This window comes from Neoarius graeffei, chromosome 6 (assembly GCF_027579695.1).
Source record: "Neoarius graeffei isolate fNeoGra1 chromosome 6, fNeoGra1.pri, whole genome shotgun sequence".
Classification (NCBI taxonomy): Eukaryota; Metazoa; Chordata; class Actinopteri; order Siluriformes; family Ariidae; genus Neoarius; species Neoarius graeffei.
In genome coordinates, this window is record NC_083574.1 from 77,842,403 (window position 1) to 77,914,491 (window position 72,089).

The window sequence follows — 72,089 nt, forward strand, 5'->3', positions numbered from 1 at the left end:
CAAGTGCAGTCGAACTTGAACCATGCTTTCAAAAGGGTGGAACAGAAAGAAAAATAAGAAAATCTGTTGAAATAAAGCCAGGAAACAAGAAAACTAAAGTGAAAGTTCACTTTTTCTGCTTCTTCGCAGTGAAGCCAAAGGCATCTAGTTTGGCAACACCTGATGCCTGGTTTTGTTTCTTTTTCCTTGGCACAGCAGCAGGAGCTTGCCATTATCGCCCATTTAATTTCGCCAAGCCCATCTCCACTTATTCTTTACTATTTTGTCGATGTCTGACACATCTGTGCCTTCATTTAAAAGAAGCGCGTCCATGCTGGCAAAACTGAAAGTAATTTGACGCGCTCTAGTGATGGAAATCGAAGGGCCTATGTCCGGTGAAATATGGCCTTATACGCAGTACTCGAGTTGAGGGGGGGGTGTGGGGGGAGGCATCCCCCTTCTGAAATAAAAATCTCAAATCATCCCCCTTATAAAACAGCCATCCCCCCCATCACATCCCTTGGGACATTTTACCAATTAATGTGGAAATTAGCCTACTATTATTTTAACAAATATTACTACCATTTCAACATTCGAGGCTTTGCGCAGTGATAGCCTACATGTGTAGCCAGATAAAAAAGACGCATATTTATTTATTCGGTTGCACCTCTCATTCACACCTATACGGAGGTTTCAGTCACTGAAAACAGCTACTTTTGCAAACTATGGGCAGAGTGGAGATTTCTGAAAACTCCATCTTCAGACACTCATGTAAATCGGGAAAACGAAGCAACAGTGGGCGAGAGGGCGCGCGCGAATATAATGAGTCATAGGTGTGAATCTTTCACCGAATGCCAATTGTCCCGGTTCTTCATGAAATCGCACACACAAATTCATCAGGTTAACTTTCAAATAACTGTTCTTGTGCACTTGTGACACCGGAGCCACTTTCCTGAATTTTGAGCTTTGGAGTATTCACTTCTTTATCTATTTAATCAATGAATTTATTTGTCACATACATTAAATTACTAATGTAAAACATTAGTAGCCTATTTAAGCAATAGCTGTTTTCTCCACTGTTTTCTGACCTTTTGTGCTTAGTGAATGAGACACTTCATTACACTCCACTGACCGACTTCCAATTCCGGACTTTTTTGAAAATGCAAAATATAGGCCTACGAGATGTTTTTTTTGGCACTTAATTCGCGTTGGTCCTTCACTATTAATTTTTGAGACTGATGAGGCACTAAATACTGTGGAATTATTTTCTCCTTACTATGAAGTTTGGCATCTTAAACAAGTGTCGGGAAATCTTGCAGCCCGACTCTGCAGCCTCCAATGTTTAAGCGAACTGCTGAAACCATAATGTTTAAAGATTAAATCGTAGGCTAATCAAACCAAAGAAAAACACAGCCTTTCCAGAACGTTGTGTGCCGAAGCCTGTTTAACCTACAAAAGGCTTAATAGCATAGGTCTCGCTGCGGCTTCAACAGGGCTGTTTAGATTTTTCACCTGATCGACTTTCAATAGGCAAATATTATTATTATTATTATTATTATTATTATTATTATTATTATTATTATTACTACAATAGGCCTAGTATTAGTAGTAGGCAAGTAGTTGCCTAGTAATAGGACAGCCAGATTGTTTCATCAGTGGAGCCGCTGTTAAAAGGAAACTGATGCAGAGCGCCGCGGCTCGCCTCGGGGTGAATCCAGGCCTGGCGCCAGGAACAGTTTACTAAGGGGGCAATTAGAAATCGCAAGGGGGCAAATATTTTTCATATAGTGTGTAGTAGTGATGGTGGTCTGACAACGTGTTTCAAACAATTAACTGCGCCAACCACAAAACCACGGCCCCGAAGGTTGCTTTAGTACAGGAAAATCATGTGACATATTACCAGGGCAGTTGCACTTTATCAACACCCGTGCCCACCTGTTAACCCTCCCCTCCAATTTTCTCACAGACGCCAAACATAAAACAACACACACAAACCTACAGGCAAGTCCTTTAAATTTAAAATACATACAAATAGCTCCGCGGCATGAAAACAAAATGTCAATGCAAGTCTAAGGTACTTGGCTCGGCGGCCAAAATCATAATTAAAAAAAATCAACAGACCCCGCGGCTGCACCAGTAATAGCCTTCCTGACTCGCACCGAGTCAACGCTAACCACTTAACCCACGATCCCAGTTTAGGCGTGTAGGGCACAAAACACTCTGAAGTGATGAATTTTCACCCCCACTGCATGGGGGGTGACGTCAACGACACATATTCTTACACTATTTGCACACAAAGCGGACCATATATGAACACATACACCAACATAAACAGAGATAAACTTAGCCTACAAAGAAAGAAAATGGATTCACAATATTGTGATTGAATTCGTTTAATTTGGTGGGGGAAAGACTACTCCCGTAAACTTGACTGCATATTACAGGATATTGCAGAGACAGTGCACTTGTAAGTGTCATTACAACCAATCAGATTTGTTCTACAATGCCAGTTTTAGGAGTGATTTATGTGAAATGTATTTTTGTGCAATGCGCAACCACTTAATATTTCATATTTGAAAATGCAAATTATTAATACATCTATAACACATTCATAAGAAAACAATTAAGTGATCTGAGTCTCCGTTGAGGGGCGACGCCCCCTTTCGCCCCCCCACAGTGCCGGGTCCGGGTGAATCGCGTCCCGAGGCGCCGGGCTGGCCCGCCCTGGCAGCGCTGGTTCATTGGGGAGAGGGCAGAGGTCGCTGGCTGCCAAGTTTGGAGAGGCTGGGACCTCCCCTGGCTGAGTTACGAGCGTGCAAAGTCGGGCTGGAGCCGCCGATAGAAACGAAACTTAAGCTGAGCACCGCAGCTCGCTGCCTACGCCGAGCCTCCCCGGGACTAGACAGTAGTGTAGGCTGTATTTATTTATTTAGGCCTATCTTGCGCAACAACTTATTCCTTTACATATACTCAAACATAGCACAAGAAAGGGTTCAACAACAGGTAATCACAGCAGCTTGGTGAAGTTCTAAATCACATTGGTGTCAGACCTATGGGCCTACTCCCCTTTTTTTTTCCTCGGATCTGCATCACTCTCATTATTGACCTTTAGCGCTCCCAGTTGATGGAAATCCGTCGTAGCGACGGAAAACTTTAATCCATGTATTTTGCACAATTGTATATTTTTCTAAAGTCCATTTTTTGCTTACAGAAAATTATTTTTTTTGCTTACAAAAAATATTTTTCTAAAGTCCATTTTTTGCTTACAATTTAACTTATGTCTTAATAAACACACAAAAAGTTCAATTGTTTTGTTTTTATTGACATTCTTCAGATGACATTCTTCATCTATATACACACACACACACACACAAATACAGTGACTTGTTTATGTACACAATTCACAGCTATGCAACAGCTGTACAGATGTATTTGGTGATACAGTAAGTGAGCTAAATTTTAACAGTGCAAACAATGCCACAAAAAGAAAAGATTCATGCCGTTGTCATGTCGACTGAGGCTGTTGTGTTTCCAGCTTGTGGTCTCGTCACTCGTCACTTCTGGAAGGGGCAGTGCTGAAGTAAGTAGCTCGAATACGTAGCTCAATAGGGTATACATGCACTAAGTAGCTCGGCAGAAATCGCATAATCTAGATCGTGTAGCTCGATTCCGAGAAATCAAGTTCCGTTCAATTTCAGCTGAATTAAGGTGTATACATGGCATTTTGAACTTCGATTTCAGTCGAGCAACGGCAGAAATTCGATTTTCTCTATGTGGATATAAACGCACTGACTGACTCACAGGAGGACAGAGAGAATCAGCATTCCATTGATCACCCTAACGGGCAATCCATTGATCATCCTAATGACTCTCGAGGCCGTTCACAACTAGCCCCCAGTGACCCACACCAACAGGATGACTCAATAACACCTTAGATGAGCTTTTCATCCATGAGAGGATAAATACCTGATGCTCCCTACCAGTCAGACAGAACTGAAGAAGCCTTTTGGATGAGAGGTGAAACGTCTTCAAGAATTTTCAAGCAAGTCCAGTTGCTCTCTTTTACCACCCACAGTTTACCATGACCTGGATGACTGAGAATCTTCACAGACATAATTCAATTTGATTCACAACTCTGTATCTGTTGTCATGACTATTAGCATTTGGAACAAAGGGTTACGTAACAAGCTGCCACTGGTATTAGTGCTGAATTTAAATTCCTCAGCTCTAACAAGAGTGATGAAATGTAATTTGTGAAATACAGCCTATTGTTTAATGTATGAGTATATATTCATGACAAAATGATGACTCCAATGCTGTTCCCACTCTGTTTAACATACCTTTGTTAATTTCCTTCCATTTTCTTTCAGCATATTTTCATTAATATATTAAGGACTTCATCACTATTCATATTATTTCATTAGCTGAAGTAAGATTTGTTAGACAAGCCTCTGAATGTTCAAAGGATCAGGTCAGCATCATTTTAGAACTTAGAAAGGAATTATTGAGATGAGATGTATTTTTCCATTCAAAACAGTGTAAAATGGCAGACAAATTACTTAATGGCAGACAAGTTATTTAAGACTTAATATATCAAAAACATAATGCATACTATGTTCTTACTCCAGCTTTTCCATTTGTACATAACAGCTGACATAAGTTAATAATTTATTTTAGCTAATTAGCACAATGACTACCAACCAGTTTGCCTCTATATTTACTCATCTGAAAGATTATTTTATCCAAAGCAACTTAAACTTGATTGTTGCACATTGTCTGTTCATACTGCAAATCCCATGATGACAAGTGCCATATGAGAACATTGTTTTTGTTATAGCTCTGTCTCTGCCACTGTTTTGTCATCATTTTGTTACCCAAATGTGTGCACCTATTCTGTGTTTATACCTTGTGTATGTATGCTCTTCTGTTTTTGTTCTTTGTTTGTTTGCTGGGTGGCACGGTGGTGCCATGTTTAGCAATACATAGCAAGACAGTTCTGGATTCAGTGGATGGAGCTGTGAGAATGGACTTTTTTCCAGGTAAAAGCAGTTTTGTGTGGGGGCTTACTGTTGCATTCACATGACTTTTCTGTAGACTGACACATGGCAGAGAGCTGGGGGTTGAGTTGTCCCAAATGGTGACATGCCCGATGCTATACATCATCCAAAATCTCTGGGTTTGAGAAGCGAAATACAGCACAATGGAGGAGTGTCTGGCTATGAAGTGGGCTGTCCTCACCCACTAATACTGTCTGCTGGGACACCTTTCACTCTCTGTTCCAATCATGCCCCACTCCAATGGCTCCACCGTATTAAGAATGTCAATGCATGGATTACTTCTGGCACTTCACCCATTTAAGTTTGAGATGGTCCACAGGCAGGGAGCATAGATGGTGGTGCTGGATTACCTCTCCCACCAGGGGGAAGTCAGCTGCAGGCCAATTGGCTCCCTAGTCTGAGTCAGGTGCTGGGGGTATGTGGCAGTGGGGGCATGAGCAAGTGTCAGCTGTGGACGGAAAGAAGGTGGGTTGAACCAGCAGGTAATGCATGATGATTTTCACCTGTGTTTAATCACCAGCAATTTAGTTACATGTATCCTTTGTGTGTTTGCAGAGAAGCCTTTGACCAGAGAGAGAGAGAGAGTGCTGAGCAGCACAGAGCCGTGTGTGTGTGCGTGCGTGCTGAGGTGAAATAAAATCACTGAAAAACACAAAAAGTGAGAACATAAAATGTACATTTGAGTTGTCTGCCTGCCTGCCATCTCATTTACCATGAACCAACATATGCTGCATGCAGATGTTCTTTGTAACAATCTGCACAGGCACTTTTGTCATTACCTTCAACAGCAAAAGATAGATAGATAGATAGATAGATAGATAGATAGATAGATAGATAGATAGATAGATAGATAGATAGATAGATAGATAGATGCTGGCAAGGGAACAACTGTTCCCTTATATCACATTATAATAGCTGTTATAATGTGATATAAAGTGATAACAGGATCTCATTAATGAATGAAAACAATTGGAATCACTGGCAAATGGCACATTATGGTATAGGGAGCTATTAGAAAATAATCATCTTTCAGGTGGTAACAACATCCCACTGTTGATTATTTTCATATAGTAGTACACCCCATTGTGTTTATTACCTTACTTATGCATTCAATGCAGATATAATATAGTAATAAGCAAATCTAAGCAGAACACATAGTTAGGTTTTTTTTTTAACAGACAGTATAAGGCGTGACCGACCTGTCAAACCAGACAGGAAGGCCACGCCTTCAGAAACAGCAGCTGATAAAAGATGCGTCACCAATTAACATCCGGTGACACTCTGAGGAAGACGGAAGTTGTACGTCGAAACATGCCAGGTAAACAAACCTAAAAAATTAGATGTCTGATAAAAAAGAAAAAAAAAACTAACTATATTTAATATAAGACATAATGAACGTAATCGAAAGATTAAGAATTAGTTATGGAGACGAAAGCATCAAGGAGTTTCGCCGCCTAGAGCGATTGACACGGAAACAGGCACGCTACAGGAATCACCTGAGATTCAATCTGCGCTGCCGGGATGAGGAAGTCGTACCGGCCAGCCTGAACATCAAGAACCCGATTCCAACCAGAAATGCGTAAAAGATGATCAGGAAAGTGCGGATGACTCTGGTAAAAGAACGGATACGGTGCACAACGGATAAATTAAATAATATCAACAGCGAACTACACAGAGAGACGGAAACTTTCAAACGCCGGTTTCCCCAAAACAAGGAAATGGAAATAGCAATACACGGACACTTGGCAGACATACACGAACAGGAATTCACAGAGACAAAAACCCGACAAATACGAAAACTGGACAAACTCATCGCACAGAAAAAGAAGGCAGAACCGGAGCACGCACACATCAATGACAAATGGATTCATAACTTATCAAGGTACAAACTCTCACAAGCAGAACGCAGTATATTAGCAAAAGGACTCAACTACGCTGTCACACCGAACCATATACCACACGACGAATTCATTCTGGCAACTGAATTAGCATGTGAGAAAATACAGGATCAGGGACAAAAAGCAGCACTAAGAAACGCAATAGCTGGTATATTGAAAACGGCCAAACCACCACCCAGTAACATCACAAAACAGGAAGCCAAAGCCATGAGAACATTAGCTAAAAATAAAGATATCACAATCCTCCCAGCAGATAAAGGCAGAACAACAGTTATTATGGACACTGATGAATATGAACGAAAAATGAATGAATTACTCAGCGACAACGCATTTGAAATATTAAAAAAAGACCCAACAGAAGACAAGAAAAAGAAACTTAAAGCACTAATAAAACCACTACTCGATGAAAATAAAATAGATAAGCAGGATTACAATCATTTAGTACCCACAGCCAATGTCATCCCCAGGATTTACGGTACACCAAAAATACACAAACCAGGAACACCATTACGCCCCATAGTAGATAGCATTGGTTCGGTCACATACAACTTATCAAAAGCACTCACCGAAATAATTAAACCATTACTAGGACTCACAGACCAACACTGCAAAAACTCAAAACATCTGGCAGAAGAACTAAAAAACATCAAAATGCAGCAAGATGAAGTTTTCATTTCACATGATGTCATATCTCTTTTCACCAGAACACCCACGGAAGCCACCATACAGATAGTACAAGACAAATTAAAAACAGACAGGACGCTCAAGAAACGCACAAACCTCACCGTACAAGACATCACTCAGCTCCTTCAATTCATCGCCACATCCACATACTTTCAGTTCAGGAATACAATCTACAGACAGAAGGAAGGTTTTGCCATGGGAGACCCACTATCAGCCATCATGTGCGGCTTTTTCATGGAGGATCTGGAGCAGAAAGCACTCACTACAATACCAGCGGAATACAGACCAACACTCTGGAAACGGTATGTGGACGACATATTGGAAAAAGTAAAGAGGGGACACACTCAACAACTCACCGACCATCTTAACACCATAGACAATACCGGCAATATAAAATTCACACATGAAGAAGAAACGGAGCAGTCAATAGCATTTTTGGATTTAAAAATACATCACACAGAAGATGGGGACATCAAAATAAAAGTACACAGAAAACCCACACACACCGACCAATATTTAAACTGGACTTCCGAACACCCCATAATGCACAAAATATCCATAGTTAGAACATTACATGAACGCACAGCAATAATTACAGATCCACAGGACAAAGAACAGGAGGAACAACATATACAACACGCACTGAAGGCATGTCAATATCCACAATGGGCAATATCCAAAGGGGTGGAACAGGTTAAAAACAACAAAACACAGAAGAAAGAGAAAAAAACAAACTAACAAACAAGAACACAGGGGAGTAGTTACATTACCATACATCAGGGGAATAACTGAACGCATTCAAAGAGTAATGAGGAAACACAATGTTAACACACCTGTCAAACCACACACAACACTCCGTCAGATCCTGGTTCATCCCAAAGACAGAATACATCCGGACAACAGATGCAACACCATATATGAGATTCCATGTAAATTATGCAATAAAACTTATATTGGGGAGACAGGAAGGAGTTTCAACACAAGAAAACATGAACATAAGAAAGAGTGCGAAAAGGAGACAGCTACAAGACAAACCCGAACAATAAAAGAAAAGGCACAACAGGAAAATTATAAGTCAGCTATAACAGATCACTATAAAAGGGAAAATCACATTATGGACTGGAGGAATGCTAGAGTCATCCGCACAGAAGATAACAAACATCAGCACTGGATCAGGGAGGCCATGGAGATCCGTAAGCGAAGCCCGAGGACCATCAACCGGGATGAGGGAGCATACATGCTCTCCCATACCTGGAGTGACATCTTGCAGGGGACGAACAGACAGTATAAGGCGTGACCGACCTGTCAAACCAGACAGGAAGGCCACGCCTTCAGAAACAGCAGCTGATAAAAGATGCGTCACCAATTAACATCCGGTGACACTCTGAGGAAGACGGAAGTTGTACGTCGAAACATGTCAGGTAAACAAACCTAAAAAATTAGATGTCTGATAAAAAAGAAAAAAAAAACAAAAAACTAACTATATTTAATATAAGACATAATGAACGTAATCGAAAGGATAAGCAGAACACAGTCATCTCATCTCATTATCTCTAGCCGCTTTATCCTGTTCTACAGGGTCGCAGGCAAGCTGGAGCCTATCCCAGCTGACTATGGGCGAAAGGCGGGGTACACCCTGGACAAGTCGCCAGGTAATCGCAGGGCTGACACATAGACACAGACAACCATTCACACTCACATTCACACCTACGGTCAATTTAGAGTCACCAGTTAACCTAACCTGCATGTCTTTGGACTGTGGGGGAAACTGGAGCACACCCATGCGGACACGGGTAGAACATGCAAACTCCGCACAGAAAGGCTCTTGCCGGCCATGGGGCTCAAACCCGGACCTTCTTGCTGTGAGGCGACAGCACTAACCACTACACCACTGTGCCGCCCGAGACATGGTACTTCTTACACAAAAAGCACAATAATAAAATGTAGAAAAGATATGGGAAGGAAACATTAATGGGTGAGTAGGTTTTGCTCAATGAATAGCATTATTTGTAAACAGGTCATGAGCTTATTATTATTATTATTATTATTATTATTACAATTATTATTATTATTATTATTATTATTATTATTATTATTATTATTATTTTATTTTATTTTATTTATTTATTTTTTGCCTGATAGAACCTTGGAATAATAAGGTCATGAGGTGTTTTTTTTTTATTAAACCTTCTATCAGCTGAAAAGAAAAAAAACAAGTATGTTCCTCTGGTAAACAACATAGAGTATAAAAAGGTGAGTTAATCTGTCATCATCAAGACCTTCAATGTCCTATGAGAATTTTTCCTGGATACACTGGGAAACTAGAGTGATGATGCACCCTTGACTCATGTGCTCTTCCATCCACCAGTACAATCGCTTTTATTGTACTGATGTTATTACAGCATTGTACAAATTTGCTATTTTGCTCCCTAAGCTTATTATTGTGACACTTGAGAAATGAGCTGCTGTGTTCTTTTGAGCCAAGTGGTTTTAGTGAGAGTTTAAGGCAACAGTAAGCTCTTTCTGAGGGTTTAAAAATTACCAAATCTCAGAGTGGACTAAACAACAGATGTAGAGGAAGACAAGACACAGTTGTGTTAAAAGAAGATGAATATGACTCATTTCATAGGTGAATCTTAAATGGCCATTGCTGAAGAATTCAGAAACTGTTTGGAAAGTTTAATCAAGTCTGTGAAATACACAAGTGTATGTACCTGAAGAATACTGTATAAATACTACGCTTCAAACTTGACTCCTGTCAAGAGATTTTTTTTTTTGTCCAACACCAATCCTTTTCATAAGAGCTCCTTTTTAATTGGCAAGTAATTGGATTTTTCCCTCTAAATTTATATATGGAAACAAACTGTTATCCTTACTTTTTTCTCTTGATGTCTAAGAGCATGATTTTGCCTTTAATCTTACCATTTTATTTTGAGTTATGAAGTTGAATGCATGTAAAATCTCTTTGTCATCCATTGAGATCAGAAGTGGCAGATGGTTATTGACCTTCATGTCAGGGAAAGTATATTTTATCAACATATTAACAGTAAGATTACAATTTCATTCAGTAAAATTACAGCTGTAATTTAAAATAAGTTTAAAAAATCTTGAACAGTTTAAAATTTGCCAGCAAGCATATTGCACTTGATATTCACTTAAGAGAAGGCTTTAAAATCTAGGAAGTGTGCTGATAAATCTGAAACAGTGCTGATAATATTGAAAGCAGTGTCTTTACTTTAAAAAGATTTTATGATACAAAAAAAAAAGTGTTCAAATAAATGTGTTGGCAGCTGGCTTCACATCTGGAAACTGGGTCGGGATTCCTGAAATCCTCTTAAGGCTAAGAGTGTCTTTAACTGCCTCTTAAGAAGCATCTTTAAGCTAACATGGTTTTCCTGAATAATGTTGGAGCCAGAGTAGTACTTTAGTTTGCTCTTAACTTACGATGGACCTGTATCACTCTTTCACAACAAAGAGCATCTCCTTGCAGCTGAATGCACAGCATGCGCATGCGTCACCGAGGGACTCTAACAATTAATGGGTGGAAACTGGTGTTGAATTATGTTTCATGTACTACTTTGCAAGTACATCAAGTTCTCATCTCATCTCATTATCTCTAACCGCTTTATCCTGTTTTACAGGGTCGCAGGCAAGCTGGAGCCCATCCCAGCTGACTATGGGCAAAAGGCGGGGTACACCCTGGACAAGTTGCCAGGTCATCACAGGGCTGACACATAGACACAGACAATCATTCACACTCACATTCACACCTACGGTCAATTTAGAGTCACCAGTTAACCTAACCTGCATGTCTTTGGACTGTGGGGGAAACCGGAGCACCCGGAGGAAACCCACGCGGACACGGGGAGAACATGCAAACTCCGCACAGAAAGGCCCTCGCCGGCCACGGGGCTCGAACCCGGACCTTCTTGCTGTGAGGCGACAGCGCTAACCACTACACCATCGTGCCGCCCACATCAAGTTAATAATTAAATAAAAATATAAGCACACACAAAAACATTATATCCTCCTGGGAACCAAGAAAAAAATCTGTCTCTCAATTTCTCTTTTGTTGTGATTTCCTTACTAGGAATTTCCCAGCAACCCTCCTAGTCACATGATATATCATTGGAAAGCCCATGATGCACTCTTTACAAGACACCAGGATTCAAGTGAATAGCTTGAAAGAGTAAGAGGGTGTGCACATAAAACAAATGTCAACTACAGAGGACACAAATCTATGGGTTGGTTCTCAGGAGGAATATATATATATATATATATATATATATATATATATATATATATATATTAGTGCTGTCAAGCGATTAAAATATTTAATCGCGATTAATGTCGCGACTGTCATAGTTAGCTCACGATTAATCACAATTTAATCGCACATTTTTGTCACATGAAAAACCATTGTAATTCTCTTATCAGCATAAAAAAGTGAATGGGCTTGCTCACCGTTCGAACTACAGGGGTACTCGGGGGATCCGCGATCCCCTGAAACAGACATGAGATCCCTTGAAAACATGACTTGGGAAATGTTGGGGGGTCTCTAAAATATTGGCAAAATGATGTTTATTGACATAGCAATCGTGTGTAACAGGAAGCATTTGCATATCCGAAGTGTTGTGTTTACATCAAAGATAAACCGATTATGACAACGACTGCTGCTGCCAGGTTGGGGACACAAACTAGTAGAAAGGAAGTGTGCCAACAGTGGAGATCTGCGCGATGGAGATCCACGCTCTGAGACAAGCGCAAGCGCAAGCACCCCCCCAAGGGAAAAAAGGGACCCCCCCCGAAAATATCGGCATAGTTCGAACACTGGTTGTACCAATGTTTTTTTTTATTGCAGAGCATAACACGTCTTGTCACAGCCACTGCAAAGTCGGGCTGTAGCCACCGATGGGAAAACGAAACCTAAGCCGAGCACCGTGGCTCTTCGTCCCGAGGCACGGGGCTTGCGCGCCCTGCCCGCACTGGTTCTTTGGGGGGAGGGCAGAGGACTCTGGCTGTGCGGGGCGTGGCATTACAGTCTAGCTGCTATCGTTTTTCTAAGCAAAGTCTCTGTTCCAAGTTCCTGCCAGTTTCAAAAGCTTATGAAAAACCTACATCATGTCACAGAGTGTTAATCTCGCGATAAAAAAATTATCGCCGTTAAAATTGAGTCAAGTTAACGTGATAATAACGCGACATTTTTGACAGCACAAATATATTGTCACAGCCAGGCCAGGTTCCCAAACTGCCAATCAGTCCCACTCTACCACACCTGCCTGCTCACTCTCCCCAATTTACTAATTAACCAATCTGTCCCCACTGCTCTTTCTCACTCTCTCCTGATTGGTCATCACTCACCTGCATGTCATTAGACTGCTCCCTACTTAAGTCCCACTCACCCTGCACTCTGTCTCTGACCTCTTCACCGGATGCCACAAGACTCTTGGACTCTGATATTGAAACCGTACCGAAAACCCTCCTTTGTTGATGTTTGGTGTTCCTTTGTTCTTCAAGTACGGTACGAACTCTCTTCTGAACTTTTGCCTGTTGGCTTGTTTTAGTTTTTCCATGGAATGTCCAAGAGAAGATTTCCTAAGTTGCCTTTGATACTGTGTGCTACAATAAATCACCCTGGATTGAGTTCTTGTCGTGTCTGTCTCTGTGGGTCCTGACAGAAGGTCAGAGCACAACAGACAATGACTACCCAACTCAACGACCCCATCCAGGAGCTGGTCCAGGAGCTACGCAGGGCCCTCACCACCGCAGTTCGAGCTCCGGATCCTGCCAGGATGGCCTCAAGCCCAGTGGTAAACCCAACCCCATACTCCGGAACACCTGAAGAGTGCAAGGGCTTCATTTTGCAGTGCAGCCTAGCCCTGGAGATGCAGCCAGTGCATTTCCCCACTGAGAGATCACGCATCGCCTACATCATTTCTCTGCTTACGGGACGAGCCCTCCAATGGGCTGAGGGAGTGTGGAGCCAGGGCGGACCCATGATCGACTCGGTGGACAGCTTTCTGGCCCATTTCAAAGAGGTTTTTGGACTTCCAGAGGGAGACACTTTGAACCAGGCCAAGTTGCATGCCATCAGACAAGGGAAATGCTCTGTCACTGATTATGCTGTCCAATTCCGGACTCTCACCGCCGCCAGTGGCTGGAATGAGGCAGCCCTCCTCACAACCTTCCGACAAGGGCTGGAGCCCTCACTTCGACTCCAACTGTCAGCCTACGATGACGCAATGGGCCTTGAACGCTTCATTCAGCTGGCCATTCGGGTTGCACACCGGAGAGAGAGTTGCCTCCAGGATCTGCGGTTCACTCCATCAACCCATGCTCCTTCCAACACAAATGCGGATCCAGGATGCCCAGCTGAACCCATGCAAGTAAGCACAATGCGTCTCACCCCTACTGAGCGCCAAAGACGGATGTCCCAAGGTCTTTGCCTTTACTGTGCGGGCTCCAATCATCACATCGCCCAGTGTACCGTACGGCCTTCCCGAGCATTGGTGAGTACGGTCTGTGCTCCTGAAGTACATTTACAGCCCTTAACCATGCCAGTCACGTTGATCCACTCCTCATCATCACTTTCTGTCTGTGCTTTGATAGACTCCGGTTCAGCCGGGAATTTCATCTCCGGCTCCCTCTGCCAACGCCTCCAACTCCCGAGGACCCCTTGCAAAACCCCCTTCAACGTGAACTCCATTGTGGGTAAGCCCTTAACACGCAAACAAATTAAAAGTCAAGCTGAGGGCCTATCCATGCAAGTAAGGCTGTTGCACGTAGAATCCATTTCCCTTTTTGTGCTGGAAGACTCAACAGCAGATGTTATTCTAGGGCGTCCCTGGTTAGTCAAACACTCACCCACAGTATGCTGGGCAACTGGCGAAATTCTTAGCTGGGGTGATGGATGCATAACATCTTGCTGTCCTGAACTCCCATTATGCCGTAGCCCCCCACCTAGTGTCACCCTAAGTGCAACCTCCATAGAGAGTCCCCAACAGAGTAGCCCTGTCAACATTCCATCAGCCTATGACGCTTACAAGGATGTGTTCTGCCCACAACGAGCGTCCCGACTGCCCCCTCACCGACCATGGGACTGCAGTATAGACCTGATCCCTGGCCAACCACTACCGCATGGTAGGATCTACCCCCTTTCTCTGCCAGAACAAGAGGCCATGAAGGATTACATCAAGGAGGCCCTTGAGCTAGGTTACATTCGCCACTCCAAATCTCCAGTTGCATCCCCTTTCTTCTTTGTGACAAAGAAAGATGGTGGCCTTAGGCCTTGTATCGATTATCGAGACCTGAACCAAATCACTGTTATGTTCCGATATCCCCTTCCTCTCATCCCTGCTGCTTTGGAACAACTACGAGGAGCAAACATCTTCTCCAAACTGGATCTCCGGAATGCATACAATCTTGTTCGCATTCGTCAGGGCGATGAGTGGAAGACTGCCTTTGTGACCCCCACGGGACATTATGAGTACTTGGTCATGCCATATGGATTGTCAAATGCCCCTTCCGTCTTCCAGGGCTTCATGAATGAGGTGTCCCGGGACTACCTGAACCAATTTGTGATTGTGTTCATGGATGATATATTATTCTTCTCGCCCAATCTCAGTGAACACATCAAGCATGTCACCCTGGTGCTAACCAAGCTCAGAGAGTTCCATCTGTTCCTCAAGGCAGAGAAGTGCATGTTCCATCTGCCCTCTGTTCAGTTCCTGGGCTACAACATCAGCCCCCAGGGGGTCTCCATAGATGATGGAAAAGTGAGCACAGTTCTGTCTTGGCCAGTTCCCCAGACTATCAAGGACCTCCAGCGCTTCCTTGGGTTCGCCAATTTCCATAGACGATTCATTAACAACTACAGCCTACTCTCTACACCCTTAACCTCCTTACTTCGTGGGAAACCCAAAACCCTGTCCCGGAACCCAGAAGCCTCCCAAGCTTTCCAGAATCTCAAGGAAGCATTCACAACAGCCCCTGTTCTCCGTCAACCAGACCCAGATCGTCAATTCATCGTGGAGGTGGATGCGTCCAGCTCAGGAGTCGGAGCCATCCTGTCCCAAAACCATGGCAACCCACCACGTCTCCACCCATGTGCTTATTTTTCGAAGAAGCTCTCCTCAGCAGAAACCAACTACGATATAGGCAACCGAGAACTCCTAGCTATTAAGCTTGCCCTTGAAGAGTGGCGTCATTGGCTGGAAGGCTCCAAACATCCATTCCTGGTCTTCACGGATCACAAGAACCTCCAGTATCTGAGAGAAGCCAAACACCTCAACCCTCGCCAGGCAAGATGGGCCCTGTTCTTCACAAGATTCAGCTTTACCATCAGCTACCGTCCAGGGTCCCGCAATTGCCGAGCCGATGCTCTCTCTCGAATCCACAGCACAGAGGACAATCTCGAACAGCTGGAGACCATCATCCCTGCTTGTATGGTCATGAGTCCCATCCAATGGACCTTGGATGACCAGATTGCTGCAGCCACAGAAGCTGATCCGGCCCCTCCAAACACTCCAGCTAATCTCACCTTTGTTCCCCGTAGTCTCCGCACCCAGCTCCTGACTGCAGCACACTCCTCACCAGGCACCGGACACCCTGGATCCAGGGCAACCCTATCACTCCTCCGTGACCACTACTGGTGGCCTGGACTTGCCAAAGATGTGCTGAAGTTTGTAGCAGGTTGTGCTGAGTGTGCCATGGCCAAGACCCCCAGACACCTTCCAGCAGGGAAACTAACTCCGCTTCCCATCCCAAAAAGACCATGGTCACATCTAGGCATGGACTACATCACCAATCTTCCTCCTTCAGATGGGAACACCTGCATCCTAGTAATAGTGGATCAGTTCTCCAAGTCATGCAAGCTCATCCCTCTGCCAGGTCTCCCAACTGCTTCAGAGACAGCAGAAGTGCTGTTCACCCATGTCTTCAGAAACTTTGGGATACCGGAAGACATTGTCTCTGACAGAGGGCCACAATTCGTCTCTCGCTTTTGGAAAGCCTTCCATCATCGGATGGGCATCACTGTGAGCCTGACATTGGGATACCACCCTCAGTCCAATGGACAAACAGAGAGGAAGATCCAGGAGGTGAGCCGTTTCCTATGCACCTTTTGCCACAACCAACAGAATGCTTGGTGCAAGTTTCTCCCCTGGACTGAGTACGCTCAGAACTCCCTGTGTCAACCCTCCACGGGCCTATCCCCTTTCCAGTGCGTACTTGGCCATCAACCGCCGCTCTTCCCCTGGTCTGGGGAACCATCCGAAATGCCTGCGGTCGACACCTGGTTCCGAGAAAGCCAGAGGGTCTGGAGTCAAGCTCACCGCCACCTACAATGGGCTGTCCATCGCCAACAACACCATGCAGACACCCGACGGTCTACTGCACCGGACTATGAGGTGGGACAGAAGGTGTGGCTCTCCACCCGGGACATCCGCATGCGTCTTCCCTCCAAGAAGCTAAGTCCCAGATTCATAGGTCCCTTCCCTATAGTGAAGCAGATTAACCCAGTCACTTATCGCCTTCAGCTTCCTCCTGATTATAAGATCCATCCTGCTTTTCATGTGTCTCTTTTGAAACCTTATCACTCACCCCACTCTCCTTCCTCCACAGAACCTGGCACTGTCTCAGAACCCCCTTTGCTGCTCCTCCTGGACGAGGGTCCCATGTATGCCATCAGAGAGATTCTCAATTCTCGGCGTCGCAAGGGCCGTCTCCAATACCTCATCGACTGGGAGGGGTATGGTCCAGAGGACCGCTCTTGGGTCTACAGGGATGATGTCCTGGACCCCTCCCTGCTTGCAGAGTTCTACCGAGCCCATCCCAGTCGACCGGCCCCTCGCCGCCGAGGCCGGCCGCTTCGCCGGGCACCCTCGTCCTCAGTTGCATCTCCAGGAGGGGGGGTATTGTCACAGCCAGGCCAGGTTCCCAAACTGCCAATCAGTCCCACTCTACCACACCTGCCTGCTCACTCTCCCCAATTTACTAATTAACCAATCTGTCCCCACTGCTCTTTCTCCCTCTCTCCTGACTGGTCATCACTCACCTGCATGTCATTAGACCGCTCCCTACTTAAGTCCCACTCACCCTGCACTCTGTCTCTGACCTCTTCACCGGATGCCACAAGACCCTTGGACTCTGATACTGAAACCGTACCGAAAACCCTCCTTTGTTGATGTTTGGTGTTCCTTTGTTCTTCAAGTACGGTACGAACTCTCTTCTGAACTTTTGCCTGTTGGCTTGTTTTAGTTTTTCCATGGAATGTCCAAGAGAAGATTTCCTAAGTTGCCTTTGACACTGTGTGCTACAATAAATCACCCTGGATTGAGTTCTTGTCATGTCTGTCTCTGTGGGTCCTGACATATATATATATATATATATATATATATATATATATATATATATATATATATATATATATATATATACCTAGCATTGTGAATAACAGCTGAAATAATCAAATAATTATGACTGCATGATTGAGTAACAAAGAAATGAGCAGGTATAGGGAAAACATTTGCTTAATTATTTAGCTTATTATTTACTCATTCTTTCTAAATGAATGTTTGTTCATGTAATGAAAAAAATGCTTACAATAAAAAATATTATTGTCCAGAAATGCAAAATAGTTTACATTATTAATTACCACATTATATATGGAATGCTTAATGACGATACAATATGTTAACATATTTTAATCACTTTATATTTCATTGGTTTTTGGTTGAAAAAAGAATGCAATGTGACCTCATCGACTGGATTTAGCAACTACTAATGCCTTTAGCAACTACATTATGAATACCTTTATTCACTACTAATGCATATATTGAGGACGTGCATTGCAAAGAAGCTCTTAGCAAAGTTGCTCTTAAGACTCCTTCTTATGAGTAAACTCAGGAAAACCACATACAGAGACAACATTCATTGCTGAAGAGTGTCTCTAAACTCCATCTTTAACTCTGAAGTGCAATATTATCAGGAAACCCACCCCATTGTATGATCGTCAAGACACAGCTTGAAGATGGGACTCTGGTTTAAAGTAAACTGGATTAAACTGGAAGAAATAAATTTAATTAAATAAACTTGCTTTAAATGAATATTTCATACACTGGATCATTGATCATATAATGAGATTACTCCTGATGGAAAGACAAAGGATAAGTAGTCTATCTACATTTATCTGATGCTTTTATCAAAAGCAACTTAGAACTGGACAGGACCAAGCTGGGGTGGGTTTCCCAATAACATTGCACTTTAGGGCTATAGAGCGAGTTTAAAGATGCTCTTAGGCAATAAACATTGTCTCTGTACTTCGTTACATGGTTTTCAAAACTCACTCATAAGCAGGAGTCTTTAAGAGCAACTTTACTAAGAGCATCTTTGCCGTGTACATCCTCAATATAGGCATTGCTAGTTGCTAAAGGCATTCATACTGTAGTCGCTAAAGGCATTAGTAATTGCTAAATCCAGTCAATGAGGTCACATGGCATTCATTTTTAACCAAAAACCAATGAAATATAAAGTGTTTAAAATATGTAAATATATTGTATTGTCATTAAGAATTACATACATAATGTGGTAATGTGATCATATCAGCTCACTCAATCTTGGTAGTCGGGCATGGTGGTTCAGCTTTGTTACTATCTTCAAGCATGAAAATTTTGCTCACAAGGGTTAATTGCTGGGGTTTCCAAGTCTAAAATCTTGTGTTGACAAATGTTCTTTTTGAATTAACTAACAATTTTGGCACAAAGGGGTGAGCCACAACTCAGCCTTGCTTGCAAAGACTGAGCCTTTGGTGCATGATGCTGATATATATATATATATATATATATATATATATATATATATATATATATATATATATATATATGTATTAATGTTACCGATTAATCTGTTTATTGTGGAATCTTCCAAAATGGTTTTATTTTTTTATTTGAATATTCTATAAACTTTTCAGTCTTATTTTGCCTCTGTCCTCCCTTTTTGTGAGTGTGTTGCAGGCATCAGATTCTAACTTCATTTATATTTAAAAAACAAAATTAAGTTGGTCAGTAAACCTACTGAAAATGTTTTCTTTGTATTTTTGTCAGTTAAATAAAGGTTCATGTAAATTAACAAATCACAGACTATTGTTTTTATTGCATTTTGGAAAATATCCTAACTTTTTTGAAAATGGTGTTAGTACATACGTATGTACGTACATACATACTTCATCCATACATCCACCCATTCAAATAATATATGGGGAGCAATATATACTCTCACCATGGTGGGTGGAATGGGTATAAGAGAAAAAGGTAAGAAATTATGTCAGCCAATGTAAAGCAGTTTGGTTTGTGCTTGTGTTAGATCTTGTTTGACTATTTTGATATTTGAGCTTAAGAGATATCATCTCATCCATTTCATTTCATGTATAGTACATGCCCAGACCACAGAGCTCTTTTACTGATTAACAGGGATTTGCCTAATCTTTCCACATCTGTGATTGGTCTAAAATTTATTATTTTTAATCATCTTGTGCAGAATGAATGACCAGTGCCAAGCTCTTGGTAAAATGGGCTTTTATTTTTTCTGTAATGTCTTTTACAAAATAAGCAATTGATTAGATATAAAGTATCTTTGATCCAATATGGTTTTAGGCTGAAAATCAATTCCTGAGAGCTGCACACTTCTCACACAATGATGGGCACTGAACATGCAGATTCCAGCTGAAGAATACAAGAGTATGAATATGCATCAATCCACATATAACCACGCGCTAGTTATGCAGGATGGATTAATTGTGAATAAAAGTGGGTCGATTGTCTGTTATATCCAGCTGAGCTCATTCAAATGCAAACAGGACAAGAACAGACTTGGTTGGAGGTTTATATCCTGAATTTATACCAGAAGTGTAATTCCAGACATTTGCTGAATAAAGGCTAGTTAGACACTCCACAATTAATTCTAAAAACAATTCTGTCTTAAATGATTGAATTCATATTTATTAAGTGAATTTAATGAACAACCAAATGAACAACATACCGTACAAAGAATAGAATAGAATAGAATAGAATAGAATAGAATAGAATAGAAAGCCTTTATTGTCATCACACAGAGTATAACGAGATTCAGAGCTGCTCCATAAAGTGCACACACACATAGAATAAAAAGAAAAGGTATGTACAATATACAAAATACAAAAACTACTATTGAATTACTAGCTACTATATACAGACACATTTGTATAGGTCCTGCATGGAGAATACACCCAAGACAAAGCACAGTAGATAAAACCTTAAGGGCAAGTAAAGTGGCTGATAGTAGCAGCATCCAGTGGTGTGCAACCATGTGTAACATTATAATTACAGTTCAAGTATATTGGCATTATAATTACAGTATATACATATATATATACAGTTCAAGTATATTGGCATCAATACTCCAGTAGCATAAGTAAAGTGGCTAGTGATAGCAGCATTCAGTGATAAGGTGACATTTGTATTGGCAGTGCAAAAAGACATGATGCAACACACACACACACACACGCATACACAAAGTTACCTTTTGAACAGTTCACAGGTAGGCCAGTTCTCAAAGCACCAGTTCCTCAGTGCAGACTGGAGTTGAGTATGGTGACTGCTTTAGGAAAGAAGCTGTCCCTGAGTCTGTTTGTTCTGGCCGGTATGGACCTGTATCACCTGCCAGAGGGTAGCAGGTTGAACAGATGGAAGCCAGGGTGGGTGATGTCCCTTATGATGTTTTTTGCTCTGTTCAGACATCTAGAGTTGTAGATGTCAGTTAAGGAAGGCAGAGGGCTGCCGATGATCCTTTGTGCAGTGTTGGTCACCCTCTGCAGCCTCTTCCTGTCAGCCACTGTGCAGCTAGAGTGCCACACTGACACTGCATAGGTCAGCAGACTCTCTATGGTGGAGCAGTAGAAGGTCACCAGCAGGCTTGTGCTCAGTTGCTCCCTCTTGAGCACTCTGAGGTAGTGTAGCCGCTGCTGGGCCTTCTTGACCAGGGCTGACATATTGGTTGACCAGGAGAGGTCAGCAGAGATGTGGACACCCAGGAATTTGAAGGTCTGCACTCGCTCAACACACTCGCCGTTGATATACAGGGGGGCAGGGGTAGCACTGTTCCGCCGGAAGTCCAGGATGAGTTCCTTTGTCTTAGAGATGTTCAGTGCTAAGTTGTTGGTTGCACACCACCTCTCCAGGTTCAGGACCTCATCTCTGTAGGCCTCCTCGTTCCCCCCTGTTATCATCCCCACCACTGTTGTGTCGTCAGCGAATTTGACGATGATGTTCTCTGGGTGGGTTGCGCTGCAGTCGTATGTGTAGAGCGAGTACAGGAGTGGGCTCAGCATGCAGCCCTGTGGTGAGCCAGTGCTGAGGGTGCGGGCAGATGAAAGGTGGTGGCCCAGCTTCACCTGTTGGGGTCGGTTGATTAGAAAGTCTTTGATCCAGGAGCAGGTGGATGATGGGAGCCCCAGGCTGGTTAGCTTGGGGATCAGGATGTCCGGTATTATGGTGTTCAAAGCTGAGCTGTAGTCGATGAAGAGCATTCTGACATAGCTCCCTTGTCTCTCCAGATGGCTCAGCACAGAGTGGAGAGCAGTGGCTATTGCATCCTCAGTCGATCTGTTTTAGACAAAGGGGTCTAAAAGTTTGACACTCCCTCTTTTCTTATTTAATATACAAGGTTCCCATGGGCCATCAAATTTCTGGAATATCATGGAATTTTAAAAAGTCTATTCCAGACATGGAAAGTCAGGGGATTTGATTATTTTTTTGGGCCAAGTCATGGAATATCAGGGAATTTTGTCTCATCTCATCTCATTATCTCTAGCCGCTTTATCCTGTTCTATAGGGTCGCAGGCAAGCTGGAGCCTATCCCAGTTGATGATGGGTGAAAGGCAGAGTACACCCTGGACAAGTCGCTAGATCATCACAGGGCTGACACATAAAGTCAAACAACCATTCACACTCACATTCACACCTACGGTCAACAGATCTAACCCATAAATACGTCATCGCTTGTTTACTGCAATGCATTATGGGTGATACCCGGGGTCAGCTCCGCCATATTGTTTCCTTTCGCCTTTGTTAAACACTGCATTGTTCTATCTAACCAGTTTTAACCATGCCTAAAGTGAATTGCTGTGTGCCTTACTGTGTCTCCACAACAAAGAGAACACCTAATTTGAACTTTTATCAGCGGCCAGTCGAGAAGAAGAGAAGAAAGAAATGGATAAGTTTAATCCACAATGAAAACCTTCAAACTGAGTTAAAATGGACAACTGTTTGCAGCTTACATTTCTCTGATGGGAAAAAGACATACGTAAACTGTGCAAAACCCAGCAATATTTCCATGGTCTGCGGAATGGCCTTTGGTTAGAGACGATTATAACAATTGACACTGTTCATCATCTGAAAATAGCAATATTCCAAAGTCTGTAAAACAAAGAAGCATTCTTCGGCCTTTGCCTCTGAACATGCCGAAGCACTCGGCAGCCGAATGAGCCTGTTGGACCAATAAAACTCCCAAATAGCGGGGGGTTCGCACTGCACTCCCATCTATTCACCTGGCTAACGTCTGCTCTCTGGCCAACAAGATGGACGAACTGCTGCTCCTCAACACAATCAACATGGATTTTAACAGATCTGCTGCCTTGTGCTTCACCGAAACCTGGCTTGGTGAGCACATCCCGGACACTTCTCTCCACTTGCCTGGATTTCACCTGCACCGAGTGGACCGCAAAACGGAGCTCACGGGCAAAATGAGGGGAGGCAGAGTCTGCTTTTACATTAACGAAGGTTGGTGTACTGATGTCACGGTTCTAAACAAATCATGCAATCCTCATCTGGAGACATTATTCATAAACTGCAAACTGTTTTATGCTCTGCGATAGTTTTCCTCGTTTATTCTGGTTGGAGTCTACATCCCTCCTCAGGCTTCTGTTACTGAGGCATTACAACACCTGGTTGACCAGATAAACAACATGGAGAAAAAACACCCGGACTCTTTGCTCATTGTTTTGGGGGACTTTAACAGAGCAAACTTCAGCCATGAACTGCCAAAATATAAATAGCACATTAAGTGTCCCACCAGGGACACTAACACTCTGGACCATTGTTACACTGTTTTAAAGGACTCACACCACTCTGTCCCCCATGCAGCCATGGGACTATCTGATCACTGCATTGTTCATCTTATCCCGACCTACAGGCAGAAGCTGAAATCTGCTAAGCCTGTAGTCAAGACGGTGAGGAGATGGTCTGATGAGGCCAAAGTAGAACTACAAGCCAGCTTTGACTGAACTGATTGGAGTGTTTTTGAGGCTTCAGCTTCAGACCTGCATGAACTGACTGATACTGCGACATCTTACATCAGTTTTTGTGAGGATATGTGTGTGCCCACCAAGACCTTCCGCACATACAACAACAACAAACCCTGGTTCACCGCAAAACTCAGGCAGCTTCACCAGGCCAAGGAGGAGGCCTACAGAAGTGGTGACAGAGTCCTGTACAAACAGTCCAGAAACACACTGAAAAAAGAGGTGAAAGCAGCTAAGAGGAGCTACGCTGAAAGGATCAAAAACAGCCTTTCAGCCAATGATCCAGTGTCAGTGTGGATAGGCCTGAAGGATATCACCAACTACAGGAGACCATCCCCCAACACTGCAATGAACCATCAACTGGCTGATGAGTTGAATTTGTTCTACTGCAGATTTGACACATTCACACATCTTCCCCCCTCAGACATTAAAGACCCCCTGCTATTCTGCCTCCTCTCCCCTCTGACCCCACACCAGCACTCAAGATCTGTGAAGAGGATGTTTGTCAGCTTTTTTTGCAGACAGAAGATCAGGAAGGCACCCAGCCCAGATGGTGTGTCACCCTCCTGTCTGAAGGTCTGTACTGATCAGCTGGCCTCCATCTTCACCCAGATCTTCTATAGAGATCTTGCAGTCACGTGACCGGAAAGTACACAGACGCCATTTTGTCGGGCAACAACACAGCTGAATACTGCTACACTTGTGTACAGAATGGATCAATTTCAACTGACGGACTACACGGCTCATTTTTCTAATGAACAGATAACTAGATATATGTCTAAAATAAACGATCTACAGATTAGTGACCCTTATGGCTTTCTGGACGGAGTTTTCATGACCGTGTCAGTGGATATGGAACTGCCAGAGGTGGAATACCCAGACGTGTATAATTACCTCATTAACTTTCCCTCGCTGTTCAGTGGTGAAGCACTGCGTGCTTATAAATCTCTGCACAGTTATCTTTACAGAAATTCAGGATTTGTCAGCGACTCAGATGTGGCATCTTGTAAACAAGAAAATAAACCTCATTGGATGGGTAAGTCACTTAAGTATTACTAGTACTGCACTGACCAGCCAATTATAGAATAGAATAGAATAGAATAGAATAGAATAGAATAGAATAGAATAAGGTAATTCCAGCTGTAATTCCAAATCGTCCGTTTTGTTTACCATGGATCTGGCGTTGGAGAGATAGAGGCTTAGCAGTGGAGGTTTGAGTGGCTGTTTTCTGAGCTTAGTCAACAGGCTGGCTCTGCAGCCTCACTTTTGCTTCCGCTCCTGGCGCCACCTCCTTCGCTTTGCTTCTGATAACAATCCATGGAGACCCCGCTGGTCTCGCTATCTCGTCCGGAATGTTTTTTTTTCTCTCGTCCAGAATGTTGTGCATGCGATGGAAATCGCTACAAACCATCATTTTCTGCTGGAAACCCATGTCCAGTAAGTCCATACGGTTGTAGTGGATATTGAAGTCCGGTACAGATGAACAACACGCAAAAATACACACAAACATAAAAAAAATGTGCACAGGTAGGGAGAGCTTGTAGCCGCAGCCGTTGTAGTAGAATTGTATATAGTAGGGTTTTCCAGAAGAAAAGGTAGAAGGTGGAAATATGGCGTTTGACCAACAAGATGGCGTCTGTCACAATCTGGATCGGCTGTGACGTCACATGCAAGTGCTCCATAGATCCCTGGAGCTGTGTGATGTCCCCTCATGCTTCAAACACTCCACAATAATCCCGGTTCCCAAGAAAACCACCATCACGGGACTGAATGACTACAGGCCTGTAACCTTCACATCTATAGTCATGAAGTCCTTCGAGAGACTGGTGTTGTCACACCTGAAGGACATCACAGACCCCCTGCTGGACCCCCTGCAGTTTGCCTACCGGGCAAACAGATCAGTGGATGATGCAATCAATATGGGACTGCACTACATCCTGCAACACCTTGACTCTGCAGGGACGTACGCCAGAATCCTGTTCGTGGACTTCAGTTCAGCATTCAACACCATCATTCCAGACATCCTCCACACCAAGCTCACCCAGCTCACTGTGCCCTCCTCCACCTGTCAGTGGATTATAAACTTCCTGACTGACAGGAAGCAGCAGGTAAGGCTGGGGAGCATCACATCCAGCACCCGGACAATCAGCACTGGCACCCCCCAGGGATGTGTGCTCTCCCAACTGCTATTCTCCCTTTACACCAATGACTGCACCTCAAGAGACCCATCTGTTAAACTCCTGAAATTTGCAGATGACACAACGGTCATCGGCCTCATCCGAGATGGTGACAAGTCTGCATACAGACAGGAGGTTGAACGGCTGGTCTGTTGGTGCAGTCAGAACAATCTGGAGCTGAACATGCTCAAAACTGTGGAGATGACAGTGGACTTTAGGAGGAGCCCCCCCACCCTGCCGCCCATTACCATCACCAACAACACTGTGACTGCTGTTGAAACCTTCAGGTTTCTGGGCTCCACAATCTCCCGGGACCTGAAGTGGGAGACCAACACAGTCACCGTCATCAAAAAGGCCCAGCAGAGGTTGTACTTTCTGCGCCAGCTCAGGAAGCTCAACCTGTCTAAGGAGCTGCTGACACAATTCTACTCTGCCATCATTCAGTCTGTTCTCTGCTCTTCCATCACTGTTTGGTTTGGATCGGTCACCAAACAGGACAAGAACAGACTGCAATGGACAATAAGGTCTGCAGAGAAAATTATTGGTGTCAGCCTGCCCTCCATCCAAGACCTGTACCTGTCCAGAGTCAGGAAACAGTCAGGTAACATCTCTGCAGACCCATCACACCCTGGTCACAAACTGTTTAAACTTCTCCCCTCTGGGAGATGCTACAGATACACTGTACACAAAAACAACCAGACACAAGAACAGTTTTTTTTTTCCCTCAGGCCGTCTCTGTGATGAACAGCTAAAACTGGACTCAAATATCAGTAACATCAACTGTGAAATATCTGCACACTCATACCGTCATTCTGTGCACACTGTATATTTATATTTATATTTACTAAGTCATCCTTCCACTATGCGCCATTTTGCACCAAAAGATTGAAAAAATCTATCTATCTATCTATCTATCTATCTATCTATCTATCTATCTATCTATCTATCTATCTATACCATAACAGCCATTGAATTTTTCATTGGTCTTTTCAACGTTTCCATGACTGGCCCTCTGAAGGCCCTTGGCCGTCCCCTGACTGGTTCTTGACTGGTTCTTGACTGTCTGCCGATTGGCAGACACAATGACGTAGTCAATGCAGTCCTGACTGGTGATGCCCCTAAGCAGTTTGTGTGAAAACCAGCTGCTATCCCTCATTTTTCCACGGGGAGGAGCAGTGATTGTCCGTTTCACAAAGCAGGTTTATCAAATGCTGAGAACAGCTGATTTCAGTTAGTTAATTCAACCCGGAGGACTTTCACCGTGAGTTAAAAAGCCATAAGATTTTAGTGCGCTCATACAACGAGTTTGAATATGTTTTCTGAAAGAAGCGCAACACTGCTGCAGCTGCCAACCACACTGAGAAATCCTAATAGAAATGAAATTACTCATCGGTTACAGCACAATGTCAATATATCTCATCTCATCTCATTATCTCTAGCCGCTTTATCCTGTTCTACAGGGTCGCAGGCAAGCTGGAGCCTATCCCAGCTGACTACGGGCGAAAGGCGGGGTACACCCTGGACAAGTCGCCAGGTCATCACAGGGCTGACACATAGACACAGACAACCATTCACACTCACATTCACACCTACAGTCAATTTAGAGTCACCAGTTAACCTAACCTGCATGTCTTTGGACTGTGGGGGAAACCGCAGCACCCGGAGGAAACCCACGCAGACACGGGGAGAACATGCAAACTCCACACAGAAAGGCCCTCACCGGCCACGGGGCTCAAACCCAGACCTTCTTGTTGTGAGGCGACAGCGCTAACCACTACACTCCAAGAGCAAGGTGTGTAATAGTCAGTGAGGTCACAAAGGACCCCAGGGTAACTCCTAAGCAACTGAAGGCCTCTTTCACTTTGGCTAATGTTAATGTTCATGAGTCCACCATCAGGAGAACACTGAACCACAATGATGTGCATGGCAGGGCTGCAAGGAGAAAGCCACTGCTCTCCAAAAAAAAAAGAATGTCAATATAATTAAAAATTAATTCAACAGATCTGACAGGTGATTTATGTACGGTATGTGAAGGGAAAACGGCAGGGACTATATGTGCCTTGGTAGCCCAGGGGTTACACTGCATGCCTCATGATAGTGTGGTACGTAGTTCGATTCCGACTCGGGACCTACAGCCTACTGCAATTTACTCCCCTCTCAGGCTAGAAGACCATGTATGAAACTTTTTTTTTAATGCGTAAAAGCCGTTTCAGATCGAGGCACACTTTTCTGATCGGCCTGCATACTGTTGCCTACTCAAGCATCTCTGATATTGTATTAAAAAAAAAACTCCCATAAGAAACGCGGTGCAACACACAATATCCGGTGGGATGTGAGAGCATTGATTCATTGATAAAAACCTGAGGTCCATTTCACAAAGCAGGTTTAGTGAAAACTCTGAGTCTGTAAACCCTGAAATGATCAATGAACCGTGGGTTTTTCTCTGTCTCCGCCCTCTTTCACAGACACACACACACCGCTTTATCTCTTTATTCATTCAATCAGCAGAAAGAGTTTTAGCATAGTTCTGCCATCTGTCATTCAAATAAAATCATTAAAATAAAATCAGTAGTTAGTAGGCATTGGAAGTCAATTAGGTAACTTTTTCATGAACATGGCATGTCCTTTTGATCACGATCCCGTTGATGAAGGTGCAGCAGTAAGCGCAGAGAATTAATTCTCCGGGAGATGATTATCAGACTGCGCATAGATGTTCCATCATTTCCAGACAGTTATCTTTTTGAGCAGTACTGTTTCACATCACAGTTCATAATACACAACCTAACTGTCCTCACATTTGCAACAATATCGTAGTCATGCTCTCACATCAGATATTGTGTGTTGCACCGCGTTTCTTATGGGAGTTTTTTTTTTTTTTAATACAATGTCGGAGATGCTTGAGTGGGCAACAGTATGCAGGGTGTTCAGAAAAGTGTGCCTCAACCTGAAATGGCATTTACCCATCTTTAAAAAATAAATAAAATAAAAAAATTACACATGGTCTTCTTGCCTGAGAGGGGAATAACCTACAGTACGGTAGGCTGTAGGTCACGGGTCGGAATCGAACTATTATTAATGTAACAAGAAAGACAGTAGAAAGATGTTTGCCATTTGTGCATTTTTATTGAAGGTACAAACAGTAGTGCTATCACAAACAAACGAATACAAAAAAGTCACTAAAAGCCAAAGCGCTGTGACTCAGGGTGAACCTTTCGGGGGCTTCAGTCTCTCATTGATCTGGCTGCGGATTTTTGACCACTGTTTTTTGGACTTTGGACTGAAAGAAAACATTATTTTAAAGTAAATTGAAAAATTATAGTCCTGAACTGAATCATAAATTTAAGATATATTAGACAACTTAATAAAATTGTAATTACAGCAATTTAATTTCATTCGGTTTTTCCACAGTTTATCCAAAGTATAATTTTTTTCAGTGTGTGTTCTGAGTGTTTGCTCTTAGCAGTTTAGAGGAGACAGAAAAACAGGTTCTGAATGTTCTGGGGGATGCCTTTTGCATTGTTCAAAGACAGGTGAGAATGGTCCCTTTTCACTGAATGGGGGGTAGGGCAGTTTGCACATTCCAGCCAAACGAGCTGTTATGCATTACAAAAGGTTAGACGCCATACTGTAGTTGTAATATTGTTTCAATATTACAACATCACTTTTAGTGATTTTAACAAAAGGTCTGCAAACATTTTTTTTCTCAAGACCACATTTACACTGTAATGTAATCATATGAAAAATACCATTACAGACTGGTGGAGCAGCGTGCTGAAAATAATATGTATTTGGTCCAAGGTGTGGTTTTTTTTCATACGTCGCTGGCTCTTTTGCCAGTAGTGCATTACTTGCGCAGGTCTGGGGTTACCCTGCAATTTTTGGGTTGTTCTATTATTATTACGCTACCGCATAAAATCGGTCACATTGTGTGCTAAATACCTGTATACAGCACTGAAATAAACATTTTGCAATGAATAAGAAGTGTTTTGAGTTAACAACATATTTTTAACACTAGAAGGCCCAAAGTGCAGACTTTAGGCCCTGTCCACACGGCAACGGATTCAGGTGAGTCCGATACAATTGTTTATCATTTCGGCCTGGCGTCCACACGGCACCGGCGTTTTGGGTGCCCAAAACACAATCTTTTTGAGAACGGGTTCCAGAGTGGAAAGATCTGGCAACGTTGCCATTGCGAAGTCGTCTGGATGAGTAGAACGGATTTGTTTACAATGACGTCACAACCACATGACTGTGAGTGCTTCACGCTGGGTAGAAGTGTAACGAACTCGATGCGAGTTGTCAACAAATCCTATAACTTGGTTCATGAAACGCGCTTACAAAATATTTTCACTGTGAATATTGTGTAATGGTGCAAAGTGTGTGAGAGAGAGAGAGAGAGAGAGAGAGAGAGACAGAGAGACAGAGAGAGAGAGAGAATAGCCCTTAGGGCAGAGTCAATCCCACCAGCAAAAATAGGGAAAAAAAGGAGCGATCTCACCTCTTCAGATGTTGGTTTAAGTCCTACAATACATTCCTCATAAAGGGCGTAGAACAACAAATTAATCCATCAACATGTAGCATTCAATTTATTCTGGACCATTAAAGACACCGCCTTCCGCATAGAATCATACGTCATCCTCGCCGCCATATTGGATAGGTCAAAGTGGAAAATAAAGATGCCTCATTCATGTGCTGCGTTTAACTGTACCAACAGGTTTACCGTCCAAACGAGATCACATGGGATTACCTTTCACAGGTGAGACTGGAAAAATACTTTTCATTGCATTTGGTCATTATAATGTAATTTTACGAACAGATTTTCCTGACTGTGGCTAGTATGAAGTCTCGCGCATAATAGTTTATGCGCATGCGTCCTTACTTCTTCTATTGTTCTGGTGTCTCCGAAGGGACCATCTTACAGCGCCCCTAGAGGTGTGGCATGTGTATTGCATCGTTTTCAGCAAGCATTGCATTGCCATATGGACCTGATATTTTACTGATCGTTGCCCATTTGGACGCGATATATTTTTAAATAACATCTCATTGCCGTTGTCATGTGGATGTAGCCTTAGTCTGCAATGAAATCCCCCCAAATTTGTGAATAAGTCTAATGTACCATTACCTGCCTCCCACTGTTGTGTAAAGAAGCCTAATTATTGTGTTACCTGAGAAATAGCCTCTTTGTTTCTAACCCTAACCAGACTTCACAATGTCACAACCAAGGCAACCAAGAAGGATCAGTTCTAACCCTAAACCCAAATCCTGGATCTAACCCCAACCTGAGCTCACCCCTAACCCAACCCCTAGCCTTAGCCCCTAGCCCAAAACCTAGCCTCAAATAATAATGGAATAATAACCCAAATATAAGATGGGGGTACTGACCAGGCACTTGTGGAGCATTGAGGATGGGGCTTGGGAAGGACAGTGCACAACATGGCCTAGGCCAGTATGTGGATCTTTCCGGAAACCCTAACCCTAACCCAAGTATGTGATTGAGCAGGACAGTTCAGACACAGAGGCCACATCAGATGAGGAGGAAGACACAACACACATCAAACCCACTTGTAATAAAAAAACAAAAAGTTGCAGATGTGGGCATAACACCTGGATCCACAGAGAAGGCGAAAGATGGCACTGTGTGGTTCCACCACAAAGTTGGAGACTTTTCTGCTCATGAAACTCCACAGACAGCATTCAATGGATCTGGAGGGCCAACAGAGTTGGCAACATGCAAAATCACAAATCGCCTTCAAAGCTTCCTGTATTTGTTGGATATCAGAGACTGCACAGTCCAGGAGGGCCGTAGAACAAATCCCAGCTGGCAGATGAGTGTCTTCGAGCTGATGGCGTTCCTCGCAATCCTTTTTCAAAGGGCTGCCAAGGGCTACATTGGTGCCATGCGACTCATGTGGGCCAATAGATTCGGCAACCCAGATACCAAAGCCATAATGCCCCGTAACCGCTTTCTTGAAATAAAGCGGTACCTTCGTTTCGACAACAAGGACACCCACAAGGAGCGCATACAAACAGACAAATTTGCAGCAATTTCAGACATCTGGCAGGAGTTTGTTCAGAATTGTGTGTCGTCCTACAGTCCAGGGCAACATGTTACCATGCATGAGCAGTTATTTCCTTCAAAGGTTCGTTGTCCATTTCTGCAGTACATCGCATCCAACCCTGACAAGTTTGGAATCAAGTTTTGGATTGCAGCAGATCTGGACACAAAATACATGTGTAATGCCATCCCTTACTTGGGAAAAGATCCCACTCATCCAACGGGAGAGAGGCTATCAGAGAATGTTGTTTTGAAATTGATGGAACCATTTACCATATGGACCAGGGAAGGACTGTAACTATGGACAATTTCTTCACCTCTCTGTCTTTGGCTAACAGGCTTCTTCAACGAAAAACAACTCTGCTTGGCACCATCAACAAAAATCGTCAGGAGCTACCAGCAACTGCAAAGGAAACCTCGGGGTGCCAGTTGTACTCCACACAGGTGTTCACATCTGGAAGTGCCTTGCTGATGGTGTTTGCAACAAAAAAAAGAAATCTGTTTGTCTTCTGAGCACCATGCATCAGAAAGTGGAAATTGTGGACACCCAAAAGCAAAAACCAAACACTGTTGTTGATTACAACCATTTCAAATGCAGCGTTGATATCATGGACCAGAAATTACGCAACTACTCGGTGCGTGCAGGAACACGGAGATGGCCCATGGCTGTGTTTTACAACCTGCTTGACATGGCTGTCACAAATGCACGTCTTGTACACAGCATGTACAGGATCCAAAGAAAGTCGCCAATTGTTCATGCTGGAGCTTGCAGAGGAACTTCAAAACAGGCTTTTGCAGGAAAAGGCACAAGGGGAAGAACACAAACAGCAGCGTGAGATGAAAGTTTCTCAGAAGAAAAAGACACAGTGCCAGGTGTGCATACTCTGCAATAATAACAGAAGCACTGAACTTTGTGTACCCTGCCGCAAATACACCTGTGGCAAATGTACCATAGGAAAGACTCACCACGGAAATGTGGAAACTGCTAGATGGGACAACTGTATGCTACATTTCTGTGCTTTGTATAGCCTCCATGTGTAGTGAGCCAGCTTTTTTTAGTGTGAAATAAATGTTTATTTTCTTCCTGAAGTTATACCGTCTGTAGTTTTTCCAAGCTGAAATTGTGGTTTTTGGGGCACTAATTCCAGTCCTCTGTCCTCTGACACTCACTACATTTACATGCACATAGAGAGAATCGAATTTCTGCCGTTGCTCGACTGAAATCGAAGTTCAAAATGCCATGTATACACCTTAATTCAGCTGAAATTGAACCGAACTTGATTTCTCGGAATCGAGCTACACGACCTAGTTTATGCGATTTCTGCCGAGCTACTTTGTGCATGTAAACCCTATTGAGCCACTTGTCGAGCTACTTCCGGAAGTGACGAGTGACGAGACCACAAGCGGGAAACACAACAGCCTCAGTCGGCATGACAACGAATCATGACAACGGCATGAATCTTTTCTTTTTGTGGCATTGTTTGCACTGTTAAAATTTAGCTCACTTACTGTATCACCAAATACATCTGTACAGCTGTTGCATAGCTGTGAATTGTGTACATAAACAAGTCATTGTATTTGTGTGTGTGTGTGTATATATATATATATATATATATATATATGTCCAACATCTGAAGAATGTCAATAAAAACAAAACAATTGAACTTTTTGTGTGTTTATTAAGACATAAGTTAAATTGTAAGCAAAAAAAAAAATAAATTGTAAGCAAAAAATGGACTTTAGAAAAATATTATTGTGCAAAATAAGTTGTCTTACAAAACAGTGGTCTGTGCCGGACAGTTTGTAGCCATAGTCTGTTAGAGCGTGCCTAACAGCTTGAACATGGAACTGCTAGTGTTGCCAGATTGGGGGTTTTAAGTGCATTTTAGTGGATTTGAACATGTTTTGGGCTGGAAAACGTCAGCAGTATCTGGCAACACTATAGCTCTTCTTCATGACGACAACCGGAAGTGTACCAACACGATGGGGCGTGTAGCGCCACGTGTGGCTCGGGTGCACAATGCACCTTGCACAGTAGCCCGATTTCACTTGTGCATGTAGGATTGGATTTCTCTGGCACCCCTGTTGGGACCCTTTGCTCGATTACCAACAGCAGCTCGATTTGGACATGCATGTAAACGTACTGATTGTGAGCTTGGCAGAGTGAATTGTCATTGAAATTAGGGTGTAACTTAAAACCAAATTACCATTCATTAATAGCAACCTCAGTGGGGGGTGGAGTGGCTGTTCACAATACAATGGAGACAGTTAGCACCTTCAGAGGAATACACAATTTTTGCAGAGAGGAGGGGGCATGCAGCAGAAGTGAAAATCTCTGGGCCTTTTTAATGAACCGTGTTTATCACATACAGTAACACATTATCAACAAAGAAAGAAAAAAAAACAATGCCAAGGATCAGGAAAAGAACCACAGCACTGTGATTAGTTGGGCTATCAATGACTGACAGAGCCCCGGCACGTAACTAAGCATTATAAAGTTAAAAAATATTATTTTTATTGAAAAAACAAGAATGTAATGATTTCTAAAATTTCTAAAATGATTTTACCTAACGAAATTTTCTGCTTTAATCCACATTTGCTGGTGTTGAGTGTTTTTTTTTTTTGCTTCTCAAAATCCTCTCATCACAGATCACTCGCTGCTGGAGTGTGCAAGCTTCCCTGCCCCCTATTTGTTGAAAATCTTCTGTAGATGTTGGGGTTTTATATTGATTTATTATTATTATAATTGTTAATAATTAAACGTGATAAATCTGGTTATTAGGAACAAAGGAGGGCATAGTGGGAAATGATACGGTAACTGTCTCTTGTCGGTTCAAATACAATACTGTTTTGTGATTACACTGTACGGGTATGTGTGCACATTTTAATAAAAATAGACAAATGGCATGAACCTCTCTACTGTCTCTTATTACACTAAAGAAAGGGCCTGGCCGAGTCATTGCGTATTACTGAAAAAAAAAAGAAAGAACGAATGATACACGGATTGTGTATCATTCATTCTTTCCATTTTTAATTGGCAATCAAAAAATGAAAAAATGACTTGTTTTTCATTTCAAGTTTAGGCTCATATAAAAATAAATATGAAAAACCAGTCATTTTTTTCATTTTTTGTGTTAAAATAAAAACAAATAACCAGTCACTTTTTCATTTTTTGATTTTTGATTGCCATTTGAAAATAGAAAGAACGAATGATACACTGATTCAAACAATTAAGCTATACGGTACTTTCATCACAAGCATGTTGTTGAGCGTGCCCTATAAGGCCTACTTCATGAAACAGTAATCAGTGGCTACATTCAACTTGTAATAGATTTCAGTAGTTAGTAAAGTCTTATAAGCAAAAAAAAAGTCCGTTTTCAGTCATCCCAACATTGCCACTATTTAATATTGTCTAGCCTATTTGAAAGCAGGACCTACATGTAACACTAAAAAGTGCACAGTGCTTCATTGCAAGAGTCACTTTTTTTTAAATATTTATTTTTGAGCAAGTTTGCCTTTGTTTAACAGTAGCTGGTATAGAGGTTGGCAGAAAACAGGGAGAGAGGAGTGAGGGTGAAAAACCCAAGGCAAGAATCGAACCATGTTTCAGGAGTTACCGGTACAAGACATGTGCAGTAACCACCAGACTACCAACACCCACAGTTTCGCCTGCTCCTGCACTGAAAAAAGTAACCTACCATATAGAATTTACCCAATAAATCTGAGGTAACAATTTGCATTGACTTGTTTGGGGTAGATTTAATTCCATATATTGAGTATAAAATAGGCGGCACGGTGGTGTAGTGGTTAGCGCTGTCGCCTCACAGCAAGAAGGTCCGGGTTCGAGCCCCGTGGCCGGCGAGGGCCTTTCTGTGTGGAGTTTGCATGTTCTCCCCGTGTCTGCGTGGGTTTCCTCCGGGTGCTCCGGTTTCCCCCACAGTCCAAAGACATGCAGGTTAGGTTAACTGGTGACTCTAAATTGACCGTAGGTGTGAATGTGAGTGTGAATGGTTGTCTGTGTCTATGTGTCAGCCCTGTGATGACCTGGCGACTTGTCCAGGGTGTACCCCGCCTTTCGCCCGTAGTCAGCTGGGATAGGCTCCAGCTTGCCTGCGACCCTGTAGAACAGGATAAAGCGGCTACAGATAATGAGATGAGATGAGATGAGTATAAAATAACTGAAATAAAAAGCTATGAAATACTTAAATTGGGTAAAATTTACCTCATGTATCTATTCAACAGCTACTTTCTCATTGAAATTGGGTAAAATTATCTCTTGTTTGCTAGTAGGTAATACCTGATAATTACTAATCAAAGGTAATTAATGTCACTTACAGTAGTAACCATTACTTAATCGGAGAAGGTAAGATGTACCCCCCCCAAAAAAAGACCTTCAGATGGTTCATCATCTCAATGTTTTTAATCCATAAAATCATCAAAAAAAAAAACAGAATAAAGTGCAGTACAACAGCTTCACACAACATTTCAAGTAATGAACCTGTTTTATAACTCACTAACTAACAGCTTCAAATGTTGTTTCTGGACTGACCAAATCTGCAGTCCAGTTGCATCTATACAACAAATAACTGAACCGCCTTGTTTATACGGTATGCAGCAATGATGCACCAAATGATAAAAAAACACAAATTAAAGTGCAGTACAACAGCTTCACACAACATTTCAAGTAATGAACCTGTTTTACGGTATACCGTAGCTCACTAAACTACTGTAACAGCCGGAGAGAGGAAGATGGCAGTCCGAGAGTTCCCTGGCTGACTGCAATAATTCCTAAATATTCCTTGGCTGACTGCAATAATCGAGTAAATTTTACCTGGTTTGCTTAGATTATATTTACTACTCTCCAAAATCACTTCTTACAGTGCACTGAAAAAAGTAACCTATAGAATTTACCCAATAAATCTGAGGTAACAATTGGCATTGACTTGTTTGGGGTAGATTTCATTCCATATATTGAGTATAAAATAACTGAAATAAAAAGCTATGAAATACTTAAATAAATTGGGTAAAATTTACCTCACATTTATGTATCTATTCAACAGCTACTTTCTCACTGAAATTGGCTAAAATTATCTCGTTTGCTAGTAGGTAATACCTGATACCGTAATTACTAATCAAAGGTAATTAATATCACTTAGTAACCATTACTTATTCGGAGAAGGTAAGCTGTACCCCCAAAAAAAGACTTTCAGATGGTTCATCATCTTGATGTTTTTAATCAATAAGATCATAAAAAAACAGAATAAAGTGCAGTACAACAGCTTCACACAACATTTCAAGTAATTTTTTTATGAGAGAAGCGCCATCTAATGGCAACACCGTGAAATCAAATGAATGGGCATGTTTAGAATTAAAATAGGAGAAGGAGGGGGTCTGAGCCCTGGCTGGCAGCCTGCTGGCTTTCAGCTGGGAACTGCACGGCAGTCGCATGGCAGTTGCATGGCGTGCGGCTGGAACGGGAATTTATGAGAAAAATTCAATGGCTGTTTCCGTATATATCCTTGTCTATACATATATTTACCCTTCTACATGTACATACTGTAGCTTTTTGTTTTGTTTTTTGTCTACGCTTTTTTATCTGTTTGTACTAAGAGAGCTAAGGCCCTGTCCACACGGCAACGGATTCAGGTGAATCTGATAAAATTGTTTATCGTTTCGGCCTGGCATCCACACGGCACCAGCGTTTTGGGTGCCCCAAAAGTAAATTTTTTGAGAACAGGTTCCAGAGTGGAAAAATCTGGCAACGGCGCTGTTGCGAAGTCGTCTGGATGAGTAGAACAGATTTGTTTACGATGACGTCACAACCACATGACAATCCCGCCAGCAAAAATAGGGAAAAAAGGAGTGATCTCACCTCTTCAGATGTTGGTTTAAGTCCGACAATACATTCCTCAAAAAGGGCATAGAAGAACAAAGTAATCCATCAACGTGTAGCATTCAATTTATTCCGGACCATTAAAGAATTCTGGAGGATCTCAGAATGTTGGTGTACCAGCTTCCATCTACCCCCATTCATTCCTCTCTCTCTCCATCTACGCCCGTTCATTCCTCTTTCCACGTCTCCATTCAAAAAACGAGCATGTGATTTAAAGGGACTATAGCCATAGGACAGGGAGTGAGAAGGTGTGCACGTGTGACAGTGACAGGGAAGAACCTAGGCTCATGCTCGCCCTGAATTTCTCTTAAAGTGAAGGCAGAAGAATGTTCAGCGCCTGGCCAGGCTTTCTATGTATTAATTTACATAGACGTTTTAATATGAAATATAAATGTGTCTTAGACAACAGATACTATTTTACGCTACTGACTAATAATCAAAACTTTATGTGGCTAATGCTACAGAAGAAGGGGTTTATGAGCATGCGTCTAGTTCTTCTATTGTTCTGGTGTTTCCGATGGGACCATCTTACAGCGCACATAGAGGTGTGGCATGTGTATTGCATCGTTTTCAGCAAGCGTTGCGTTGCCATATGAACCTGATATTTTACTGATCCGTTGCCCATGTGGACGCGATATTTAAAGAAAAAAAATCTCGTTGCCGTTGTCGTGTGGATGTAGCCTAAGTGAAACCTTTACCTGGCAATAAAAGTGATTCTGATTCTGAAATCATGAAGGGTTCTCTTTCGGGTGTATAATGTTCAGTGTAAATTACTAGCGGCATTTATTGAAGAAAATGCATTTATACTGAACATGACATGGCAGATCAGTGGGTTTCCAAAGTTTTTTTTTTTTTTGTAATGTTTCCTGATATCAAGTTTTATTTAACTAACCACTCATTTATAAATGTTTTGATGTTGTTCATATGGGCCCGGGATCATGAAGCAATCTTAGACTTAAGTCAACAGTTGATTTTTCAGAATAGTTTCCCTTACTGCATCTGTAACTTTCATTGTGCTGAATCAAGATTAAGTACAAGGCTAAGATTTCATTAGAACAAAGCTTCTTAGAAAATGGTAAGGAATAACTGAAGTTTAAAAGAAACAAATTTAGACTTAAGTCCAAGATTGCTTCATGATCCAACATATGTCCTCAGAAATAAGACATTCTGAGATTTGATGTTGTTGTTGTACAGTATGGTAGACTCAGTCTAGACTCTTACCTTCTCACAAAGCTGGATTTAGATTACGATTTTCCTGCTGTAAACCCTTGACATGTTATCCACCTCTTTAAATCACCAATTGTCTTCCACAACAGAGCATGGCAGAATCGCTCCTCTCACATTGCTCTCACATAAAATTAATTTGGCATCTGTCATATTGCTCAACTACTGATCCCAGCTATCTCCCACAATGCATTGCAGTAAACAAGTGATGACAGCGTTATGCTTGGGGGCTATTTAGAGCCTCCAATTAGCCTAACCTTCATGTCTTTAGACTGTGGGGGAAACTGGAGCACCCAGAGGAAACCTACACAGACACAGAAAGCACATGCAAACTCCACACAGAAAGGCCCCTGTCGCCCACTGGACACAAACCCAGAACCTTCTTGCTGTGAGGCAACAGTGTCAGGGGATTTGAACCCAGACTCTCAGGCTAGCATGTGTCTGGCTGCATTAGCCAGCAACATTAATACAATATCACACTACATTACACTGTGAACACTACATAACAAAATGGAACTGAATGTAAATCCTCAGATTTTGCAAGTTGGATGGCAAGGTAAATACACAGCATCATATAAAAGAATGTGGTAAGTTAACATTATGCCTGTTTTGCATATGCTAGCCAGCCATTAAAAGTGTTTCCTTCACATTAAATGATAAGAGAGAAAAACCTGTTGTGGGGTTGGAGAAAGGCAGTTGCATTATTGAAGGCCTGATACTTGGCCCCATGGTTCATTACTACTTCACAGTATCACTGATGTTACACACAAAATTATATATTTGTGTGAATTAATCATTTGAATCAGCCCAACAGGTGTAATTAAGAAGGTTGACAACAGGCTAGTGAAATAAGACCACTGAATCTAGCTTTGGGTCCAGCAGCTTTGTTGAGGGTTTTAAATTGCTGGTAGTAGTTGCATACTGGGTAGTTAAGTTACATGTTAAGCCTAGTTGACAGTTAGGATTATAGTTAAATGCTTATATTGGTGGATAGCTGTTTTGATGATACAGTTGCAATTTTAATTAATTTATAAAATTGTGGTTTTGATTCATTTAAAATTATGACTAGCCTATATTTTGGGTGTATGTTAAATTACATTTTTGTACATTTCTTTTCTTTTATAGTGTCCCTGTTAAACAGAATGTTTCCAGATAGTGACATTGCCAGCAGCTTTAAATGTGGACAGAATAAATCCTCTGAATTGACAGTTTTTGGCATAGCACCCTACTGCAAGTGACTTCTGATGGAAAGGATATGGTCTCTTGAGAATGGATATGTTTTGCTTTTCAATGAAAACTTGAATCATAAGACTCAAACAAATCAAATGGACATTCAACTAAGTTATGAGACAATGATGCTGTAGCTACACACTAATTCACTTCTGAATTCATGGGCCATGCCACAGCAGTGGACATGGTAGAGACCTTCCGCAAGTCCACAGAGTGGTTAGATTACAAAGGTCTGTATAGCTTTCAGTGGAGGGACCAAATGTCAATTTTAAATTCCAACACTTCATACAAACTGAACTTGAACAAGATGTCAATACTATATTACCAAATATGGGTATCTGTGGTCTGCATATTTTGCACAGGACATTTAAAAAAGGTGCAGATGGCTCAGATTGTAATGTAGACCAGTTCTTAAGTAATAACTATTGGCTACTGAAAGATTCCTCTGCCTGAAGAGAAGATTATGCCAAAGCTGTTGGAGAAACATCTCCACTTATACCACTCAAATTCTGTAAAACAAGATGGGTAGAGAATGTCCCAGGTGCAGAGAGAATGATCAAGATTTTGCCAGACTTAAAGAAATATGTAAATGCAGTAAAGGCAATCAAATTCCCCAATCCTGGAACTAAATCATATACTCCTGTCAAAGATGGTGCAGAGACCCACTGATACCTTCAAAGTTGGCCTTTCACTTGTCATTTTCAAAAGAGTTTGCACCTTTCTTGAATCTATATCAAAGAGACAAGCTAATTATTCCTTTTCTAGCTGCAGATATTTCTAACATGATCAAGTCAACTATGAATCATCTTATCAAGCCTGATGTGATGGCTAATGCAAACATGGTGTCAAACTGCATGTCTTTTCCCCCCACAATCCAAAGACATGCAGTTGGGTTGACATGGGGTGGCCTTGGGCTGAGGTGCCCTTGAGCAAGGTGCCTGACCCCTGACTGCTCCCTGGGCGCTCTGGTGTGGCTGCCCACTGCTCTGAGTGTGTGTGTGTGTTCACTGCTTCAGATGGGTTAAATGCAGAGGATGAATTTCACTGTGCTTGAAGTGTGCATGTGATGAATAAAGGTTTCTTTCTTCTTCTTAAAATTGATGTCAGTAGATATTACAGACAAAAACAATCTCGTCCATGTCAGTAAAGTTGATGAGGGATTCTCTGCACACATAATGCTGAAGGAACTTGTGTCATTAAAGAAGATCAGTGATAAGAGAGAGCTGGAGCTCAGGATGGATTGCAGAAAGACCTTACAGTGTAACGACCCCTTGCCCCTATCTGTCAGCCTGCTTTGTTTACCTGCTTTTGGGCAGGGAATTTTATGACCTGGCTATTTAGTAATAGTCAGTCAGTCTCTCTCTCTCTCTCTCTCTCTCTCTCTCTATCTTTGGGAGTGTTTTTTCTTAGGTCCATTCCAGATTTAGTCCCTCCCTTTCAATCTGGCAATTGGTGTCACCTGTTTGGTTGGCTATAAAAACCTGCATGTTTCAAACATGAGGGGTTTCCATTTGCTTGTGTGCTAGCACCACTCTGATGTTGCTTTCTTGTCTAGGAGGCTACGGCCTTCTGGATATTTGTTTGTTATGCTGTCTCTTTGGTTATTTTAGATTTTTTTTTTATTTCACTTGACAATAGTCATTCACATTTTGTATCTTAGTTATGTATTTAATTAATTTCAGTTGTCTAATAAATTATTTTATTTAATGCAGCAAAACAGCGTGGCTTCTATCTTTGACATGGCCTTGCGAGCCAGATTGTGACAAAATGGGGGCTTGTCTCATCCAGGTTAATTGTTTGTTTGGTGCATTGATTTACACACTGATTTATTAATTTGGTCTGGCTATGCATTTGGTTTGATTGGATTGTTTTGTGAAAGTTGTGTTTTGATTTGTGGGAGACATGGTGGTGTTTGCAACTGAAATTGAGTTATAGTTTGTTCACTGTACAGTTCCTTGATGGAGTTATTGTTTGAAGAGATGGTAAATGTTGCCACCCCAATTTTTCAGTGTTCAGTTTGCCGTTAGGTTTAAGTGACCTATCCCTTTAGGGTTGTGTCACTTTTTTTTTAACTATAATCTTTCGTGTTGTTGCAATGTGGGTCGTGTCAATTGTCTTTGTCTTAGGTACATGTCTGTGGGAATTTGTGAGGTTGCCTGCATGCAGATTGCTTCTCAAACTTGCTAGTTGACAGTGCTTAAGAACTTACCACAAGCCACATGAAGACGAGGGGTTAGTTGCTGGTTAGTTTTGGGTAGGTAGCTAATGTAAAGACAGGGTTTTTTTTTGTTTTGTTTGTTTTTTAAGCTGGTTCAGCCATGTGTGTTTTTGGGGTGGTTAGTGCTGTACTTTGTATTCAATTTGTCATGTGTCTTTTTTTTGTGTGTTTGATAGGTTTGGTGTTTTTGTAGGTTTTATATTGATAGTTATGGCATCAATTTCATATTTTGTTGATGCTCCATAAGAGAACTTCCGACACCACAGGAGTGGCAGCCAGTTTCAGCAGCTCTTACTTTTTCTTACAAATATTGCTATCTGGTACAAAATCCTTTCCAGTGCAAGTATTTTCTTATTCATGTCTCACTCTCTCTGTTCTGTACAATTTTATGTCCATAGCATGTGGTGTGGTTTTATTTATTCATTTATTTATTTTTGTCATTTATTGGTTACTTTACACACACATTCCATTCTCGTTAGTTATGCTATACTGTGCAATAACATTCACTACCTAGTGCAATATTTCTATTCCTCAGAAGTTATAGCCTTGAAGCTATTCCTCAGTCTACTTGTGCGTGTTCTGATGGTCCTGTATCTTTTGCCTGATGGGATGGGGTCAAACGGTTTATGACCTGGGTGTGTTGAGTCCTTGACAATGTTTACCCTCTTACATAAACGGTTAGCATAAATTATATACAGATTTGGTAGCTTAGTCCCCACAATCCACTGTGCAGTCTTAACTATCCATTCCAAATCTCTCTGGTTCTCTGCAGTACAGCTGGTGTACAAAACTGTGACACAGTAACAGAGCAGGCTCTCTGTTATGCTCCTGTAGAAGTTTACTAAGAACTGAGAGGGGTATTTGGCTTTTTTAAGCTTTCTCAAGAAGAAAAGTCTCTGCTTTCTCAAGAAGAAAAGTCTCTGCTAACACTCTGTGAGGTTTTAAAGATCCATGTCAGATCCTTTGTGATGTGGAGTCTCAGGAATTTGATGTCATTGACCAACTCTTCACCATTTATGTAGAGGGGGTGAGGTGTTTTCCTGGTTCTCCTGAAGTCCACAATGATCTCCGTTGTTTTAGTTGTGTTCAGTACCAAGTTACTGTCTGAACACCACTGGACCAGGTGTTGACACTCCTCTCTGTAGGGCTTCTCATCATTTTCTGATATCAGTCCCACTATAGTGGTGTCATCAGCAAACTTCACGATAGTGCTAGAGGAGTGGATGGGTGTGCAGTCATACATGAATAGAGTGAAAAAGGCTGGGCTAAGGACACAGCCCTGTGGTACTCCTGTGTTCAGGGTGAGAGTGGACGATGTGCAGTTGCCCACCCTGACGTTTTGTAGTCTGTTGGTGAGGAAGTCCAAAATCCATGAGCAGAGTGTGGTGGTTAATCCTAGGTTGCTGAGCTTGTTTAACAGTTCATGGGGGACTATTGTATTGAAAGCCAAGCCAAAATTGATAAATAGCATCCTGACATATGTCGATGTTCCAGATGAGACAAGGTTGTATGAAGTGCAAATGAGATTGCATCCTCTTTCAATCTGCTTCCACAGTAGGCAAACTGGTGCCTGTCCAGATCACTGGGGATGTTGGCCTTGATGTAAGATAGTACAAGCCTTTCAAATCACTTCATAATAATTGGTGTCAGAGCAGCTGGGCAATAGTCTTTGAGACACCTGACTGCTTGCTTTTTGAGCACGGGGACAATAATGGTGGATTTAAGGCATGTGGGGACAATAGCCTTAAGCAGGGACAAGTTAAAGACGTCAGTGAACACCCCTGCTAGTTGATTAGCACATGACTTCAGTGTGTGGCCTGGCACCCTATCTGGTCCTGCTGCTTTAGTGAGGTCAACCTTCCTCAGAGTGGCTCTCACCTGATGGCACTGTAAGACAAGTACAGGCTCCTCTCTGGATGATATTATTTCCGCTCTCACTCTGCTGGTGTTGTTATTAGAGTGTGCAAAGAACTGGTTCAGGGTGTCAGAAAGCATAGTGTCATGGTTGGTCAGCAGGGTGCTACTTTTGTAGTCCATTGTGGCTTTAATACCTCTCCACATGCTGCAGGCATTGTTATTTTCAAAGTGGCCCTCAATGTGCTGCTCGGATCTGTGCTTGGGTTCTTTAATGTCCTTCAGTTCTCTCCGGGCATTACTGTAAGCCAGCTTGTCCCCTGATCTGTACCCTGAGCAGACACCGAACATTGCTGTCAAGCCAGGGCTTTTGGTTTGGGAACACCTTGATGGTCTTGGTGATTAACACAGTGTCAGTGCAGAAGGCTATGTAAGCTAAAACAGATGAGCTGTATTCTTCCAAGTCTGTATTCTGTGCAAACAACACTCAGTCGGTATTTTCAAAACAGTCCTGCAGCAGTGGAGTGGACTCTTCACTCCAGACGTGGATGGTTTAAACAGCTGGTCATGTTCTGCAGATTAGAGGTCTGTAAGATGAAATCATTTACAGGGCAATGTGGTCAGATAGGCCAAGGTGTGGGGATGGGGAAGCTTTATAAGCTCCTGGAATATTGATATAAACCTAATCCAGAATATTCTGGTCTCTGGTTGGAAAATGTATATTATTGTGCAGTTTGGGCATTAGTCTTTAATCTGTGTGATTAAAGTCTCCTGCTACAATTACAGCTCCCTCTGGATGTGCATTCAGCTGGCTATTAATGGTGTCATGCAGCTCCTCCAGAGCTAACTTAGCATTAGCCTGTGGTGGAATGTAAACAGCTGTGATTTAAGATAGCAGTAAACTCTCTTAGCATGCAGAAAGGTCTGCATTTCAAAGCCAGATATTCAATGTCAGGAAAGCAATGTGATCTTATAATGTCCAAAGATGTGCACCAGTCATTAGTAACATATATGCATACTCTTCCACCTTTGCTCTTACCAGAGTCATCAGTTTTGTCTGCTTGGTAAACAGAGTGGCCTGCTAGCTCAATTGAGGTATTTCACCTGATGTCACAGGGTCACGTGATGCCCCGGTGTCCGCCATTTTGGACGGCAAGCTAGCTAATGTCAACAACAGTAGCTAGTATGTTACTGTAGCAATGTTTACGTTCAGTCATTTGGATGACTGTTAAAACCTTTCAGTCTCAAGTTTTTCCTTTACTGGATTTACTAGTTTACTGAGCCAGCCAGCCCCAGAACAGCGCTAGCTAGCCGGCCAGCCAGCCCCGGAGCAGTGCTAGCTAGCCGGCCAGCCAGCCCCGGAGCAGCACTAGCTAGCCGGCCAGCCAGCCCCGGAGCAGCGCTAGCTAGCCGGCCAGCCAGCCCCGGAGCGTGATCAGTAAACTAGTAAATACAGTAAAGGAAAAACTTATAACGGGCCATGTCTCAACAGACTAAGAAGTTATTTCAATGACATTTAATAACATTTTGTTTATCCTGAGGACCGAAAGTAAATGAAAATGTGAACAAATCTTAGCTGTCAGTGAACAATCCTGGTGTTAGCAGGTAAACATAATTCTCTAAGCCTGCTAACCTCAATTTTTGCAAATACCTCTCCCTCTGCTCGCCCTGTAAATGCCCTACGTCGCTGGATAGTGAAGGTGTTTTCTGCATCTCACTCCTTTTTCTTTTATGTTTTTTGTTTGTCGCCTTCCTCGCATTCAAACTGATTCGAGCCATGACGTCCAAAATGGCAGCATCACATGACTTGGTCACGTGAGTGAAATACCTCAATAGCCGCATTGGGGATCATGCTATCCAGCCAAGTCTCTGTCATTACCATCACACAGCTATCTATGCAGTGAGCGGTAATCCTCAGTTGTATTTTGTCCATCTTATTGATGCATGACCAGGAGTTGGTGAGGAAGAGACTCATCAAGGATGGTCTGTGTAGGTTAGCCCATAGCCTAGCTTGTATGCCAGTTCTCTTGCCTCGCTGTTCCTTCCTTTCCTTATGCTGCTTCTGATATCTCACAAGTGGGATGATTATTTCGCTGGGCTTTTCAGTACGGAAGATCTCCGGTGGGATAGAGTATAGGCTTTCAGAGGTATAATTCTGACATAGATCTCTGATTTTAAGCAGTTTGGTTCATCCATAATATAGATGACAAAGTACTTGAGCATACTGAACAAGTAAACAAAATGAACATAAAAATACAAAAATGCTGCTATATAACTGAGATCCCCGAGCCACTGCATCTGTCCACACCACCATCTTGGACTATGGAGGTATTAGATAAATGCACTAAAGAGCATTTATTTATTATTGGAAGTTTTTAGATAAATGCACTCAAGAGCAACTATTGAAAATATCAGTACTATGGAGTGGATGTTGGTGGCTGCTCTCATAAGGCTGATATTAGAGCTATTTTAGGAATAGGGTTGGTGCTCAAAGCAGTTTTAACTGAGAAGTCTAATTCAGTTCAGTTCAGCCTAATTTAGTCCAACCTGGTCCAGGTTTGAAGTCTAGTCCAGTCGGGGCTACAGTAACCATTCCAACTGCAGGGCTTGCTTTTGAGCAGCAGAAGGAAATATTTTTGTTGCAATTAGTGTGAAAAAAAAGTAAAAAGATTGCACTGGAAAAAAGTGAGACAGGAATATGAGACTGAAAGGGGAAAACATGAGACAAGGGACTGAGAAATTGAAATTAAACATGGAACAGCAAAAGTTGGAGATAGGAACAGAGGATGTGCTTTGGGGAGTTGGTTAACTTGGGGAAGATTTATGTCTTCTTGAAGACCATCAGATCAAGGTAGATTTGACATAAGCAGTTATTTGCATCTGGTGCCTGTATTTAATAAAAGATCTTGACACGTTTTTCTCTTTGAGCGAGTAGTCGATGTGAGCGGTCGCTCAGATTCAGAGTGCATGTTATTGTTTCAGTGTGTAGGACTGGTAGGACTCAGGCTGCTTATTCTGCATTGAGTGCAATAGACAGTTTGTGTTATGCAAAAGTGAAAGCTGCTATTTTTAAAGTTTATGAACTCATCCCTGAAGCTTACTGCCAGCGTCTCCGATCCTGGAAAATGGGATGATAAGCAAACTAATTTGAATTTGCAAAAGATTTATTAACCCATTTCAATGGCTGGCATTCTGTGGCAGGAGCTACATCCTTCCAGGGTCTTTGTGTTGCACACTTGAATTAACAGTCAAAACTCAGTGTGGTTTTTGACTGTGTGTGTTCACAGATGTGCTGCAAAATACAGACCTAATGCAATGTTACACCACATGTCATATAGTCTCTTGTCTTGCTTGGCGCACCACATTATAAGGAGTGTCCCTTGCCTTTATCTAAACTCAAACTCTACAAAACAATTAACATCTAACATGTATTGCTAAAGGCTACATGAAGTATTACTGTGGCTCCCTGTCTAATTTCACTGTATTTACAGTTGGGCACAAGCACACAAAACATATAACTCTAGCACCACAGGGTCCCTATAGACCCTTTTCAGTCAAGTGACCTTCGTAAACGCGACCGCCATTTTGGACATGTAGTGGACTTCGGCTCGAATCAGTTTGAATGCGAGGAAGGCGACAAACGAAAAACATAAAAGAAAAAGGAGCGAGATACAGAAAACACCTTCACTATCCAGCGACGTAGGGCATTTACAGGGCGAGCAGAGGGAGAGGTATTTGCAAAAATTGAGGTTAGCAGGCTTAGAGAACGACGTATACCTGCTTCCACCAGGATTGTTCACTGACGTACGGAAGTACACGAAGCCCTCGTCTTTACCTGACTTCAGCCCACATGATCTGTATACCTATGTCGTTAAAAACCCATCGCCATACACATACATGCCAACGTCCGAGGTTCCGGAGCGCGCTCCGGCTTGCTCCAGGAGTGCTCCGGCCGAGGTTCCGGAGCGCGCTCCGGCTTTACTGGATTTACTAGTTGACTGTAATTATGATCTGGCAGCTATTTACACCGGATCCAGTGTAAATAGCTGCTGGAGCCAACGTCCGAGAATTAAGCAGCGCGCTCTGGCTTGCTCGCCCTCAAATTAAGCAGCGCGCTCCGGCTTGCTCCCGGAGTGCTCCGGCCAAGGTTCCGGAGCTCGCTCCAGCTTGCTTGCCCTCAAATTAAGCAACGCGGTCTGGCTTGCTCGCCCTCAAATTAAGCAGCGCGCTCCGGCTTGCTCCGGAGCAAGCCGCTTAATTTGAGGGCGAGCAAGCCAGACCGCGTTGCTTAATTTGAGGGCAAGCAAGCCAGAGCGCGCTGCTTAATTCTCGGACGTTGGCTCCAGCAGCTATTTACACTGGATCCGGTGTAAATAGCTGCCGGATCATAATTACAGTAAACTAGTAAATCCAGTAAAGGAAAAACTTGAGACTGAAAGGTTTTAACAGTCATCCAAATGACTGAACGTAAACATTGCTACAGTAACATACCAGCTATGATGTTGTTGACATTAGCTAGTCAACAATAGCTACTACAGAAGAACAAAGAGGTTACAATGGGTTATTTTAGCCTATTTGGTTACACACTCGCTGCCACAGAATGTTAACAGCAATGTAATGCCTTTTCTGGCTAATTTTATTTGTCTTACCTCCAACAAAGTGGTCACTACACAAGCATTGGTATGCCGAGGGCTGCCAATCTGTTAATGGCCACTATCCATCTTCTCCGTCAGGATCTGATAAAATGATAAACCTTGCCTTGTTTGTTGATGGTTACTACATCCAGGTGCACAACAATATAGTGGCATGATGGAAGTCTTGCTGAAAATAAACACTTTCTTTGCTGCCGTTCCTCAATGCTGGCTGTGGTAAACTACTGGTAGTACACGTCCAAAATGGCGGCCGCGTTTGTCGTGACGTCATGTGAAAAGGGTCCATACATCCCAGTCAATTAGCATTAGCTGCTAACAATTAACTTTGTGGCTAATTCACATAACTAATAGCAAATACGTGCTAACACATACACAGTGGGGCGGCACGGTGGTGTAGTGGTTAGCGCTGTCGCCTCACAGCAAGAAGGTCCTGGGTTCGAGCCCCAGGGCCGGCGAGGGCCTTTCTGTGCGGAGTTTGCATGTTCTCCCCGTGTCCGCGTAGGTTTCCTCCGGGTGCTCCGGTTTCCCCCACAGTCCAAAGACATGCAGGTTAGGTTAACTGGTGACTCTAAATTGACCGTAGGTGTGAATGTGAGCGTGAATGGTTGTCTGTGTCTATGTGTCAGCCCTGTGATGACCTGGCGACTTGTCCAGGGTGTACCCCGCCTTTCACCTGTAGTCAGCTGGGATAGGCTCCAGCTTGCCTGCGACCCTGTAGAAGGATAAAGCGGCTAGAGATAATGAATGAATGAATGAATGAATGAATTATGAAATAAATAAAATTATATGTGGGCGGCACGGTGGTGTAGTGGTTAGCGCTGTCGCCTCACAGCAAGAAGGTCCTGGGTTCGAGCCCTAGGGCCGGCGAGGGCCTTTCTGTGCGGAGTTTGCATGTTCTCCCCGTGTCCGCGTGGGTTTCCTCCGGGTGCTCCGGTTTCCCCCACAGTCCAAAGACATGCAGGTTAGGTTAACTGGTGACTCTAAATTGACCGTAGGTGTGAATGTGAGTGTGAATGGTTGTCTGTGTCTATGTGTCAGCCCTGTGATGACCTGGCGACTTGTCCAGGGTGTACCCCGCCTTTCGCCCGTAGTCAGCTGGGATAGGCTCCAGCTTGCCTGCGACCCTGTAGAAGGATAAAGCGGCTAGAGATAATGAGATGAGATGAGATATGTTGGGGGCAGCTTCTTTTAACTCGTCTTGTCCTTACATTTGTGACCTTAGATTAGATTAGATAAAACTTTATTGATCCCTTTGGGATCTTGATTTGTTCTGGAGCAATTCAAAAATTCCCTCTCTGTCAGGGTTGCTACATATTTAAATGAGCAAAAGTGCTGACTTTTTTTTTGTATCCCCTCAGTCATACAGAGACTGCAACTTCATGTCTCACTTGATCAAGGCTATAACTTCATGTCTAGCTTATTTTCACAAATTTTAAAAGCACTACATATTAAACATCATTGTGCATCTGCATGCCATGCACAAAGCCAGGGTGTGTTAGAAAGATGTCATCAGACTTTAACATCTTTGTTGCATGCTTATTGTACAGAGTTGAACTGGGACTGGGAAGAGGGTTTACCATGGCTTATGCTGTCTGCCAGAGAGGTAGCATAAGAGAGCACAGGGTTTAGCCCAAATGATCTTGTGTTTGGCCACACTGTGAGGGGTCTACTGGTGGTTTTGTAAAAGGGTTGGAAGGAGATTGACCCAGCTATAAATCTTTTAGACTATGTAAATGGTTTTAGGCGACAGCTTTATACAGCAGGTGAGTGGGCATGAGACAAGTTGGCAACCGCTCAGGCCAAAATGGAAAAAAAAAACATGATGATCATAGAGCAGAAACAGGTGTGAGTTTAGCCCTGGGGATCAGGTCCTGGCTCTCCTCCCTATCTTGAGTTCTCCATTCCAGGCAAAAGTCATGGGTCCATACTCTATTTTAAAGAAAATCTCTGACCAAAATTATATCATTGCAACTCCTGACCACAGAAAAGACACTCAGCTGTGGCATCTGAAGTTGCTGAAGCAAAATGTGGTGCCTAGAGTTTGTTGTCGGTCCCCTCGTTAATGAGGATGGATCTCCTTCAAAATCTTCTCTCCTTCCTCTCATGTGCCCACAGATGACCGAGCAGGCCGAGACAAGAATGGAACTTTCGTGGGCATTGAGGGCATTGGATGGGAGGTTCCCACTCATGGCCAGTAGCCAGTCTTTCCTTTCTCCATCTCCTTTTCTCTTTCTTGTGGTTCCTCAAGTTTGTTTCAAAGACTTCACAGGCTTTATTTGAAACGGCCTTCCAGTGTGGTCTATTGCTGGCCAGTTCTTCCAGTTTGGGGTTCAGTTGGCCTGCTGGGAGGTTTGCCTTGGGAGAGTCCTTGAACCCCTTAAGAGGGTGTCCACAGTGTCTCGAGCCAATTGGAAGCTCCCTGTAGAAGACTTGTTTCAGGAGCCTTGTGTCACTCATCCTGACCACATGGCCAGACCATCAAAGTTAGTGTCAAAAGATGGTGGCTTCTATACTCATCATACATAATATTTCTAGCATTTCAATGTTCATTCTTCTTTCCTTCCATGGGATGTTAAGGATCTGTTGGAGCTTGCTTTGATGGAACAGTGCAAGGGTCCTCAGATGGTAATGGTAGGTTGGCCACATCTTGCAAGCATACAGGAGAATGCTGATAACAATGGCTCAATAGACAGCCAATTTAGTGGATGGTCAAAGATTCTGGTTGTTGAATATTCAGTGCACAAGCCTGCCATAGCCAATGTGAGCCTGACAAAGTTGATGTTGGATTTCTTCATCTATAGTGCCAATGGAAGACAGAATGTTGCTGAGGTACAGGAATTTGGTGACCTGCTAAAGGGGTGTCTCATTTATGGAGAGGGGATTTGATGATGTTTCATTAGCTGCTGCAGGAAGGATTTGATGGAGGGTTTGCCTCTTCTTCTTGTTCACTCTGAGGCTGAAGGCTTCACATGTGGAGACCCAGTTGGTCATCATTTCCTGGAGATGGTCAATCTCATGACTAGAGTTATTGAACTGTTAATGCGAGATTCAGGATTAAAAACTAGTCCTGCTCTTTTAGTGGGAACTGATTCTGGTGCTGTGGTGCGGGGGGTGATATATTGCAGTATAAAAGATGCTCATGGTCTGGATGGTCCTATGGTGTGTGGTCACCTGAAAAATTCAGAATTTCTGCACAATTTAGATTATTTCTTCACTTGCCTGAGCCTAGGAACAGCAAATTGGTGGTTCTGATTAATGAGTACCTGATTGTTTGGGGATATACCATCTAGCACCCATTGGGTAGAGCATGATATTAATGTGGGGAAGACTAGACCCATCCAGCTGCATTTTTATAGGGTGCTGCCTGAAAAAATGTAGGGTGGTGGATGCTGAGATTGGATATATGTTGACAAATAACATTGCTGTGCCTTCTTCCTCCAGCTGGGCATCTCCCTTCCTGTTGGTGGGAAAAGCTGTTGGGAGTCCATGCTTTTTTTTACTGATTACTGTAAGGTAAATAGTATTACAAAACTGGGTTCTTTCTCATTGCCACACATGGAGGACTGTATAGATCAAGTGGGTCCTGCTAAATTTGTCAGTAAATTTGATTTGCTGAAGGGTTACTGGCAGGTCCCACACTCTGTGTGTGCACATGAGATATCCAATTGTATAGCACCATCTGGACTCTATGAGTACACAGTCATGAGTTTTGGGTTTCATAGTGTGCCCACAACCTTTCAACAACTCATGAATATGGTGATCATGTAGTTGGATGGACATGCAGTCTATTTAGATGACTTGGTCATCTACAATAACTTATGGGATGTGCATGCTGAGTACATCAGGGCTCTATTCAACCATCTGGCTAAGGCACATCTTACATTCAACCTGGCAAAGTGTGAGTTTGCTAGGGCAACAGAGTGGTTGGGCAAGGCCAGGTGTGTCTGGTTCAAGAGAAGGTACGAGCAGTGAAAGAGTGTGTTCCCCCTACTACTAAGAAAGAGTTAATGAGCTTGTTGGCTACTACCATAGCTTTTGTAAGGATTTCTCTACTGTGGTTGTGCCAACCTACTAATTGCAACCAACCTACTTAAGAGCACAGTGAAGTTTGAGGGGTCCTCTGAGTATCAGAGAGCATTTGAAAATAAATTGTTGTTGTGCACAGCCCTTGTTTTAGCTGCACCACTCTCGGATAAACCTTTCAAGCTTCAAGTAGATGCCAGCAGTGTTGGTGCTGGAGCAGTGTTATTACAGGATAGTGAGGATGGCATTGAAAGGCCTGTTTGTTTTGTTTCAAGAAAATTTAATTCTTACCAGCTTAACTACTTAGTGAATGAGAAAGAGGCTTGGCTTTGATTTGGGTGTTGCAGTATTTTAAAGTGTATATTAGGACAGGAAGCAGGCCAGTGGTCAGATCAGACTCTTTATGTATACAAAAAATAAAGCAAATAGTTCTGAACATTTTATGGGGGAAGGGAAGGACAAAGGTGGCATACAACACATAAATACTCTAGGTCTATACAGACCACAATCCCTTGACCTTTTTGAATTCTTTGCATTGTCCTAACCTGAGGCTGATGCTTTGGTCCTTGTTACTTCAGTCTTAGTTTGACTATTAGATATATAAAAGGCAAAGAGAATTTTGTGACAGATGCTTTATCCTGGGCTGTAGTGAGTTACCGGTAATCTTCTATTCTAACTTTAGGGGTTTTCCTCATTGCCTATTTGTTTTGCTGTCTTTCTCTCACTCTTAATTTGCTGCCAAGGATCTGGTTGCTGAGATGTGAGGAAGGTGACGGAATGGGGTGGGTGATCTTGATGTGGATTAACTTGACCAGCATTAACATTTTCAGCAATTTGTGCTACAGTAGCTCTTCTGTGGGATTGGACCATATGAGTTTGCCTTCATGCCCCATGCAAATCAGTGAGCCTTGGCCACCCATGACCCCATCACTGGTTCACCGGTTGTCCTTCCTTGGACTACTTTCAGTAGGTACTAAGCACTGTATACCAGGAACACCCCACAAGATCTGTCATTTTGGAGATGCTCAGACCTAGTCATCCAACCATTACAATTTGGCCCTTGCCAGAGCCACTCATGCCCCTTTTCCACCAAAGCAGTTCCAGGGCTGGTTCGGGGCCAGTGCTTAGTTTGGAACTGGGTTTTCTGTTTCCACTGACAAAGAACTGGCTCTGGGGCCAGAAAAAATGGTTCCAGGCTAGCACCAACTCTCTGCTGGGCCAGAGGAAAGAACCACTTATGTCAGCGGGGGGGCGGAGTTGTTAAGACCAACAACAATAACAAGACCGCGAAAGATCGCCATTTTTAAGTGACGAGAAGCCGCAGCTGTACAAACGCTTAGTCATCCATTATTATTATTGTTGTTGCTGCTGTTGCCTCTTCTTCCGTGTTGTTTTTGCTTCAGTATTTGCACCAAGGTTTATGCAAACGTAGTGATGTAACTGACGTATACAGCGATGTAATGATGTATACAATGACGTAACTGACGTATACAGCGATGTAATGACGTGGCTTCCCTTAGTACCGTGAGCTATGGAAAAGCAAACTGGTTCTCAGCTGGCTCTCAAGTTGAACAAGTTGTGAACCAGCACCAGCACTGGCCCCGAACCAGCCCTGGAACTGATTTGGTGGAAAAGAGGCAACAGATGCTTAGGCTTGCCCATTTTTCCTGCTTCCAACACATCAACAACAAGAACTGGCTGTTCTCTTGCTGCGTAATATATCCCAGCCCTTGACAGGTGCCATTGTAACAACATAATCAAAGTAATTCATGTTACCTGTCAATGTTTTTAACTTTATGGCTGATCAGTATATAGAATGACAGAAAGTTACGAGACAAGCTTGAGTTTTTACTCGAATCCTTACATTCCATATGGAGTTGACATAAATTTACCAAAATCCTTCAAATGTTAATTCAAACTTTTAATGTTTCAGAGATAAGTTCATGTAAGTATTCAAGGAAGTAATATCCATGTAAATTAATTTTGTTCACATTTAAGAACAAATATTTTATTCCAGTTTGTTGCATGAGGGCCAGTATGTTTATAAGCGTGTATAGGCATATTTTAGTTTGTTTATTTATTTATGAATATAAATGTGTACTATATGTAAGCAGCAACCTTAAGTTTTGTACTGAAAGCTCACAAACTGATGGGGTTTAAAACACTGCCTTTGTGTGTGTGTGTGTGTGTGTGTGTGTGTGTGTGTGTGTGTGTGTGTTCAGTACAATGGCAGCCTGTTTTTCCATTCATTATAGGTCATGGAAATTCAGCTTTTTAGTCAGGGGAAAAGTCAGAGAATTTGACATTTGACTAAGAGTAGGAACCCTGAATACATATTTTATTGATAATTATATTATCAGCATCACAATGTAATGTGAATTTCAAAGTCAGAATTTCTTACTATTTGGTATGTCCACCTTTTTTCTTTTTACATGCACTCAAGCAGACATGGATTCAGCACAAAAACCAGATGATCCATCTCATCTCATCTCATTATCTCTAGCCGCTTTATCCTTCTACAGGGTCGCAGGCAAGCTGGAGCCTATCCCAGCTGACTACGGGCGAAAGGCGGGGTACACCCTGGACAAGTCGCCAGGTCATCACAGGGCTGACACATAGACACAGACAACCATTCACACTCACATTCACACCTACGGTCAATTTAGAGTCACCAGTTAACCTAACCTGCATGTCTTTGGACTGTGGGGGAAACCGGAGCACCCGGAGGAAACCCACGCAGACACGGGGAGAACATGCAAACTCCACACAGAAAGGCCCTTGCCGGCCCCGGGGCTCGAACCCAGGACCTTCTTGCTGTGAGGCGACAGCGCTAACCACTACACCACCGTGCCGCCCCAAGTTGTAAAGATATGGCCCGGAAACGAAAATGTGACCAGACAGACAGCTGGACAGATGGATGGACAGATGGACAGATGGATGGATCCCGTAACATCACCTTGTTAACATGTATACCAAGTTTCAAATCTGTATCATGAATAGTTTTGGATATACAGTGGTGCTTGAAAGTTTGTGAACCCTTTTGAATTTTCTATATTTCTGCATAAAGATGACCTAAAACATCATCAGATTTTCACACAAGTCCTAAAAGTAGATGAAGAAAACCTAGTTAAACAAATGAGAGAAAAATATTATACTTGGTCATTTATTTATTGAGGAAAATGATCCAATATTACATATCTGTGAGTGGCAAAAGTATGTGAACCTCTAGGATTAGCATTTAATTTGAAGGTGAAATTAGAGACTGGTGTTTTCAATCAGTGGGATGACAATCAGGTGTTAGTGGGCACCCTGTTTTATTTAAAGAACAGGGATCTATCAAAGTCTGATCTTCACAACACATGTTTGTGGAAGTGCATCATGACACAAACAAAGAAGATTTCTGAGGACCTCAGGAAAAGTGTTGTTGATGCTCATCAGACTGGAAAAGGTTACAAAACCATCTCTAAAGAGTTTGGACTCCATCAATCCACAGTCAGACTGATTGTGTACAAAAGGAGGAAATTCAAGACCATTGTTACCCTCTCCAGGAGTGGTCAACCAACAAAGATCACTCCAAGAGCAGGGCGTGTAATAGTCAGCGAGGTCACAAAGGACCCCAGGGTAACTTCTAAGCAACTGAAGGCCTCTACTGTATCTCACTGGCTAATGTTAATGTTCATGAGTCCACCATCAGGAGAACACTGAACAACACTGGTGTGCATGGCAGGGTTGCAAGGAGAAAGCCACTGCTCTCCAAAAAGAACACTGATGCTCATCTGCAGTTTGGTAAAGATCACTTGGACAAGCCAGAAGGCTATTGGAAAAAAATGTTTTGTGTATTGAACTTTTTGCCAATAAATTAAACATGACTGGGTATAAAAGAGCATCCCAGAGTGGCTGAGTCTGTCAGAAGTAAAGATGGGGAGGGGGTCACTGCTCTGTGAAAGACTGTGTGGGTAAACAGTACAACAATTTAAGAATAATGTTCCTCAGTGTAAAATTGCAAAGAATTTGGGGATCACATCATTTATGGTACATACTATCTTTAAAAGATGAAGAGAATCTGGATAAATCTCTGTATGCAAGAGACAAGGCTGAAAACTGACATTGGATGCCTGTGATCTTCAGGCCCTCAGGTGACACTGCATTAAAAGCAGACATGTGTCTAAAGTGGAAATCACTGTATGGGCTCAGAAACACTTCAGAAAACCATCATCTGTGAAAACAGTTAATTACTGCATCCATAAATGCAAGTTAAAACCATAGATAAACAATATCCAGAAACATCGCCACCATCTCTGGGCCTGAGCTCTTTTACAATGGACAGAGGCAAAGTGGAAAATTGTCCTGAGGTCTGATGAATCAAAAGTATAAATTATTTTTGGAAATCATAGACACCATGTCCTCCAGGCTAAAGAGTAGAGGGACTATCTGGCTTGTTATCAGTGCATAGTTCAAAAGCCAGTATCTGTGATGGTATGATGGTGCATTAGTGTACATGACATGGGTAGCTTGTACATCTGGGAAGGCATCATTAATGCTGAATGATATATACATGTTTCAGAGCAATATGCTGCCAACCAGACAAAATCTTTTTCATGGAAAGCTTTCCTTCTTTCAGCAAGACAATACGCTTTCTGTACGGTACATATTAAAACTGCAGGGGTCCGTAATAAGAGAGTCCATGTGCTAAACTTGCCTGCCTGCAGCCCAGACCTGTCTCCCATTTAAAACATTTGGCCCATTATAAAATGCAAAATATGACAAAGGAGACCCTGAACTGTTGAACAACTGAAATTGTATATCAGTCACGAATGGAACAACATTTCTCTTTCAAAACTACAGAAATTGGTGTCCTCAGTTCCCAAAAGTTTACAGAGTGTTTTTAAAAGTAGAGGCAATGCAGCACAGTGGTAAACGTGCCCCTGTCCCAAATTTTGTTGAAACATGTTGTTGACATCAAATTCAAAATGAGCAAATATTTTACAAAAAACAACAACATTTTTCAGTTTCAACATTTGATATGTTGTCTTTATGCTATTTTCAATGAAATATAGGGTTTCCATGATTTGCAAATTATTGCATTCTGTTTTTATTTACAGTTTACACAGCATCTGAACTTTTTTGGAATTGGGGTTTTATAATAATGTCATTGAGGCAGGCCGTGGCATAGGCAGTGTGTGGGCGAAGGACCTTGTCCATGAAATACTTAAAGGAGATACACAGAACCTTTATTTTTAAATACATTTCTGAGTGGATAGTATCTCCATCCTTGACTCTTGTATGCTGCATAAATGGGAATAAAAAATATTTTTTTTGAGAGTTAAAATCGACTGTAAAGTTGGCATTTGAGCTGCCCCACTGAGTCAGCCAGCCCTGAGCGCTTGACGTCACAACAGGAACCAGTTTTAAGGCTGAGGCCTTTGACAGCTATAGACAAGTCATATAAATAAAAATTTATGGTGAAAATAAGAAATACCATTACCAACTTGCTCAACTAAGACTGGTTTGACTTCATTGATTGTGGGTTTAGTCTCATTAAAACAGTATAGGTGTTATAACTTATGCAACATACATGTACATGCATGCGTTTTCACTGATAAAATGTAAAAGGCTAATTAAATAATAGGATAGTGGAAATGGCAATGAACTGAGACAATCACATTCTGAAGCAAATTAAATAATCTTATGCCGGTAACTTAAACACACAATACAACTTACATGTATTAATCTAAATGCAGGTAAACAATGAGAGTAGTTTTTGTTGTTTTGTATCCATAAGAGAGTCACAGCTTACCCATCTGTGTTCTCGCTTCTTGAAGGCTGACCTTGTGGCTGATTGTTTTGAAACAATCTGACTTTCATTCATTTGTTCAGTTCTCTGTTCATTCACTTCTTCCATGTCAGGAAGAATATTGCTGCTGAGGCAAGCATATCCAGTGGAAAAATCAGATGGCAGGTCCACTCATTCTCCATTTTCTCCATACTGAGTACTCCGCCATTACTGGTCAGCTCAGGCAAGTACTAAAACCTGGGACAGAATGGGACATCACTGGTTTTAGCAACAACTGTGGGGAGGTCACTGCCTGAGCGATAATATGTCATGTCCCATCCCATGCCGCTCTGTCCCAGGTCTTAGCAACAACCCTCGGCTGACACTCTGGGAGAACTGGTGCAACTGAACTTACTTTCCTTTTCTTGTAGTTTTCTTTTCCTTTAATTGTTGGTACTGCACCCTCTTTCAATACTTATAGCCAACGCTCCTCAACAGATCAGAGGTTTTGTACGAGTCTTCAGTAAAATGTGCAGAGCAGAGGAGAGACCACTTCATAGGTGCCCAATGTGCCTGTGAACTTCTCGCAAAATGCGTCCAAATATTTGTAGTTTGAACAATTTTGGCCCATGAATGCAATGTAAATCCATGTTCTGTCATGTTGCTGCACCTGCCAGCAACATATCTATGTGGCACGGTGATAAATTAACTCAAAATGGAAGCTCGAAGTTGCAGTCAGCTCTGTGTTTTAGTTTAGTAGAAATGGTGATGAGACCAATAGCCTTCCTGTGGTGACATCACAGATATCAAGGTCTTTCACTCAGACCGCTACCTATAGGAATCATTTTAATCATAAATATTACTATATTAGATTTATTTTTAATGCTTACAACTATTCCTATGTCATTCTTGAGGTCTCAAGGCACTTATAAACAAAAAGTGAGGCCATGGTCCTGCATATCTCCTTTAAGGACTCCAGCTGCTGGAATGTGGCTAGGGCCTCAAATAACCTGGACAGAAGGGTGACAACCTGGTGTAAAGTGAACGGGGTGGAAAAGGCAGTTTTTTTCATGGGATAGGGGAACCAAGAGGATCTACCAATATCCCTTTGTTAAATCCAGTGTCAAATAAAAACAAGCTGAGCCTAACTCATCTCATCTCATCTTCCACTTATCCAGAGCCAGGTCATGGAGGCAGCAGTCTGAGCATGGAAGCCCAAACTTCCCTCTCCCCAGAAACCTCAGCCAGCTCCTTGGGAAGAACACTGAGGCATTCCCAGGCCAGCCGAGAGACATAGTCCCTCCAGCATGTCCTGGGTCTTCTCCGGGGCCTCCTCCTGGGAGGACATGCCTGGAACACCTCCCCAGGGAGGCGTCCAGGAGGCATCTGAAAGAGATGCCCAAGCCACCTCAGCTGATTCCTCTCAATGTGGAGGAGCAGCGGCTCTACTCCGAGCTCCTCCCAAGTGATTGTGCTTCTCACCCTATCTCTATGGGAGCATCCAGCCACCCTGTGAAGGAAATTCATTTCAGCTGCTTGTATCCGCGATCTTCTTCTTTCAGTCATTACCCAAAGCTCATGACCATAGGTGAGAGTCAGAACATAGATCGACCGGTAAATCAAGAGCTTCGCCTTTTGGCTCAGCTCCTTCTTCACCACAACGGACAGGTAAAGCAACCCCATCACTGTGGAGGCTGCACCGATCTGCCTGTTGATCTCAAGCTCCATCCTTCCCTCACTCGTGAACAAGATCGCGAGATACTTAAACTCTTCCACTTGAGGCAGGATTTCTCCACCAACCTGGAGAGGGCAAGCCACCCTTTTCCAGTCGAGAACCATGGCCTTGGACTTGGAGGTGCTGATTCTCATCCCAGCCGCTTCACACTTGACTGCAAACTGCCCCACTGCATGCTGAAGGTCCTGGTTTAAAGAAGCCAACAGGACAACATCATCCACAAAAAGCAGAGATGAAATCCTGTGGTTCCCAAACAGGACTCCCTCCGGCCCATGGCTGCACCTAGAAATTCTGTCCATAAAAATTATGAACAGAACCGATGACAAAGGGCAGCCCTGCTGGAGTCCAACAGGCACTGGGAACAGGTCTGACTTACTGCCGGCAATGTGAACCAGACTCCTGCTCCATTCATACAGGGACTGGACAGCCCCTAGCAAAGATCCCCGAACCCCATACTCCCAAAGCACCCCCACAGAATACCACGAGGGACACGGTCGAATGCCTTCTCCAGATTCACAAAGCACATGTAGACTGGTTGGGCAAACTCCCATGAACCCTCAATCACCCTATGAAGGGTCGAGAGCTGGTCCAGTGTTCCACAACCAGGACAAAAGCCACATTGTTCCTCCTGGATCTGAGGTTTGACTATCGGCCGAATTCTCCTTTCCAGTAACCTGGAGTAAACCTTCTCGGGGAGGCTGAGAAGTGTGATTCCCCTATAATTGGTGCACACTCTCTGATCCCGTTTCATGAAAAGAGGGACCACCACCCCAGTCTGCCACTCCAGAGGCACTGTCCCCAACTGCCACGCGATGTTGCAGAGGTGTGTCAGCCAAGACAGCCCCACAACATCCAGAGACTTGAGATTCTCAGGGTGGATCTCATCCACCCCCAGTGCCTTGCCACCAAGGAGCTTGCAAACCACCTCAGTGACTTCGGCTTGGACGAGTCAACCTCTGAGTCATCAGCCTCTGCTTCCTCAATGGAAGATGTGATGGTGGGATTGAGGAGATCCTCGAAGTATTCCTTCCACCACCCGACAATCCAGTTGAGGTCAACAGCTCCCCACCCACACTGTAAACAGTGTTGGCAGATTACTGCTTCCCCCTCCTGAGGTGCTGGATGGTTTGCCAGAATTTCTTCGAGGCCGGCCGATGGTCCTCCTCCATGGCCTCACCGAACTCCTCCCAGTTCTGAGTTTTTGCCTCCGTAACTGCCCGAGCTGCAGGACACGCCTGGCTTGCCAATACCCATCAGCTGCTTCAGGAGTCCTGGAGGCCAACATGGCCCGATAGGACTCCTTCTTCAACTTGACGATATCCCTTACTTCCGGTGTCCACCACCGGGTTCAGGGATTGCCGCCATGACAGGCACCAGAGACCTTGCGGCCACAGCTCCGAACAGCCGCATCAACAATGGAGGCAGAGAACATGGTCCACTCAGACTTAATGTCCCCTGCCTCCCTCAGGAGCTGGGAGAAGCTCTCCCGGAGGTGGGAGTTAAAGACCTCCCTGACAGAGTGCTCGGCCAGACGTTCCCAGCAGACCCTCACCATACATTTGGGCCTGCCAGGTCTGTCCAGCTTCCTCCTCTGCCAGCGGATCCAACTCACCACCAGGTGGTGATCAGTTGACAGCTCAGCCCCTCTCTTCACCCGAGTGTCCAGGACATAGGGCCGGAGATCAGATGAAATGACATCAAAGTCGATCATCGACCTCCGACCTAAGGTGTCCTGGTGCCATGTGCACTTATGGACACCCCTATGCTCTAACATGGTGTTTGTTATGGACAAACCGTAACTATCACAGAAGTCCAATAATAAAACACCACTCGGGTTCAGATCGGGGAGGCCGTTCCTCCCAATCACGCCCCTCCAGGTGTCACTGTCATCACCCACGTGAGCGTTGAAGTCCCCCAGTAGAACAATGGAGTCCCCAGTCTGAGCACCTCTCCGTATCTCTCCCAGGGACTCCAAGAAGGCTGAATACTCTATACTGCTATTCGGCCCTTAGGCACAAACAACAGCACAAGCCCTCTCCCCGACCCGAAGGCACAGAGAGGCTACCCTCTTGTTCACTGGGGTAAACTCCAACACATGGCGGCTGAGCTGTGGAGCTATAAGCAAGCCCATTTCAGCCCGCCGCCGCTCACCGTGGGCAACTCCAGAGAAGTGGAGAGTCCAGCCCCTCTCAAGGAGCTGGGTTCTGGAGCCCAAGCTGTGCATGGAGGTGAGCCCGACTATCTCTAGCCGGTACCTCTCAACCTCCCGCACAAGCTCAGGCTCTTTCCCCCCCCAGCGAAGTGACATTCCATATCCCAACAGCTAGCCGCTGTGTTTGGGGATCAGGTCGTCAAGGCCCCTGCCTTCAACTGCCGCCCATTCCACACTGCACCAGCCCCCTACTACTACTACCTCTGTGGGTGGTGAACCCACAAGAGGTCGGACCCATGTCACCACTTTGGGCTGAGCTCGGCCGGGCCCTGTGGGCAAAGGCCCGGCCACCAGGCACTTGCAAATGAGCCCCAACCCTGGGCCTGGCTCCAGGGTGGGGCCCTGGCTGCGCCATACCGGGCGACGTCACGGTCCTTGTTTTGTAAATTTCCATAAGGGGTTTGATGAACTGCTCTTGGTCTGGCCTGTCACCTAAGACGTGTTTGCCTTGGGAGACCCTAACAGGGGTGTAATGCCCTGACAACATCGCTCCTAGGATCATTCAAGCACACAAACCCCTCCACCACAATAAGGTGGCAGTTCTAGGAGCGGTTGTGCCTAACTGATTGAGCAAGTTGTCAATGCGTGGCATCGGGTACATGTCAAATTCAGACACTGCATTGACTTTTCTGTAGTCCACACAGAACCAGACTGACCAATCAGCCTTGGGTACCAAGACCACCAGACTGCTCCAGTTGCTGTGCAACTCCTTGACAATTCCCATTTTGAACATGGACTTGAGTTTGTCCTGAACTATGGCTTTCTTGTGTTCAGGTAAGTAGTATGGGCAGCTATGCACCACTACCCCAGGGGCATGTCAATGTGGTGTTCTATAAGGTGGCACCACCTGGGAAAGGGCAAGAACATGTCAGAAAACTCTGCTTGCAACTTGGCAACCTCCATGAGTTGGGATGGTGAGAGGTGGTCTCCACAGGGGATTGAGGTGGGTTGAGTGGTTACATTTGTTTTTACCTCTGGTCTCAGCTCCTCCATCTCTGGAACTACCATTGCCAAAGCCACATGGACCCCTCATTCCATAGTTTAAGGAGATTTGAGGTGGTATATCTGCAGCACCCCACTCCTATCCATTCACTACACCTCATAGTTGACATCCACAACTTGCCGTGTCACCTTAAAGGGCCCTTGCCACTTGGCAAGCAATTTAGAGCTTGACATTGATAATAGCAAGAGTACTTTATCTTCCAGTGTGAACTCCTGCAGGCACGCACCCCTGTTGTACAGCTGGGACTGACGTTCCTGCACTCACCACAAATTTTCCTGGGTTAACATATTGGCTAAGCATATCCCTGAGGACATCATTTATGAATGCTTGGAATATGGACAGGGCATTACGCAACCTGAAGGGCATTACTAAGTACTCATAGTCCCCCCGAGTGGTAAGAAATGCAGTTTTCCATTCATCACCTTCTTTTATACGGACTAAATTTTATGCACTTCTTAAGTCAAGTTTTGTGAATAGAGATGCTCCACGAAGTTGTTCTAGTGCTACAGGGACTAAAGGCAATGGGTCAGGATAGGGTTTACTGATTTGATTTAGTCCATGAAAATCAATGGAGGGCCTAAGTCCCCCATCCTTCTTGTTGACGAAAAAGAACCCTGCAGCTGCAGGAGATGTAGAAGGATAAATGAAACCCTGTTCTAAAGCCTCCTGAACATACTCCTCCATCGCTCTCTCCTTCACTTGAGTGAGTGGATAAATCCTAGTCTTAGGTGGAATAGCATCCTCTATTAACTCAATGGAACAGTCATATTCTCTGTGAGGGGGAAGTTTGGTAACACTTTTCTTGCTAAATACTTCAAACAGGTCACTGTATTCGGGGGGAACAGAAACTACAACATTGGCATTGGGGCTTTCTATAGTCATTGACGATACTATAACTGTGGGAAATGCTAGACAGTTGTCATAACAATAACTGGACCAAGAGAATATTTCTTTATTGGACCAAGATATGAAGGGGTTATGTTTTCTAAACAAGGGCAAACCTCAAATGATAGCATACTCACAAGAATTAAAAAAAAAAAAGGATCTCTTCTGAACGTAAAGCACTGAAAGTCATACTGATGGGTTTTGTGACCCGGTTAACAAGTCCTTCTCCCACAGCATCCCCATCAACAGCAGTCAGTCTCAGGGGTGTTTTCAGTGGCTCCGCAGGAATCTGGAGATACTCTACCAGCTTGGCATGAATAAAGTCCCCTTCAGCTCTGGAATCAATTAATGCTGAGAAAACAGAGACAGACTGCAGGCAGTTAACTGTCACGGGTAGGAGAAAGGACTTGGACACCAACCCCTTCATGGGTGTACTCACCACATTAGCACAAGGAGTAGACTCCATGCGCTTTCCCAGGGTTGGTGCCGGAGTTTTGTGTTGACGGATTTGACAGTCATGTAGAAGGTGACTGGCAGTTCCACAATAGAGACACAACCGTTCATGGAGACAAATGAAATGTGTCACACTTCATAGGTTCCATGGATTCTGGATCCTCACAAATCCAGATTGTTGGTGGATACAAGTGGTGAGGGGTCAATGCAGGAGCTGGAACCATAGGAGATTTATAAGGACCCCTCCCATGTTTCAGTTGGTCTAGGTGAATGGCCAATGAAATCAGATTTTCTCGCAAAAGATCATCATCCTTACAAGCCAATTCCACTAGGATGTTGGAGTTCAGTCCATTGTGAAATGTCACTAGTAATGCAGGCTCATTCCAACCACTCCCAGCTGTGAGAGTGTGAAATTCCAAAGCGTAATCGGAAACTGAGTGGTTACCCTGACATAGTCGGGTGAGTAATTCCCCTTGAGAGCGGCCCTCATTGGTGTGATTAAAAACTGCTTTAAATTCTCTAATGAAGTGGTCATAAGTGTTGGATTGGATTATGGGCCAAACTGCAGTAGCCCAATCTAAGGCTTTGCCCATAAGGCGAGAAATCATAAAAGAAATATGAGCCTTGTCCAGAGCTTGGAGGGGAATTCACAAAAAATATAGAGCATTATAACAAAAACCCTGCCCTACTTGGCTGCGGCTGCAATAGCTCATGATAGTAGAGATATAACGGCAGATATCCCAACCAGTTATTTCAATGGAAGTCGGCAACGTAGTTACTCCAGACCAGCATACGACCATCAGGCAATCCTATATCTACGTGAATCCAGCAGTGGAGTACTTATAGACGTGACCACTCTGGATCTTCCCCGTAGCCTTGGACTGCTATGTCGGTTACATCCAGAAGCCTATGGAGCAGCGGAACATCGTACCAGAGGAGATAGTCTCATAACGGGGAAATAGCCTCAAGTCACTGCTCTACTGAGGTAGAACTACTGTTAAATGCAGGCCCTTTTATTTACCCTGGGAATTCACAATTATTATCATCACAGCAGTGTACATTCCACCCAGTGCAAACACCAGAGAAGCCCTGAATGTCCTATACTGTTCCATCGGTGAACTGCAATCTACACATCCTGAGGGAATTTTCATTGTGGCAGGGGACTTTAATCAGGCCAATATGAAAACTGTGTTTCCTCACTTCCACCAGTATGTGGATTTTGCAACCAGGGGAGAGAACACGCTGGACCTGGCTTACAGTAACATCAAAGAGGCATTCAGGGCTCCACCCTGCCCCCACCTTGGCTCCTCAGACCATCTCTCTGTGATGTTAATACCTGCATACAAGCCCCTGCTCTTCAGGAAAAAAGCACAGTGAAGCAGATGCGGGAGCTATGGAAGCATTACAGGACTGCTTTGAGCACACAGACTGGGACATGTTCAAGGCAGCTGCAACAGACAAAGATCACACACAGGTGGAGGAGTATGCTGAGTTTGTCTCTGCATTCATTCAGAAGTGCATGGAGGATGTTAGTGTGATCAGAAACATCTCCACACGGGCCAACAAGAAACCCTGGATGACCAGAGAGGTGGGCGCAATGCTGAAAGCATGGAATGTCGTTTTTAAATCTGGTGACATGGTGGCACTCAGAACAGCTAGAGCCAACCTGAACCGTGCCATAAGAACTGCAAAGCATGCCAATGGCCAGAAAGCGTAGGACTTCTTCCATTACCCCATGAACACCAGACGAATGTGGCAGGGTATCCAAGTCATCACAGATTACAAAGCTACTCCTCCCCCCTGCGATGATAACATCAACTTTCTCAATGAACTCAATAACTTCTTTGGGAGGTTTGAGGCACTCAACACCACTCCTGTGAGGAAATTTATTCCTCGCCCTGATGAGCTGCTGATCAGTCTGGACACAGCTAATGTCCCCAGAACCCTGAGGAGAGTGAACACATGGAAAGCAGCCGGTCCTGATGGCATACCAGGAAGGGTGCTCAAAGAATGTGCTGATCAGCTGGCTGGGGTTCTTACAGACATCTTCAACACCTCACTGATCCAGGCTGTGGTACCAACATGTCTAAAGTCTGCTATAATCATCCCAGTGCCTAAAAAACCCATAATCTCCTCCCTCAATGATTACCGCCCTGTAGCACTGACCTCCATAATGATGATGTGCTTCGAGAGGCTGGTGAAGGACCACATTGCCTCCAGACTCCCCCCCACATTTGACCCATTCCAGTTTGCTTATCACCCTAATCGCTCTACAGAGGACACCATCTCTTCTGTACTTCATCTGAGCTTAGAACATCTGGAAGGGAAGGACACACATGTGCAGATGTTGTTTTTGGACTTCAGCTCAGCGTTCAATATGATCATCCCACAGTACCTGGTGAGCAAACTGGCCCCTCTTGGTTTCAGCTCCCCCCGTGTAACTGGCTGCTTGACTTTTTCACCAACAGATGTCAGTCTGTGTGGGTGGGCAACAACACCTCCAGTGTCATCTCCCTGAGCACCAGCTCCACTCAGGGCTGTGTCCTGAGCCAGCTGCTGTTCATCCTGATGACCCATGACTGCTGTCCTAGGTCCACTACTAACCATATTGTGAAGTTTGCAGATGACACAACAGTAGTGGGCCTTATCCAGGGTGACAATGATGTGGCCTACAGAGAGGAGGTGATATGCCTAGTGGACTGATGCAAAACCAATAACCTGGTCCTGAATATCGCCAAAACCAAGGAGATCATTGTCGACTTCAGGAGGAGCCAGCCCACTCACACATCACTCATAATCAATGACACAGTAGTGGAGAGAGTCAGTAGCACAAAATTCCTGGGGGTGCAGATAACGGACACTCTGACCTGGTCCCATCACACCGGGGCCCTTGTAAAGAGGACTCAGAAGTGCATGCACTTTCTGTGCTGGAAGAAGAAGGCACATCTCCCCCCTCCAATTCTCACCACTTTCTACAGAGGCACTATAGAAAGCATACTGACTTGCTGCATCTCTGTCTGGTCAGGAGCCTGTAGGGCCTCTGACTGGAAGTCCCTGCAGAGGGTGGTGAAGACAGCAGATAAAATCATCAGGATTTCACTTCCTCTGATACAGGATATTGCAGAAAAATGCTCCCTGACCAGGGCTCACAACATCAGTAGAGACACCTCCCACCCCCACTATGGACTGTTCTTGCTGCTGGTTTCTGGAAAGAGGCTATGCAGCCTCTGGAGTAGAACAGCCAGGTTCTACAACAGCTTTTCCCCACATGCCATAAGACTGATGAACCGAATTACCCCCCCCCCCCCCACACACACACACCTAGGCAATATACCGTACTTTATATTCAGGCAATACACTTTATATTGTATATAGGACTTTATACACAGTTTTCATATATATATATATATATATATATATATATATATATATATATTTTTAAAAAATATTTTCTCAAGTAATATACTTGCTACTGCTTCATTCTGCATTACACTGAGCCAAAGCAATGAAATCTTGTTCTGATGTGTATTGTTTGATGCAAATCTGAATGACAATAAAGAAAGTCTAAGTCTAAATAAATCTAAGTTACACTGATTAGACAAGCTATCAAATTTATCTGGTTTACTGATAGCAAATGAACTGGTAACAGCTGTGGAGGGAGCAGCTTGGTTGGTAACAATAGGCGAGACGGAGGAGTTGAGTTGTTGGAGTTGGGTGGTGATTTCCCTCACGCTTTCAACAATTTGTACCAACTGTTTTTGCTGCTCACCTTGCTGTTGCATGAGAGTCTGGATGGACTGAGTCATGGAGTCAAAACGCTGGTGATGTTATCTAAGCATCTGTCCTTGGCTGCTAAGCACTACCTGTAGCTCAGTGTAATCTGCGATCTGCATGATGGCACAGTATTCTGTAATGCGGCTATGACAGACCAGATGCTCGTGGATTATAAATGAACTCAAGGTTTTAATGAGAACTAGATAATCAAAGACAATGTACAAAAGCCAGGCCAGGTCAATACCGAGAGATCCAAAACAGTAATGAGGGCTAGACAAATCGTGGTCAGGAAACAGGCAATAATCCAAGAACCAGGAATCAGTAGACACGGGCAATCTAAACACAAGGGCTAGGCAAATCGTCATCAAAAAACAGGTGAGGATAGAGAAACTGGGAATCAAGCGAAACAGGCAATCAAAACACAAGGGCTAGGCAAAACAGGAATAAAACAGAAGGCAAAAAGAGTCATACACAGGTAAACAACCAGTACAATAATGCTCAGTAGGCTCACGAAAAGTAGAGGCAATACTGTGCAAAGAACAAAACAAACAAAGGGGTATAAATACAGACATAAACAAAAAGGTACAGGTGATGGTGATTAGAACTTGGCGGAACTACTCCTAGGAAGTGGTTCTGGATTGGGTGACAGAGTGCATGTGGTAGCGACTGGTGAGTGAGGGGGATTATGGGAACTGGAGTCCTGAGGGTTGAGGCAGATGGAGGTTGAGCCCAGAAGCGTGACAGTATGGCACATCATGAAGAGGAGACTCAGACAAAAGTGACCATGGACTGTTGAGCAGCTGAAATCCTATATCAAACAAAAATGGACAAAAATTTCAATTGCAAAGCTACAACAATTAGTATCCTCAGTCCCCATATGATTATAAAGTGTTATTAAAGGGAAATGTGATGTAACACAATTGTAATGTACAGTGGTGCTTGAAAGTTTGTGAACCCTTTAGCATTTTCTATATTTCTGCATAAATATGACCTAAAACATCATCAGATTTTCACACAACTTCTAAAAGTAGATAAAGAGAACCCAATTAAACAAATGAGACAAAAATATTATACTTGGTCTTTTATTTATTGAGGGAAATTATCCAATATTACTATCTGTGAGTGGCAAAAGTATGTGAACCTTTGCTTTCAGTATCTGGTGTGAACCCCTCGTGCAGCAATAACTGCAACTAAACATTTCTGGTAACTGTTGATCAGTCCTGCACACCAGCTTGGAGGAATTTTAGCCCATTCCTCCATACAGAACAGCTTCAACTCTGGGATGTTGGTGGGTTTCCTCACATGAACTGCTCGCTTCAGGTCCTTCCACAACATTTCCATTGGATTAAGGTCAGGACTTTGACTTGGCCTTTCCAAAACATTAACTTTATTCTTTAACCATTCTTTGGTAGAACGACTTGTGTGCTTAGGGTCGTTGTCTTGCTGCATGACCCACCTTCTCTTGAGATTCAGTTCATGGGCAGATGTCCTTACATTTTCCTTTAGAATTTGCTGGTATAATTCAGAATTCATTGTTCAATCAATGATGGCAAGCTGTCCTGGCCCAGATGCAGCAAAACAGGCCCAAACCATGATACTACCACTATCATGTTTCACAGATGGGATAAGGTTCTTATGCTGGAATGCAGTGTTTTCCTTTCTCCAAACATAACACTTCTCATTTCAACCAAAAAGTTCTATTTTGGTCTAATCCATCCACAAAACATTTTTCCAATAGCCTTCTGGCTTGTCCATGTGATCTTTAGTAAACTGCAGGCAAGCAGCAATGTTCTTTTTGGAGAGCAGTGGCTTTCTCCTTGCAACCCTGTCATGCAAACCATTGTTGTTCAGTGTTCTCCTGATGGTGGACTCATGAACATTAACATTAGCCAATGTGAGAGAAGCCTTCAGTTGCTTAGAAGTTACCCTGGGGTCCTTTGTGACCTCACTGACTATTACACACCTTGCTCTTGGGATGATCTTTGTTGGTTGACCACTCCTGGTGAGGGTAACAATGGTCTTGAATTTTCTCCATTTGTACACAGTCTGACTGTGGATTGGTGGAGTCCAAACTCTTTAGAGATGGTTTTGTAACCTTTTCCAGCCTGATGAGCATCAACAATGCTTTTTCTGAGGTCCTCAGAAATCTCCTTTGTTTGTGCCATGATACACTTCCACAAGCATGTTTTGTGAAGAACAGACTTTGATAGATCCCTGTTCTTCAAATAAAACAGGGTGCCCACTCACACCTGATTGTTATCCCATTGACTGAAGACAGCTGACTCTAATTTCACCTTAAAATTAACTGCTAATCCTAGAGGTTCACATACTTTTGCCACTCACAGATAGTAATATTGGATAATTTTCCTCAATAAATAAATGACCAAGTATAATATTTTTGTCTCATTTGTTTATCTGGGTTCTCTTTATCTACTTTTAGGGCTTGTGTGAAAATCTGATGATGTTTTAGGTCATCTTTATGCAGAAATATAGAAAATTTAAAAGGGTTCACAAACTTTCAAGCACCGCTGTATGTGGGAGTCGATGGATTTAAGTGCAGGAAGGTGTTTATTTACAGGTGTGCTACATACAGAAACAAAACTGTGATGTAAATTCAGAGTCACAAAACACAAGTGAAACAGGAAGCAGAGTCATTAAACCCAAGTACCATACACAGCACTAGGAAGCAAAACAGGATATTTTGCGAAGTCTTTGTGTTACCAGCGTTCTTATAAGAGCATGCCGATTACATTCAAATCAGCAACAGGTGTTTCCAATCATGAATGGTCCTTATGGTGCACACAAGGCACTCTGTGCGCATGAATGAGAGTGGCTGCTCAACCTGTACCAGGCTTGAGCACTGACCTGACAGAACCTTTCAAAGTGCTCCATCCAGGAGCTAAAATCCTCCTTGTGCTGCCCCAGGGTTAAGGACCTGGCATGGGAAGACATACCTTGAGAGCTCTGCTCTGGCTCT